This window comes from Salvia splendens, chromosome 2 (assembly GCF_004379255.2).
Source record: "Salvia splendens isolate huo1 chromosome 2, SspV2, whole genome shotgun sequence".
Classification (NCBI taxonomy): Eukaryota; Viridiplantae; Streptophyta; class Magnoliopsida; order Lamiales; family Lamiaceae; genus Salvia; species Salvia splendens.
Window position 1 is genome coordinate 20,280,391 of NC_056033.1, and position 72,089 is coordinate 20,352,479.

Below are 72,089 nucleotides of genomic sequence, written 5' to 3' on the forward strand. Positions count from 1 at the left end.
TTCGGCATTTCAGTTTACTGAGCAGGTAGTAAACCACAACAGGAGTAAAAGAGAGTACGAAAAGCTATACGAAGACACAAGTGCAGAAAGAAGAATTTTTTCATTCATAAGAAAAAATTTTTTACACAAGGAGGGCTTCAAGGCCATTTTACAAGAAGGAAGAAACTAAACTAAGAGAAGGGAGACGAAATCATACTTCGCCAGCTTCGTCTCCGGCTCCTCGGTGAGGTTCAGCTTCCTTCTCCTTGTCTGCCTCAGCTTCAGCCTCGGCCTCCCTGCTCCCCCCAGCCTGCTCGGTGCCCCCATCACCGATCAGCAGCACCTCTTGCTCGGCCTGCCTGTCTCCGGTCTGCTGATCAAGCTGCTCGGTCTCACCCTCTCCGTGGAAAATTGGAGCGGGTGAAACTGGCCCTAAGGAGGCAAAGATAGCCTCCATATTCTCGTCCCGGTCAGCTCGGCAACTACGAACTCGGTCAGCAGAAAGCAGGACCGAGGACGAAGCAAGCTCCTCAAGGAGCGGCAGACTCTGGAGACGAGCTGCTATCTCTCGGCCGTACAGCGGCAGAACGACTTCGGGCCCCTGCTCGGCATTATCGGTCATCAGTTTCAGCAGATCACCGACAAAGGCCGAAAATTGATTGCTCAGAAAGAGTTTCTCCGCGAAAGCACGGAGAACCTCCCCTTGGGCAACCACGGCGGCAGCATCCCTCCGTTTCGTCTGCTCTCGCTGGATGACGAGCTGGTTTTTGGCAAACTGGGCTTCATCCTGGGCCGAGATCCTAGCAGCTCTGGCCTTCTCAAAGTCTGCCTTAGCCTGTTCGGCCTGGTGACGAGCAGCCGCCAACTTCCTCTGCATCTCAGCATAATCGTTGGACGCTTTGGAGAGTTCAACGGCGACGAGCTTGGAGAGCATATCGTTCCTCTGAAAATGGAAAAAGGAAAAAGTCAACCGAGGGGCCACAAAAAATACAGGAAAAAAGCAAGGCCAGAAAATCAAGAAGACAATTCACCTCGGCGAAGTCCGTGGGCCATAAAAAGGGCTCACAGATATGTTCCGAAGGAGGCGCCAAGACCACGTCTTTCTCCGGCGCTCTTGGGGGCTTCTGGGTCTTCCCCTTCCTACTTGCCGAAGTCGACTCCGGCTTCTTTGGATCCGAAGAGGTCTTTTGCCTCTTCGGATTCTTCTCGGCATCAGACGCCGAGCTGCTGGTTTTCGGCCTCTCCGGTTCCTTAGATTCGGAGGATTTGCGACCGAACTTGTTTAGCAAGTTCACTGCCAAAAAGCAAGAAAACAAGGTTAGTTTTCGTCGTCAAGGCAGTAATGCATAAAAAAGAAATCCTCACCCTCAGCCTCTTCGTCCGAAGACGAGGAGTCGAACACGAAGTCGCCCTTGACGAGCTCAGACTCCAGGTACTGCTTCCTAATCATAGGAATCTTATTGAGCTCGCCCTCGAGCTCGTCCAACGGTTCTAACCGAGGATGAGGAATCACGGACTTCGGCCCTCTCCAGGGAAAGCCCGGAGCCGCTGTCCTATTATAAAAAAAGAAGCGATGTTGCCACTTTGGCCACTTGGTTTTGCAGAAGGCCCTAAAAGGCTGTAAAGGGATCAAGTAAAACCAAGATCCTTTTCTCTTAAACTGGAAAAAATTAAGGATTGCCCTCAGAGACAGATCCTTGTCTAGCCTACGCAGTTCGGCAGCAAAGGCCGATAAGTGCCTCCAAGAGTTCGGAGTCACCTGACCTAAAGGGAGTTGAAAAAAATCTAGCAGCTCTACAAAGGCAGGGGGAAGAGGGAAACGAAGCCCGCATTCCAAGCCGGCTTCGTAAACGGTGGCGTAACCCTCCGGCGGCGAGTCAGCCCTATGAAGGTCGTCGGGAATCGCAACCTTCCCCCCAGGAAAAAAATATTTTTTGTGTAGGGATATCACAGTATCCTTACTCAAGATGCTGTGAAAATACTCTACGGTCTTCTCCCCGGATTCTTTCCGGCTAGAAGACCCCTTATCCCCTTTCCTACCGCTACCTGACTCAGAAGAAGAAGAAGAAGACATGGTTCTTACTCTTTGAAAGTCTGAAGAAATTCTGAAGAAATTCTCGAAAGCGGAAGGAAATTTTTACGCAAAAGAGAGAGATTGCAGAAGAAGCAATAGCAAAAGTGTTCAACTGATGAAGAAAGGACGTATTTATCAGATTCGGAGAAGATTTCAAAATCATCGCACCGTTTCGAATCCCACCTTTTCAGGATTCAACGGCCGGATTTTACTGTCGCATTTAATGCAGTCACGCGCAAGGCACGTCCCCTGACGTCAGCCTCCCCCGTACCTTTATCCAGAATGCCGAAGTGACTCGCTTCGCCGAAGTGATTCACTTCGCTTTTCGGGGGGGGTAGTGATGGGGTACGTACTAAACAAGCCCAATAGCAGTGACGGCCCATCAGCCCAAAGCCCAAGGAAGAGTATCAGTTCGGCATTACCAAAGAGTTCGGCCCCAGCCTACAGCTCGGTAAAAGCCAACCAATCAGTTCGGCATTACCAAAGAGTTCGGCTCCAGCCTACAGCTCGGTAAAAGCCGACCAATCAAGCTCTACTCTCAGATCGGCAAAAGCTGCTCGGCAATAGTTCAGAAGTTCGGTCTCAGTATTCGACCGAACTGGGAGATAGTGGACTCATGCAGAACCTCCACGACCTCCACTACACGATCTATTTAGTGGTGTCAACTCATGCAGGATAGCGGACCAAACAAAGAGATAGTGGACCCATGCAGGATCTCATGACCTCCACGACATCCACTACTTAGTTAGTGGTGATGCAAGCCACGACCTAGTTAGTGGTGATGCAAGCCACGATCTTAGTTCAATGTATAAATAGAACTTAGATCAGATAGAAGAGGGCTCTCTAGACATCAAATATTATTTAGCAAGTCTGTATTTGTAAGCTGGAAAACCAGATCAAGCAATACAATCTTGCCCTCCTTTCTTCCCGTGGACGTAGATTTACCTCAGTAAATCGAACCACGTAATTCCTTGTGTCGTGAACTATATTCATTACCTGCATTTACTACCATCAAAAATTCACCCAACCATCAGTATCCATGCTGACAAACTGAAGAAAACAACTGTAATAAACTAATCCCTCTTCGCCTCGGGAGAGTTAGAAATGAAGGCCATGGGACGTGACGAGGGGCTCAACCGTCATCACCCAAGCTTCCAATCGAAGAAGATGGGAGTCTAGGAGTTGACAACAATCTTGAATAAAAAGCACGGGGGCTGTATGCTCTGTCTTCGCCACACTCATCCGCGTTAAAGAATGACAACTCATATATGGCTAAAACTTTGTGATTCTTAGAAATACAGCTCCAGTTTTGCAAGGACGTTTTTCAGCATATGCGGACTGGAAGAAGCTGAAAAGTTTGGTGAGAACTTATTCAACTTCAACACGTTGTAGATAGAGGAATTTCACAGAATCAGTTAACTTATTCTGCACAAAAACAATCAAATTGTTGAACATTATGGAGATTAAAAATATGCAAAACGTGGACAGAGATCATAGAGATAAAAAAATATTTTTTTAACAATTAATTATATCTGTCATTACACCTAATTTATCTTGGGTGTGATCATCATTATTGACAAGTGATAAGAAATGCCTAAATCTCCTGCCTATACAGTGATCAGGGGATTAAAACAATTTTTTAACAATGAATTTTATCTGCTGCAATCAGAATTAAAAAAAGAAATGAAAACAAAGCTGATAAAAGGCTAGAGTTTTTTTTATTAAGGATAAAGAAAATTAAGATGAAAACATAGAATTCACTCAAAACAGCACCTAATTCACAACCGATTTAACAGAAAAAAACGAAAATAATGGGAGTAATCAGCCAAATTAAATAGGAGAAATGATGGAAAAAAAGGCCTTGGAACTAAAATCCCCCATCATAAGCATTCTATCCAATTAGGGAAAAATCAGTAATTTGTTACCTGCGCAGAGAGAAATAGGCATGTGAGGTCATGGTGTTGGTGTAAAGCTATGTTGTGAGTTGTGATTGGAATTAAAAGTGTTTAACAATGATCGAATATGAATTCGATGTTCTATCACAGCAGAATAGAATAGATCATCCTACTTTATTTTCCCCTAACAAAAACATCTTCAAATTTATTCTAATATATTTGAAATTTACTTCATACTTATTCTCAATTTTAATGAATTACTTGAACTACGACATAATTTCATTGTATATGTGTAATTCTTATTTAAGCATAGAAGAAATTACTAACAAATTTCATAAATTTGAAAATAAATTGAATGCATATATCTATATTCTAATAATATATTAAAATTAAATTTATAAAAATTGAATTAATTAACAACAATTTTCGTATACATTATAATAATCATGTACTATGTGTTAACACTATTGAAGTATAGAAGTTACTGAGAAAAGTAGTAAATTTTGAAATAAATCCAATGGTGTATGCATGCTTCTAATAATATGATTCTGATCAAATAATCACTAATTTCCAATATACAACGCATAATTTTTAAAATAATCAACACAAAGATATAACCTATCAATATAACATGTTAATTTAGATATCAACACAAAGTCATAATATATTAACACAAGACAATTGATAAAATTATGTTTTAGTATTGATAATTTTAATATACAAAATTGAATAGCCATGCATTCTACATTAAAAATTACTAGTTATTATTCTAATACAAACCTCTAATAATATAGTATCTAATATTCATATAAAATTATGTGTAATATTGTTGGATGCGCATTATCAATAGATGTACATTATAATAATTCAACTATAGTACTTAATAATTTTGCTAATATATCAACTACAAAAATACATATTTCTGATCATATATCTGAAATCCAAATTAAAATATTATACATATATGATATGATGCATATGCTTTTAATTGGTTTTAATATTGCATTATTTATTTTATATTGGAAATAATTTTGTTATAATAGTTTTATAATATTGATAAATATGTATAGCAATAATTGAAGTATACAACAAAAAACTTTAAATTTTATATAAGGGTAAATTGCCTCTAAAGTCATGAACTTTCACAATAGTTTTATTTTTCCCGTTAACTTTAAATGTTGCATGAAAAGTCATGAACTTTACCGGATTGTGTAAATTTCACATCTGACCCGACTTGATAGTTGTCCGGTGAAAATGTATCCAACGTGGCATGCCTTCGGCGTGTCTTGGCAAATCATTGGCATTGCATAAAACGACATTTTTAGCCACTGGGAGAGCATCACCGTTGCTTTTCGTTGGCCGCCGCATGTGTTGTTGCTCCGGCTGCCACGAGTTGCTCGACCCGAAGTTGTCCGAACAGCCACGATTTCACATCCTTTTCTGAGGTTAGGCAATTTGCGACATGAATTGGAAGGGGGAGATGAATTGGGGATCTTGCCTTTGAAAATTTGGAGTGAGAGGTAAAGAGAGGGGGAGAGAGGGACTCGGAGGTGCTCTCTGGAGGAGAGGGAGGAGCGGTTGGCGGTGGATGGTGATGATGGGGGCTGAGCCAGCGAGAGGAAGGGACGGAGGGCGACGGATCGTTGCCGCTCCCACAGCAGCGGTGGCGACGACGCGAAGAGGCCGACAGTGGGAGAGATAGATGAGGGGGAAAGAGAGAGGAATTAAAGAAGGGGGAGAAAGAAGAAAGAGAAAGAAAAGAAGGGGAAGAGTAGGTGGTGCGCCGGAGAGGCGACAGGTGGTGGCGCTGGAGGTGGCGGTGACGTTGCTGGAGTGAGGAAGGAGGAGATCATTTTCTTTTAAATTAGGGTTAAGGTAAATGAAGTGGACGAAGAGTGACCGGAATGGGAGTAAACACACTCATCTTCCAAATCATCAGCTTCCAAATCAACTTCCATGTTAGCATAAATACAAACATCAGCAACTGCTTAGCCGGAATACCCAACTCGGGAAATCGGCATACGGGGTAAAGTTCATGACTTTTCATGCAACATTTAAAGTTCATGGGAAAAACCACACTGCTTAGCTGGAATACCGACTCAAGAAATCGGCACGCGGGGGTAAAGTTCATGACTTTTCATGCAACATTTAAAGTTCAAGGGAAAAACTAAACTATTGTGAAAGTTCATGACTTTAGAGGCAATTTGCCCTTTATATAACTACAATGCAACATTTATTTTATAATATTACTACCCTTCATATCACATTTTATATTTTTAAAATATTTCATACTTTTAATAAGAACAAATTAATAGGATTCATCATTCATTTAAGGATGTAAGGATGAAGGAGAAAGAGTTTATTGAGATATAAGTATAAGTTGAATAATAAATAGTAAGGGTATGTAAATTGCAATTCAGAGTTCAATTTATTTGTTTAAGTAAATGCTCTTACACTACACATAATTAATATTTTCTCCAATCCATAAATAATTTTCTTGTATTTCCTTTGATATTATTCTGTATACTATAAAGTATTTTTTAAGTGCTTGAATTTTGTAAAAACTCTTCGTTTATTTTCTAAGGAATAAAATAAATTATTTTTATCATAATCGTCCATAAAATGATAAGGTGATCCCTACTATCATCCCAGCCTCTCTTACTTTACCATTTTTTTCTCCTTCTCTCTTACTTTACCAATTTCAAATAAAACACATGTCGTGCACAAATGGGGCTATTTGACTAGCAAGGGGAGCATACCTATTTGTCTTAACAAAACTTCTTTTACGAAAAATAAATATTGGCACAACCAGTCTACTTAAACAAAAGACTCTGACTTGTTTTATTTGCTATACATTTAAATGTGTAAAACAACCATTAAATAGAAGGGATCACCTAATAAATTTTATAATACATCGCCTAATACATCTCTCTTACAATAGCTCTTCTCCTATACACCTCCCCTACCTTATACACCATTTGCTACCCCACCAATATAATAGTAGTGCCATGTGTATATTCTTTAAAATATAAAATTAAGGATTAAAGTTTCCATTAAATACTAATATATGTTCTACTATACCAATACAATATTTCCATGTAGAGAATAGAAATAAAAAGAAAATAAAAACAATACCTTTAATATTAAACCCTAAAGTCATTTATTTATCATTCACCTCTAAAAACCAAACACCTAAAACTTTTAAACTTTACTGCACATCTAAACATCAAAATTGCTTCAATTTGATTCTCTAACTCCATGGATTTCCAAGGACATCACTTTAAGTGCATAGGTAAGTTAATTAGAATTAAAGTTATTTCAATGTATGAATCATTATATTATCTAATTTGTAATATGAAGTTTTGAATTTGTTTTAGTTAAATAATCTTTATTAGTTCCATGCATATGATATTATATTATTATTCAATTTTTGATGAAACACATGAAGCTTTTGAATTCGTTTTAATTAAATGATCTTTAGTTCCATGCATATGAAATTTAGATTTATTTAAATGCAAAAAGAAGATTATATATTGAAAGCAGATGCACATTTGTTTTAGTTAAATAATTTTTATTAGTTCCATGCATATGATATTTTATTATTATTCAATTTTTTATGAAACACACGAAGCTTTTGAATTCATTTTAATTAAATGATCTTTAGTTCCATGCATATAAAATTTAGATTTATTTAAATGCAAAAAGAAGATTATATATTGAAAGCAGATGCACAAAAGGAGATTATATACTGAAAATAAATTAAACGAGAGGTAGAAGAGTATTTTTACTGTTGCAGTTTGATATCTATATTTTAAAAAAAAATAAGTATCTTCCTTGCTCACATCATTTGTAGGTATGGATGAGACCATATCACAAGGCATTATTCCTAAGATAGGAATGGAGTTCGAAACAGAAGTTAAAGCATATGATGTCTATATGAAATATGCTAAGGCAACAGGTTTCGGAACATGAAAAAAGACTGTTCATAAAGATCCAATTACAGGTAACATCCTTGACATTAGTTTATGTTGGTGTAGAGAAGGTTTTAGAGCAATAAATAATAGAGGTGTTATAACAAAAAATCTGCGTCCAGAAATAAGGTGCGGGTATAAGGCTATGATGAAAATTAATTGTAGATATGGAGGAAAGTTTCGAATTGTGAAGTTTGTTGAAGAGCACAATCATGAATTGTGTGATTCGAAAAAATCTTATATGTTTAGATGTTTTAGACAGATGTCAGATGTTCAACAAACTTAAGTTGATGTGGCTCAAAGTTGTGGGTTGCGTCCAAAGAAAATTATCGATGTAATGGCAAAGGAAGTTGGCGGAATTCAACATCTTGGTTTCACTCATATTGATTTGAAGAATTCTTTGAGAACAAAGAGGACTTTGGAGATTAAACAAGGTGATAGTGGAGGTGTTTTACAATATTTACAAAGGATGATAAGTGAAGATCCACACTTTTACTATGCAATACAGTTGGACGTGGAAGATCTGATTAAAAATATATTTTGGACCGATGGTAGAATGATACAAGATTTTGGTCATTTTGGTGATGTCGTTTGTTTCGATACTACATACAGGAAACATCGAGATGGTAGACCAATTTCCTTGTTTGTCGGCGTAAATCATCATAAACAAACAACTGTATTTGGTGCAGCTTTATTGTACGATGAAACAATTGAAACCTTTGAGTGGCCATTGTTGTAGAGCTCTTAAGATGATCAATTGAAGAACATTATGGTTTACTCAAGAGTTACATAGCTGAACTAAGAAAAGTTGATAAAGAGGGTAGATTTGATTTGATTTAATTTGCTTTTGGGTAATGGGGATGTTTTCAAAGGACTGTACATAGGCTTTAGTTTGCTAGTGAAAGGCTTCAACATGAGTTGCAGGCCTCTGATTGCACTTGATGGCTGCTTTTTAAAGACTTTCTTGGGTGGAATTTTAGTGAGTGCCGTTGGACAAGATGGAAACAATGAAATATATCTAATTGCTTGGGCTATAGTTGAGGTAGAGAATGAGTAATGTTGGACATGGTTTCTAAAGTTTCTCATTGAGGATCTTAAATTTGAAGATGGACCGGGATGGACATTTATCAGTGATCAACAGAAGGTATATATTTATGATTTCATTATGTTATTAACTAAAATTTTTATTAATTATTCTAAATGTTTGACTACGCAGGGGCTTACAAATGCAGTCAATACCTTAGCGCCGCTTACTAAACACAGAAATTGTGCACGCCATGTGTACATGAATTGGAAGAAGGCACACAAGGAACATGATCTAAATAAACCGTATTTGAAGGCAATTAAAAGCACCTATATCGAGAAATTCAAATAAGCCATTCAAGAAATTAAGTTAGAAAGTCGAGATGCTTATAAAGACTTCATTGGCAGGGATACAAAGAACTTTCATTTCCATCTCTGCATGTAGCGACGTGATTACTAGTAACATCACTAAGTCATTTAATACATTTATTGTTGAAGCTAGTGGCAAAAATATAATTAACATGTTTGAGGAAATTAGGTTCACTCTCATGACACAACAAGCAAGCAAGTTACACAATAAACGACATCGGTTTGATTACCGGCGTTTCTGCCATGTTGGCACTTTCGATAACATTAAAACAAATTTTTTACTAGTTTAAATTACTGTTGTCTCAATACAAAAGAGGATATACTTTAATATAATTCCTACATAAATAATAAATATTACTACAATTCATTACTTATTGGAGAATTAAAATTAATGATTGTTTTTCACTTAAAGTTCACAACAATTTGAGTTGCTTAGTATAGTAGTATATAAAATCGAAATAATTAAAAAATTATGTTTTTGGCAGAGAAGAATACTCATGCTATAGAAAAATTCACTTGAAAAAAATAAAATAAAATGTGAAATGCTACATTTTTATTGAAAAAGTTAATACAATTATTTAGATTAAAAATAAAAAGAAAATAAGATATAGGAAGTAGAGGAGAGAGGATGGATTCTCCATAAATATGAGATCCACTTATCTATTTTGATGTGATGTATTAGGAAATGCATTATAAAGTGGTAAATTAAGAGAGAGTATGAGAAAAAATGGATAGAGTATGAGAGAAAAACATTTTATTTTTAGAAACGAGACTATTTTTTGTGGAAATATCAAAATGGCAAAATGAAACTATTTTTTATGAACTTAATGAGTATTAGGAAGAAAGCTCATACAATAGTATATAATAGAAAATCCACCTCGTTTGATTAAATTCTTAATTGGAATTCTTGTTTGTTCTTAACTTCCTTGTCGGTATAGTCCTTTTAAAATTAAAATAATATGATGACTAAACTCAATAAAATATTTAAACTTAATTAGAATACATGTGTGTTAATATTATTTCCTATTCTTTTCTTAGAGAATTTACAACATTCTTTTGCATTAATTAAATCAGGCTTTAATTGTTTGCATGAATTTAATCTTCTTCTTTTGACTAGAATAACTTGATGAGTTAAACAAATATGGATATTAATTCATCTCGGAGTTATTAAATAACAGCATATTTGACTAATTGACCCCAAATTATTTAAAAGTAACCCGCTTAAAATAAGCCCACCATTTACTAAATCAATCTAGACCAAAAAGTTAATCAACCCTTTCTAACCCATTAATCAATCTAGACCAAAGAATTGATCAATCAGCCAATTTAAAGAATTATTTAAATATAGCCCACTATAATCAGCCCTAATTTATTCTAATTCATTCGGCCCATCATGATATTAATCCCAGCCCAAAGAATTTTCCTTTCTAATTAAATTCAAAATTTTGGTCGATTGATTCCTCCCAAATTTTAATTACCGTTGGAAAAAAGCACCACATTCATTGACCGCCTCTCGTCTCTTCTGAGTCGCCTCGAATTCTCTGGCTGCGACGCCGCCGCCGATGCCGGCTGCTCATCGTGGCTTCAGGCGCCGCCGACGTGGAAGCAATCTCCGGTAACTTTTTCTCGCCGAATTTGCTTTCAGTTGTATGTTTATTTAGTTTTGTGGAAATGATGTTCGAAATGGGTTTGCGAAACTGGTTTAGTTAGGGGCGAACTTGTAGTTTGTGATAATGCGTGCAAATTAAGCTAGAAAAAGGTGTGTTAATTTGTAAAAATTTCTTTGCGTAGTCTATTTTCCCATGTTTGTTTGTATTTTTCTGCTATTTTGTGTTCCTTTTTGGTAATTTCACTGTCTTTGTTGTATGTCAGTGTTTATTTAATCGATGAGGCGGAATTCACGTCACCATCGACCTCCTCACGGACTCGCCGTCTGATTTCGTTGGCGCCGCCGACGTGGAAGCAATCTCCGGTAACTTTTTCTCGCCGAATTTGCTTTCAGTTGTATGTTTATTTAGTTTTGTGGAAATGATGTTCGAAATGGGTTTGCGAAACTGGTTTAGTTAGGGGCGAACTTGTAGTTTGTGATAATGCGTGCAAATTAAGCTAGAAAAAGGTGTGTTAATTTGTAAAAATTTCTTTGCGTAGTCTATTTTCCCATGTTTGTTTGTATTTTTCTGCTATTTTGTGTTCCTTTTTGGTAATTTCACTGTCTTTGTTGTATGTCAGTGTTTATTTAATCGATGAGGCGGAATTCACGTCACCATCGACCTCCTCACGGACTCGCCGTCTGATTTCGTTGACGCCGATTCTCGCTGAGCGGTGAGTGGCGCTCCAGGATCCACTGAGCAGTCGCTGCCGTCGGAGTCTCACTTCGGTCGGTGTCATACTCCAGCCATCTCTGCTGCATTGTCACTGTCAATTTCGTCGGACTGCTGTGGACTTCGCGGCTTAGGTAAGTTTCCACTAATTTTCCACTTTACAAAATTTATCTTCCTGTTTGGCTAGATATGTTAGGGATATAGATTTGGGTTCATGAGGTTGGGTTCTCTTCTTGAGCAAGTGGTGGATATGACTTTGGAGGTTATGGTGGAGCTAGGGCAAGTGGTGGATATGACTTTGGCCCTGGTGCTAGTTATGGTGGAGCAGGAGGGGGAATTTACGGAGGCAAAGCAGGTTATAGTGGCAGTAGTCGATACCATCCTTATTCAAGATAGATGTCTTTTAAGCATCTTGTAGGAGTTCTCACATTTCTCTTGGCTATTGCTTCTCGCCACTCGGAGTTGACTAGATTTTCAATGTACTAGCAAGGAGATGATCTGTAGAAGACTGGAGAACCTTAGTATTTTGTTGTTTCTTATTCGCTGAATTCTAAGTTTTAAGAATCTCATTGAGACACTGTTAAGCTTTCTAATCTAGACATCTTATCCTCTATGAAATGTATTTTGTTCTATTTTTAGTTAGAGTGGCCTTTTGCTTTTTTAGGTTCTACCTGCTAGAAGTTAATGTTTATCTAGAATTGAGTATACATGCTCAAGTGATCTGTGAGATGATGCCTCACCAGACATAGCGCCTCTAGCTGTTTTTGAATCTGTGATTTGTGTCCAAGCTTTCTTGTGTGTTCTTTGGAAGTTCTGGCTGGATGTATTAAAGCCTCTAGTTCAGGTAGAATCTCTTTAATGTTTCAGTTACATTGATTTTAGGTGAGTGTTGGTAGAGAAAGCTATGAAATACACACCTAGTAGTTTCGGTAGCAAACTTATCTAATTTTCAGGGATTAATCCATTGACTTAGTTAGTATGTTAAATGCTCATTCTAAGTATAGGTATAACGATATCTCATGACACTGTATTTGCATTGCAAATGCATATTTGTTGCTTTTTCATTGCAGGAGACCTGGGGTTGCTGCTAATTTTTGATTTGTTGTCATTTGTATTGACTGCTGAGATTATAACTTTTTACAGATATCTGAGTATATTAAGAAATATGTTATGGTTTCAATCTTTTTGTCAAGTATGTTCCAAAGTTAATATATTGTGTTGTCTTGCATGGTCTAAACTCTAAACCATAATTTTTTCGTTTGTTTTTTATGAGCTTTTGGTACGTCTGACTTGTTGACTAGAGTTTATATTTATAATGTGCTTGAAATGTTGATGCTGTTGTCAAGATGATAGAATTAGTCTTATATAATGAAGACAAGAGATGCTGCAATAGTTATTCATATTCAGCCTCAAGTGTGTTAGCTGATTCGTGTATTGGCTGTAATGGTCTTATTATGACCTTGGTTTGCTCCCAATTGCTTTATTAACTGTTCTGCTCTTTCATTTGATTGTGTCTAAATGAAAACTGGATGTCTACTTAAATTGTCTTACTAGTGTGGTGTAGGTTTGATTACGTTTTGCTAATTTATTTACTTTGTACCAGTCTTATCTGTCTTATGATCATCCGAGAACGTCTTTGTTGATTAAAGTGATTGCAAACCTTCATTGCTTTGTTCCGTTTCAAGCGGGGTATGCTGCTTGATAGTAATATTTAACAACTAATAACATTTGTTTCAATCCCAGATGAGAAGGATCTGTTTCTTAACATGTTCATTCGGTTCATAGAGGACTATTAGAAACTGTCAGATGACAAAGTGTCCGCAGTTAGCAAGAACTTATGTATGCCTGCATATAACTCTTCCCTTGGTTAATCAAGTAGTAGTACATATCTATATTCTAATACTCTGTTGCATGTAGGTTCACTGTTAAGTCATGCAGAGTCTTTAGTTCCAGGATTTTTGAATGAAGATGATGTACAACTGCCGAGGTAATTTGAATATATGCCTTCCTTCCATGCTGAAATTGGGTATTGATTATTTCTTCATGTCCTATCTTTCTTATTTTGCAATTTAGATAATGAAACATTCTAGCAGATGGTCACAATGCTGCTGCTTCTTATAGCTGCACTTTTTTTTTTCTTTAATAAACCTGCTTCACTCACAACAATTATTCATTACTCGCATGAGTGCATTCTATACTTATTGTAATTTTAAGGCTATCTAAGATTGACAATCTTCTTTGTAGGTTATTTGTAAGTCAGTTTGAGTGCGGAATCGTTCGTTCTGCATCGGAAAATTATTTAGTCCATGTAAAACCTCTCTGGCTTAACTATGGATATCATTCATCTTTTCCATAAAATGTTAAGTGCATCTATTTTTGGGGTGTTAATAGAAATGATCGTTACCTTAGTACATATATATATTTTTTTATCATAATCATATCTGTTTTCTTCTTGATAAGATTTTAATGAAGTTTGTTTCTTCTTGTAGGAGCTTGGGAAGAGGTTGACTGCAGGAGCAACTAGCTTCCTATATTGGACTCCCGGCCCTGATGAAAAAAGAGTAGGTACATTTATTTTTGTAAGAAATCAACTTATGTTGTGATGTAGTGATACGATCCCACATCGGTTTCACACGAAAGTGTGGAATAGCATATAATAGGGAGTCAACCCTTTACCTTTGACCATGGTTTTGGGTTAAGTTAGGGCTTCCTATCTTATATGCTTATCAATTTGGTGCGGTGAACGTGGATCCGGATGTCCTACGGAAAGGGGCTACCCGTAGGTGTGACCAAGGGGTGCCACCGAAAAAAACGTGGGCCCGAAAGGAAAAAGGGCCGTAAAGCGGATGGTGGGCCCGTGGCGTGTGCCGTCCGTGGACGTCCGGTTTAAAAGAGGGATGGATTGATACGATCCCACATCGGTTTCACACGAAAGTGTGGAATAGCATATAATAGGGAGTCAACCCTTTACCTTTGACCATGGTTTTGGGTTAAGTTAGGGCTTCCTATCTTATATGCTTATCAATTTATTGATACGATCCCACATCGGTTTCACACGAAAGTGTGGAATAGCATATAATAGGGAGTCAACCCTTTACCTTTGACCATGGTTTTGGGTTAAGTTAGGGCTTCCTATCTTATATGCTTATCAATTTGGTGCGGTGAACGTGGATCCGGATGTCCTACGGAAAGGGGCTACCCGTAGGTGTGACCAAGGGGTGCCACCGAAAAAAACGTGGGCCCGAAAGGAAAAAGGGCCGTAAAGCGGATGGTGGGCCCGTGGCGTGTGCCGTCCGTGGACGTCCGGTTTAAAAGAGGGATGGATTGATACGATCCCACATCGGTTTCACACGAAAGTGTGGAATAGCATATAATAGGGAGTCAACCCTTTACCTTTGACCATGGTTTTGGGTTAAGTTAGGGCTTCCTATCTTATATGCTTATCATGTAGTACTTATTTTTTCTAGTGATGATAAAAGAAAACTAAAGAAATTCTCTTTTTCCTATATTATAAAACGTTTCCTTCCTTTCGCATACTATTTGAAAATCATGTTAATAAAAACCACGTTTAAATAACACTTAATTTGCTTGGGGTCTTACATGATAAGCAAATGATTCACACTGTTTTGTAGGGAATAAGCTTCATAAAAAGGAATTTTAATGCCAGAAAAGGAAGGTAAGACTGATCTTGTAAAGATGGCAGGAAAGATGGCAGTATATATTTAAAGAAAACAATTTAATCGATCAATAAAAAATGAATGTTGGAAAGTTTCAAAGATGATCTAAATTGACAAAGTATTATGTTTTTTATTCTGATAATGATACACTGGTAGAGGTTTGCTTTCAGCATTTTGGTATGTGACTGTGAGAAGGTACCAGGTTTCCAGCAGGTAGGACATCCGAGCTTTTATTGTAGTCGTCAAATCTTGGTCTTTGCGGATTCTGGTAACTCTGCCTCTCATCTTTTTCGGGTGTCATTCAAACCCATATATACTCAACTTGTGATGTTTCCTACTTATACATGAGTGCCTAACTGCTATTTATTCTCATTCATATGTTGATTTTATAGAGAATTTAAATGTTGATTTTTGTAATTGACATGTTATGATTAAGAGTAAATTTCCGAGAGGTTGTGCTCTCTAATATGTGCATCTCCCTAGTTTTTAATGATTTCTTACATATCACAAATTGATAAACAACGGATATTAGCTTCATAAATATCCAAAAATTGCCCTAGTACTATGCTACTTTGTACTGAGGACGAAATGCTTCCATGAACAGAGTTTCACCTCTTGCTATTTGTGTATGCATGCAAGATCTTCTCTCTATTGATTGTCACTACTTTCATCACTTTTTTATGGGTTATTAGTGTAGGCTTCATTTCTCTCAAGGGTTGGTCTGGAAACTTGTTGTTGCTTACTAACTTCTGGAGAACTAGGTTTCCCGTGCTTCATATATGGTGACATGAGTGTTCTTTGGTGCCCGATTTCTTGAGCTAAGGAGAGAGAACTATTCCGGTTTTGAAAAATTATTTGAAAAAGCCATAGGGCCGATCGACTGAATGACAGCTTTATGAGTTGCAATCTTGTTGACATTGGTGCATAAAAATGATTTAGGCAATAGGACAAAAAGCCTCATATCCAAATTATCACATGCCTAACCCTACATAAACCCCTAGTGAGCCAGTTTGAGCCCCAAAAGCCTAGTTTCTTTGTTGAAAATTTTGAAGTCACTATATCAGCCTACTTATTATATCCATTTGTTGGCCTATATTTTCTACCCTAGTCACTAAAATTAAAATGCTAGCACATTCTTGGGAGTGTATTTATGGTGGCAAGAAAAAGATGGAAGTCCTAGAACATTCTTGGGAGGGTATTTATGGTGGCAAGAAAAAGATGGAAGTCCTGGAACATTCATCAGGTGGTATTCATTTATACTGAGATACAAAGTGAAAAAGCTGTGTCTTCAAACAAAAATAAAATAAAAAGGCAGCCTTTAATGTGTAAAAAAAATCCAAGGCTAGAAAAAAAAGGCATCCTTTCATGTGTAAAAAAAAGCCAAGGCTATAAAAATAAAAGGCAGCCTTTCATGTGTTAAAAAAAAGCCAAGGCTAGTAAAAAAATAAAAATAAAAGGCAGCCTTTCATGTGTAAAAAAAGCCAAAGGCTAGAAAAAAAGTGAAAATAGAAATCTGCTCAAAGGAATAAGATGACTTTGTTTAGATGGTAGAAAAATTCAAGTTTGGGGTGTTGAGCTGTCAGAATTTTGCACGCATTGAGTGAGATGTGAAGGATGTTGTGAAGGATGCTATGATGGATGTGCTAGTATTTTAAGAATGTGATAAGCTACTTAACCAAATATGATCACACCTTTACCAAAAGCCCTATTACATCCAAATGAATAAGACCTTTCGATTTATGCATCATATTGACTTGTGAGCGATGAATTTTGCTTGAGTTTGGGAGAAAGATCTTCTGTGCTTAAAATAAAGAATAGCTGGAAGAAATTCTCTTTATGAATTAGTGACGATGGTTTGAGACTCCCAAGACATAAATCGAACTTACATTGAAGCATTGGGATGCCTAGCTCTTAGGGAATTAGTTCGTGTACAATTCTTGTTCTATAGTCTTACCCGCGAGTGAATTCGGGGTCAACCTAATTTCTCTAAATGATTTGTGTGATTTGACGTGACTTGAAGTAGAGGATTATCTGATGTCTTGTGAATGTGCTTACTTGTCTAACTTGACTTGAAGTAGAGCAAGACTTATGTTTGGGGGTATTTGATGTGTGTGTGTAATTGTTTAACTTGTTATTATACAATGGATGGAATGGAGGGTAGCGTACTATTGCTCCAGTTCAATTATGACCATCTCACTATTTATTCCAGTGAGTTGAAGGGTATAAAGCTGCAACCAATATTTGCTTCAATAGTCAAACATTTATTTTTATAAACCTAAGTTTAGTTCGATATTTAGTGTGTCATTTCATACTAAAGCCATCAATGAAGAACTACTGCAAAATCTTGCTGATGCTCTACACTTGTCGGTACCTGATAAAATTGGGGCTGTACTTGCTTTGTCTAATTCTGAAGAACAAGATATATTCACTATGCCTGAATGTGTGGTTAGTTATTCTCTTCTTTGTACATACATTTAAATATAATTTTTTGTTAAGTTGTAGGAAGTGGAATACATACAACAGTTTATAATTTTTATCTCCTTGGAATTCTTCTACATGTTGCACTAAACCTGTAACCCTTTTATTGGTTGTATGCAGGAAAGTCTTTGTGTTTGAGTCAGATCATAGGGCAATCATGCTGCGTTTGAGGCTATTGAGATAATTCAACATATTCTAGTGTTACTCGTAGTCGATTTGAAGTCTCTAAGCATTTAGATTCATTCTTGCAAATGCCATCTCTTGTGCAACTAAGGTGTTTTCCGTGATAGTTCCTATTGCATAAATAGACTAGAAAGTACTTAGTCGATCTAAAGGTCGAGGGTGGTAGGGGGCGACTGAGTTCTTAACATAAAAGAAAAGGGTGGAAAGGATGGAAAATTGAAGGCACAAGTCTATTTATTGATTTTTGATCTTGCTTTGCTTGATCATTTGCTTCGTGGTTTTTGCACCTATATTTTTCTGCTTATTTAATTCATTCTTTGCTGCATTTTGCAGATTTATAATTAATATGTTAAATATATTATATTTTTGTGAGTTATACTGTGGCTGACGTTTTTCTTCTTTTTCTAATCCACTGTTTGCTGTCTTGCTGCTCTATAAATAATACATACATAGTATCCTATTTTTCTTTATCTCATATGCCTGTACAAATACGTGCTATATTAGTGTTTCTTTGATATATAAACCCCCATTGATTGTCAAATCTTGGCATCTTAATATATGTTTTTACAGGCTCTTTCCCAAGTACATACTAGACACATTTCCTTTTTACTTTGGCATTAGGTTTGCTGAACTTGCATCTAAAAAATAAATCATGGGCCTTGGAAGCTGGTTGAGCACTCAATAGAGTCTATAACAAATGTATATAGTATTTACAGTACAATAAGAATTGCAATATCTACACTTTGAGAAGATTTTGCCTTTTATACATGCAGTTTTCAATTTCTCATTTTGCCCTGCTGTTAACTTGGGCATTTGTTTTGTATAGGTTCTTGCATTGCTGAAAAAATGTTTGGTATAGATGCAAGGGAGTTAAATGCTCCCACCTAGGCAAGTTACCCGAAGGGCCAACTGGAACGTAATACAAAGTGCTTGGCAGATGTCGTCTCAGATGCTTCAAATTTTCGGTGATTCATTATGATAAACTTTGTAAGCTTTCCTTCAGTACAACTAATTTTAAAATCTTATATAATGCTATAGATTTCATGGTAAGGTTTCTTAGCTTTTCATGATTGAAGGTCGACAAGACTCAAAGCATGATACCTGAGTTTCTTAGAAAATGTCTTTGCTTATGTGAACACACTAATGATGTGCTTGAAGAGATTTTGAGATCAAATTGCTGGTTTTAACTAATGGATGCTAATTTTATGAAAGTTACTTTCAAATGAAAAGGTGAGAGTTTGAGCACCTGCAATAACTTAGAATTGATGATCACCTCCATGCTTATCTTATCTTAAATGTTTGTACTATATAGTCTGGGGACAATCTTATTTGTATTTTGCATGTATAGTGCATGCCTGTGGATCTAGTGGCAAATTTCTGAACTTAAACCTAACCAACTAATTTTTTTTTGCTGGTATTTTGTGAAATGGAATAAAGAGGGCTTCCCAAACTGTAGTTGCTATGTTCACAAGTCACTTAGTACATAGAATGAGTTTGTAAGTTTACCAGCTTATTTTTGTCATCTTGATTGTCTAATTGAAAAACTACCACGAACTGTTCAAGTGACTTCATTTCCTCATTTGGTTTTTGTCATTGCAAAGAGATACAAATGATTAGTAAGAAGAGTTTAAGCTATTTGTCAATGCATGATGGTTAGTTATTTGTTTTATTTAACGTTTTATGTCTCAAGAGTCAAGAGTAAATGGAAATTGATATGCTATACTGTACACATCAATTCAATTCTTTTGATTCATCAATTGTTATAATCTTTTCTCAATGAAATCGTGCATTTTTTTTTCAGACTCTACAAATGTGTTCCTTTAGAGGGAAGCTCTAGCAGCAATCTTTCTACTCCCTCATGGAGAGTTTGTATCTGGCTGGTGATCGTCTAATGTTCTAGTTTGTGAAGAGGATGCACCATTAGAGTATGTATTATCTACATCATCTCAATAATTCTTATTTCACCAAATTAGTCAGTTACAACTATTGCATGGTGTCAATGTATATGGACACATAAATTTGAATTCACCCCTTGCAGTGTACCTCGTTCATCTTATGCTCATTAGAAAACGACTTTGTTGATTAAAGTGATTGCAAACCTTCATTGTTTTGTTCCTGATGTATACCGGGGTAAATGATTTAGTAATTTTCAGTTTCAATCAGGGTATGCTGCTTGATAGTAATATTTAACAACTAATAACATTTGTTTCAATCTCAGATGAGAACGATCTGTTTCTCAACATGTTCATTCGGTTCATAGAGAAGGACACTGTCAGCATTTTGGTATGCGAGAAGGTACTAGGTTTCCCAGCAGGTGGGAAATCCGAACTTTTATTATAGTCGTCAAATCCTGGGTCTTGTGAATGTGCTTATTTGTCTAACTTGCTTGAGGGCGAGCAAGACTTCTGTTTGGGGGTATTTGACGTGTGTGGGTAATTTAACTGGTTATTATACAATGGATGGAATGGAGGGTAGCGTACTACTGCTCCAGTTCAATTTTGACCACTTCACTATTTATTCCAGCGAGTTGAAGGGTATAAAGCTGCAACCAATATTTGCTTCAATATTCAAACATTTTTTTAATAAACTAACTTTAGTTCGATATTTAGTGTGTCATTTCATACTTAAGCCATCAATGAAAGAACTACTGCAAAATCTTTTTGAGTACTTGATAAAATTGGGGTTGGATCTTTGTCTAGTTCTGAGGAACACTATATCTTCATGATACCAGAATGATGTGTGGTTAGTTATTCTCTTCTTTGTAGTTTGTACATACATTTAGATATAACATTTTGTTTAGTTGTAGGATGTGGAATACACAACTGTTTGTTATTTTTATCTCCTTGTAATTCTTCTACATGTTGCACTAAACCTGTAACCCTTTTCTTGGTTGTATGCAGGAAAGACTGTGCTTGAGGCAGATTACAGAGTAATCATGCTGCATTTGAGGCTACTGAGATAATTCAGCATATTCTAGTGTTACTCGTATTCGATTTGAAGGCCTCTCTAAGCATTTAGATTCATTCTTGCAAATATTATCTCTTGTGCTGCTAAGTTGTTTTCTGTGATTGTTCCTAGTTCATAAATAGACAACAAGTTTATTTAATGATTTTTGAGCTTGCTTTGCTTGATCTTCTATTTCTTGGTTGTTTCGCTTATATTTTTCTACTTATTTAATTCATTCTTTGCTGCATTTTGCAGCTTTATAACTAATCTGTAATATATATATATATATATATATATATATATATATATATATATATATATATGTATATAATATTATATTTTTGTGTGTTAACGACGTTTTTCTACTTTTACTAATCCACTATTTGCTGTCTTACTACTTCATAATTAATACATAGTATTCTATTTTTCTTTGTCTCATATGCCTGTACATATATGTGCTATATTAGTGTCTTTGATACACAAACCCCTTTGATTGTCAAATCTTGGCATCTTAATATATATTTTTACAAGCTCTTTCCCAAGTACTTACTAGACATATTCTTTTTGGTTTTTACTTTGGCATTCGATTTGTTGTACTTGCATCTAAAAAAGAAATCATGGGCCTTGGAAGATGGTTGAGCATTCTATTAGTGTCAAGTAAGATACTTTCTACAAGGGTAGTGTTTCCACTGCTGTGGCAGGGTAACCAATCTTTCTCATATTTTAATATAAGGTTAGTAAATAATTTAATTACAATTTATGGAATCTAGACTACTCTGTTTTCTGTATATTTGATGGCATGATTTTTTCCGTTGAATTGATCTGTTTGGTTAAGTTCCTCAACCATTTTTATTGACTTAACATCTCTTATATGCCAGTTAGGTAGTTTTATACATAGTCTACTATGTTTAAGTTTGTTATCTTTACATGTCCGTTTGATGATTATGATTGCTGCAACAAATTCTGGTTTACTGAGTGAACATGATCCCATATAAATAGTGTTGTAAAATACTGCTCAAACTAACTATGTTAGTTGTAATGTTACCCTGTTCTAAATTTTGTTTAGCTTGCCTATATTGTTTATCCTTTGTGAATGCTTCTGCTTCAGGATTCATTAAGCATCAACGTGTGACTCACCTTACGTGGGGTATTGCTTTACGAGCTGTTTTAGATGCTTTGAGGAAGCCTGCAGATTCAGAAGTTTGTTCCCTCCTAGTTTATCAGTTAATGTTATTATTGTGAATTTCAGTCTTACATTGGATTTATGACATTCTGATGTTTTCGTTTGGGAGTATGGCAATGGAGCAGTTTGTGGACCATCTCATTGAGTGGCCACAGTATACCGTCATATCCTGCACTTTGTAGCATTTATAGATAGGGCACTCAACAGTATTTCGGCGGCTTATACTGAACCTGATGTTGGCCATACTGCCAATACTGATCATCGAAATGGTCATATTCAATCTTCAGCTCCACATATAGAGGTATTAAGCATGTAATTTTATCTTCCTATCAAGTCGTTGAACCTGCATAGGAGAAACATATGAGAAAACATGAAAAAAGTGCTATGTCGATGTCATCATTCAAATCGTCTTCCCACATGCCTATATGTGGTTTCTGGTCTTACCTTGTCCATGTGGTTGTGGATAATACTTCTACTCCAAGTGATTTGTGTGAACTCATGATCACTACAATTTTGTCCTTCTGGTTTCAGATTGCAGGCCCACCATTTTCTTTGATCGGACCTAGCAGCAATTGTCTGGATTAGCAATTCCCTCTTTGATCCCACTGCAACAGAGACCACCAAGTTCTTTGAGTTCACTCCTAATTACATGAAGCCATCACAACACACCTACCCTTCCGAAGGTAGGTAATAGTGTCTTTGTCTACTTTGATGTAGTTGCCTTGATTTTTGACTGTATTTTTGAGAGCTAATCTACTCAAAACCCACAATGCAGTTTATTTAATGATTTTTGAGCTTGCTTTGCTTGATCTTCTATTTCTTGGTTGTTTCGCTTATATTTTTCTACTTATTTAATTCATTCTTTGCTGCATTTTGCCGCTTTATAACTAATCTGTAATATATATATATATATGTATATAATATTATATTTTTGTGTGTTAACGACGTTTTTCTACTTTTACTAATCCACTATTTGCTATCTTACTACTTCATAATTAATACATAGTATTCTATTTTTCTTTGTCTCATATGCCTGTACATATATGTGCTATATTAGTGTCTTTGATACACAAACCCCTTTGATTGTCAAATCTTGGCATCTTAATATATATTTTTACAAGCTCTTTCCCAAGTACTTACTAGACATATTCTTTTTGGTTTTTACTTTGGCATTCGATTTGTTGTACTTGCATCTAAAAAAGAAATCATGGGCCTTGGAAGATGGTTGAGCATTCTATTAGTGTCAAGTAAGATACTTTCTACAAGGGTAGTGTTTCCACTGCTGTGGCAGGGTAACCAATCTTTCTCATATTTTAATATAAGGTTAGTAAATAATTTAATTACAATTTATGGAATCTAGACTACTCTGTTTTCTGTATATTTGATGGCATGATTTTTTCCGTTGAATTGATCTGTTTGGTTAAGTTCCTCAACAATTTTTATTGACTTAACATCTCTTATATGCCAGTTAGGTAGTTTTATACATAGTCTACTATGTTTAAGTTTGTTATCTTTACATGTCCGTTTGATGATTATGATTGCTGCAACAAATTCTGGTTTACTGAGTGAACATGATCCCATATAAATAGTGTTGTAAAATACTGCTCAAACTAACTATGTTAGTTGTAATGTTACCCTGTTCTAAATTTTGTTTAGCTTGCCTATATTGTTTATCCTTTGTGAATGCTTCTGCTTCAGGATTCATTAAGCATCAACGTGTGACTCACCTTACGTGGGGTATTGCTTTACGAGCTGTTTTAGATGCTTTGAGGAAGCCTGCAGATTCAGAAGTTTGTTCCCTCCTAGTTTATCAGTTAATGTTATTATTGTGAATTTCAGTCTTACATTGGATTTATGACATTCTGATGTTTTCGTTTGGGAGTATGGCAATGGAGCAGTTTGTGGACCATCTCATTGAGTGGCCACAGTATACCGTCATATCCTGCACTTTGTAGCATTTATAGATAGGGCACTCAACAGTATTTCGGCGGCTTATACTGAACCTGATGTTGGCCATACTGCCAATACTGATCACCGAAATGGTCATATTCAATCTTCAGCTCCACATATAGAGGTATTAAGCATGTAATTTTATCTTCCTATCAAGTCGTTGAACCTGCATAGGAGAAACATATGAGAAAACATGAAAAAAGTGCTATGTCGATGTCATCATTCAAATCGTCTTCCCACATGCCTATATGTGGTTTCTGGTCTTACCTTGTCCATGTGGTTGTGGATAATACTTCTACTCCAAGTGATTTGTGTGAACTCATGATCACTACAATTTTGTCCTTCTGGTTTCAGATTGCAGGCCCACCATTTTCTTTGATCGGACCTAGCAGCAATTGTCTGGATTAGCAATTCCCTCTTCGATCCCACTGCAACAGAGACCACCAAGTTCTTTGAGTTCACTCCTAATTACATGAAGCCATCACAACACACCTACCCTTCCTAAGGTAGGTAATAGTGTCTTTGTCTACTTTGATGTAGTTGCCTTGATACTTTTTCTATTTTTACCTTGTTTTGACTGTATTTTTGAGAGCTAATCTACTCAAAACCCACAATGCAGTCACTCGGTGGTGCTTTGCCGTCAATACAATCTGCCTCGTCGGATTTCCATGGTCTTCTAGATCAACCTCAGCAAGTAAATAATCAGGTTTAACTGTGCTACTCTCTCTCACTGTGCGCTTTATGGATTACATTAACATGGGGACTGGTTTTACAACTATGAGAAGAGAAACTCCCATAGAGGTAATTGGATGTAGCTGTCTTATCATTTTTATTTCTCTGTTTACACTTTGTCTTGATCCTTTTGGTTTTCCCATGCTTTTACTATGAGGATTTCCTTCCTTGTTATGAGTTAGCAATTACAAGTTCTATTAATAGCACATTTAACTTTATCCCACAGGTTAACTAAAATCTCACACTTCTAAATTCTTTCTTAAACTCTTGATTACTTTCTCGTTTTCCTTTTCCCCTTTGGTTTCTTTATTATTTGTTTTCTTCCCTGTGCAATGGAGGCGTTCTGATTCTGGTTCAGGCTGTCATGAACTTAAAGTTATCGTGCTCAGACAATATTTCCTCATACATGGCTGTTATCTTCTGCCTAAAATCTAAAGCTTTATCTATCTATTGTGAGTGCACTTTCTAATTAAGATAAGTTGATATATGTCTTTAAATCTTACAACTGTTGGTAAATTTAGCACACCTTAAAAATTTTATGTTCTTGTACTTGTGCTTGGTGTGGTTTTATGAACAGACCTCCCTTAATTCTTTAAAGTAAGTGTGATTTTTTCTGTTGCAGCTTTTGCAACTCTGTGAAGCTGAAAGTGTATCATACCTTGATGAGGTGGCCAGCAACACAGCAACTCAGGATACGGCCAAGTCAGTTGGACTCGAGGTATTGGTTTCTAAAATCAAAGCATCATGTCGTTTTTGTCATAACTCTAGAGAGATACATGTTCATTGCATTTATAATAGAAAAAGATTTCCCAGACCCTTTAAATCTATTTTTACAATTACATTTAAAAACCAACAAGTTTTATACTCTGAAAATAAACTGAATTATTTTCCAAATTTTTCTTGTGATTTTTAACTACTTATTAGTAATGCCTAGTCGTAGTTGGGTCTATAACATTGTTTATAGTATACTGTACAATAAGTATTACAATAAGTATTACAATATCAGCACTTTGAGAAGATTTTGCCTATTATACATATGACCAGTTGTCATTTTTTACATTTTTCCTTACTTGGTGCTATCATGGTCATTTATTTTGTATAGGTTCTTGCATTGCTGAAAAAAGTTTGGTATAGATTCAAGACAGTTAAATGCTCCCTCCGAGGCAAGTTACCGAACGGGCAACTGGAGCTTAAGACAAAGCTTTTGGCAGATGCCGTATCAAATGCTTCAAATTATCTTTCATTCATCATGAATTGTGTTTATAGTGGTTCTATTTTGTGTATTGTGTAGTGTTTTTTTGTATGCATGTGTAAAGTGTGTCATTCATCATGAATTGTGTTTATAGTGTTTCTATTTTGTGTATTGTGTAGTGTTTTTTTGTATGCATGTGTAAAGTGTGTTTGTGTAGTGTAGGTATTTTTGTGTATAGTGTATGTAGTGCAGTGTGTTTTGTTGTGTGCGGACACTATGTGTATTTTGTGTATAGTGTGTGAATTTTACGTGTAGTGTATTTTGTGTATAGTGTGTGATTTTTACGTGTAGTGTATAGTATGTTTAGGAATACTTTGTGTAGTGTATGTATACTTTGTGTGAAGTATGTGCAGTACATGTATATTGTGGGTGTAGTTTACATTGAGTATATTTTGTATACTGTATGTATGTGTAAAGGGTGTTATTTATTTTTTGTAGTGTGTTCACTTTGTTTATTTGTGAACGAGTGTATATTTTGTGTATAGTTTAAGTATGATGTATATTATATGTAGCGTGCATCTATGTTTGCAACGCATGAATTTTGTGTATAGTGTGTGTAGTATGTCTATAATGTATGTATAGAATGTGTGTTGCATAGTGCGTGTTTTTTTGTGTAGTGAGCATGTGTGTTGTATATATATTGTGCGTGGTGTATATACTTTTTGTACAATGTGAACTTTGTGTTATGATGTATAGCATGTATATAGTACGCAATGTGTATGAAATGTGTGCGTAGTATGTTCATTTTATGTAGTGTGTATGTATGTTTTATTAATGTTGTCTTTGTGTATTTTATTTATACTGGGGTTAATGTTTGTAGTATGTGCAACGTATATATAAATTGTGTATTTTATGTGTGCATGGTATTGTGTATAAAAGGTGTATTTTGTCTATATTATGTGTGTAAAGTGTGTTATTTTTGTATAGTGTGTTTGGTATGTTTATTTTGTGAATTGTGTACTAGGGTGTATTTTGTGTATAATGGGTTTGGTATGTGCAGTCCATTTAGTTTGTAGTGTATTTTATCTATATTGAGCGTGTATTTTATCTATAATGTGTTTAATGTTTATAGTATGTGGTATGTATGTATAAATTGTGTATTTTATAGTATGTATAATGAGGTGGTGTTTTTAGATTGTTTGTATTCTCTTTGTTTATTTTGTTTATAATGTGTATGTATAGTGATTGTTTAGTATGTATGTGTATAAATGGGGGTATTTGAGTGGTAATATACTTTGTGCTATGATGTATAGTATGTATACCGTGTCTGTTAAATTTTTTATATTATGTAGTATGTTTATTTGTGTGTAGTGTGTGCATGTGTTTTATTTATTATGTTTGTGTATTTTATTTATACCGTGATTAATGTTTGTAGTATGTAACACGAATGTACAAATTGTGTATTTAATTTGTGCATTTGTTGTGTAGTGTATTTTATGTATGTATTTGTAGTGCCTGTGTTATGTGTGTAGTGCGTGTGCTATGTGTGCGTGCTTGTTTTATTTGTTGTGTTTGTGTATTTTATTTATACCGTGTTTAATGTTTGTATAATATAACACATGTATAAATTATTTATTTTATTTGTGCATTTGTTGGGTAGTGTGTAAATAGTGTATTTTATGTATGTATTTGTAGTGTGTGTTCTATGTATGTATGTATGTATGTATGTATGTACGTATGTATGTATGCATGCATGCATGCATGCATGCATGCATGTATGTATGTATGTATGTGTGTGTGTTATGCTTGTGTTTTGTATGTTTTATTTATAGTATGTTAAATGTTTGTAGTATGTGCCGCGTATGTATAGTTTTGTTTAGAATATTTATATTTAGTATTTGTATAGTGTGTATCGTGTATTTTGTCTATATTGTGTGCTAGTGTTTATTTTGTATATAATGCGTTTAGTATGTATAGTCTATTTTATTTATATTGTGTTTGAACAATGTGTTAGTTGTTTTATATGTATTTGTTTAAAGTGTGTATTTGTGTAGTTTTGGTAGTGTATGAGTCTTGAGTATAGTATGTGTAGTGTGTATTGTGTATTTTGTCTATATTGTGCACTAGTGTGAATTTTGTATATAATGCGTGTAGTGTGTGCTGCCCATTTATTGTGTAGCCTATTTTATTTATATTGTGTTTGTATATTTATTTATACGGTGTTTAATGTTTATGGTATGTATGGCACGTATGTATAAGTTGCATATTTTATATATACATTTGTTGTATGGTATATAAATAATGTATCTTGTGTTCGTAATTGTAGTGTGTGCAATGTATTTATGTAGGTTTGTAGTACAAGTATTCTACGTATGTTTGTGTATTTTATTTATGGTGTGTTTAGTGTTTCTAGTATTAGGTGCGTATGTATACTAAGTGTAGTGGTTTTATAAGATTTATATTTTCTGTATATATTTTGTGTATAGTGTGCATATGTATAAACTTTGTGCGCAACGTATAGTGTGTGCTATGATGTATAGTGTATATAGTGTGGTGTGTGTCATTTTTTTATAGTGTGTAGTATGTTTATTTGTGTATAGTGTGTGTGTGTGTGTGTTTTGTTTATATTGTGTTTGTGTATTTTATTTGTACCGTGTTTAATGTTTATAGTATGGACCACATATGTATAAATTGTGTATTTTATTTTTGCATTTGATGTGTAGTGTATAAATAGTTTATTTTATGTATGTGTGTGTAGTGCGTGTGCTATGTGTGTGTGTTTGTTTTATTTATTGTGTTTGTGTATTTTATTTATACCGTGTTTAATATTTGTAGTTTATAACACATGTATAAATTATGTATTTTATTTGTGCATTTGTTGGGACTGTATTTCATGTAAGTTTTTGTAGTGTGTATGCTATGTGTGTATTTATGTATGTTGTGCATGTGTTTTGTATATTTTATTTATAGTGTGTTTAATGTTTGTACCATGTGCCGCGTATGTATAGTTTGTTTAGAATATTTGTATTTAGTATTTTTGTGTAGTGTGTTAGTTGTTTTATATGTATTTGTTTAAAGTGTGTGTATTTGTGTAGTGTGGGTAGTGTATGTGCCTTGTGTACAGTATGTGTAGTGTGTATTCTACATTTTGTCTATATTGTGTACTAGTGTGTATTTTGTATATAATGCGTGTAATGTGTGCTGCCATTTATTGTGCAGTCTATTTTATTTATATTGTGTTTGTATATTTATTTATACTGTATTTAATGTTTATAGTATGTGGCACGTATGTATAAGTTGCATATTTTATTTATACATTTGTTGTATGGTATATAAGTAATGTATTTTGTGTTCGTAATTGTAGTGTGAAATGTATTTATGTATGTTTGCAGTACATGTATTCTACGTATGTTAGTGTATTTTATTTATAATGTGTTTAATGTTTGTAGTATTTGGCGCATATGTATATTGAGTGTAGTGGTTTTATAAGATTTGTATTTTTTATATGTATTTTGTGTATAGTATGCATGTATAAACTTTGTGTGCAATGTGTAGTGTGCTATGATGTAGAATGTGTATATAGTGTGTAGTGTGTCATTTTTTGTATAGCGTGTAGTTTGTTTATTTGTGTAGTGTGTGTGTATTTTATTATTATTGTGTTTGTGTATTTTATTTATATTGTTTTAATGTTATATAGTATGGACCATGTATGTATAAATTGTGTATTTTATTTGTGCATTTTTATGTAGTGTATAAATAGTTTATTTTATATATGTCTGTAGTGCGTGTGCTATGTGTGCATTTGTGTATGTTGTGCATGTGTTTTGAATAGTTTATTTATAGTGTGTAATGTAGGTAGCATGTGACATGTATGTATAGTATGTTTGTAATATTTGTATTTAGTATTTTGTGTACAAAGCACATGTAGTGGTTGTTTTATATGTATGTGCTTAAAGTGTGTATTTGTGTATTTTGTGCGGGCATTGTGTGTATTTTGTATATATTGCGAGTAACGTGTGTTATTTTGTAGTTTGTTTGTTATGTTTATTTTTTGAAATTGTGTACTAGGGTGTATTTTGTATATTATATATGTAGTATGTGCAGTCCATTTAATGTGTAGTATATTTTACTTATACTATGTATACTGAGTGTAGTGTGTGTGTATAGTGGTGTAGTTATTGTGCACTTTGTGTGGATAGTGTGTGTAACTATACATCGTGCATAAAATATGTTATTTGTAGCGTGTTTAGTGTGTATTTTATTTATATCGTGTTTGTGTGTTTTATTTATATTGTATTTAATGTTTGTACAGTATGTGCCACGTATGTATACTGAGCATAGTGTATTTATCATATTTGTATTTTTGTTGCATGTATTTTGTGTAGTGTCTAGCGTTTATTTTATACTTTACATAGAGAAAGATAGTTGTGTTCATATCCTTTTCCCATACTTGAAATCCTTTCTCCTTCTTGATCTCACGCGTTCATTTAATCAAATCCTATGGTCTAAATAATTTGCTGAATTCATTAAATCTAAACATTTTTTAATTTGAAAAGGGCAAAATAGAGAATCAATAATGTGGGTTGTTACGGAAAATTCTATGATTTCCTCCCTCGAGGATCTGTGCAGTTTTTTCAACAAATTTGATTAAGATTCGTTATCTTCCTTCTCCATCACTGCACGATTCTGTTGTTTCTGTCGCCCATCGACAAATTAAATTTCACAGCGTCGACGTCTTTGAATCAAACTCATATAGAATTCGATTTTCAAGTAACTGTTTTTTGCTGGCTTTGCATCACCTTTTGATTTTTGATTAATAATGGAAGAAGGTAATCCAGCGTTGACCGGTCATGCTTATTGGTTCGGATGTTGTCAATTTTTTTGCAAATCAGTCGCATATCCCAAACGATGTAGAGCAGGAAATTTGTTTTTCATTTTTGGCGTGCCTCCTTACGTTTTTATGGAAACATGCTTCGACCGTTTATGATAATCAGGTTAGGGTTCATTCATTCCCCTAGGGTTGTTCATTCCTCGGACCTAGGGGTTTAGTATTGTATGATGCATTCACATGCAGTATGTTGATTTTTGCCTTGATTGGGGATGGGTTGTAGCATGGTTTAAACAAGTTTGGCAGTGTTCGAACTTGTTGGGTCTATGGTTCATTCATTTCCATAGGGTTGCTCAATTCTGGGGGCTAGGGGTGTGGTATAGTGTGAGATACAAAACCTGTACGTAGGACCGCGTGTTAGAGCCATCCTTATAGCGTGTGGTTTCATATTGGCTTGTTAGTTGGATTAAAGTGTACATGTAATGTATAAGTATAATTGTATAATGCACTATATGTGATTGGTAATGTACAATATATGTCATATAATGCTTATTAAGCTTAACATGTGTATTGTTTTGTGGTTATAAACATTTAGCGTTGTGCCTGAATGTTCTGCGGAATTAAAGCCCGTTGTTTGTCAGAAGTTCCAATCATTAGATTTTGCATTCGCGTTTTATGATGTATATGCCCGCGCTGTTACAACGTGGTATTATGTCGTATGCAATAGGGAAGGCCAGAAGAAGTCCAACGAGGATGACCAATTGAATGCACGTTCTGGTTTCTCAATGAAGCACCGACGGTTATCCAGGCGCTGTGGTTGTAAAGCGAGTATATCATTCAAGTACTTCTCTGAAAGAGGACATGCAGGATATATAGTACAGGATTTCAACGAGGTTCATAACCATGATATGGTTGAGTCAGAGCATCAGCATTTTATGTCCATTAATCGTCCTTTGGATGATGTTCATCAGAAATTTATACTTGATTGTTCAAAAGCGAATATTGGCCCCACACTTACATTTAAGGTGTTGAAGGAAACTCTCGGTGGGTTTGACCTTATCAGTTGTACGGTTGGTGATATTAGGAATGTTTCACGGGACATCAAAGCATACGTACATGGATTCGATGTGCAAATGGTGTTGGATGACATGGCTAAGAAGAAGGAAATGTTTGAGTCGTACACATATCACTACGAAGTTAATGAAAACAATCAGTTGGTTGCTCTGTTTTGGTGTGATGGCTTGATGAAGAGGAATTACCACATGTTTGGTGATATTGTAGCCTTTGACTCCACGTATAACACAAACAGGTACATACATTTTGCAGTATTATGTGCATTATAATGATGTTTCCATACATTACCATACGGTAATAGATGCATTATTTGCCTGTGATTATCATATACTTTTTAATATTATTATGTGCATTATAAGGATGTTTCCATACATTACTAAACTGTAATAGATGCACTTTTTGCCTGTGATTATTTTAATAACGCATTAATTTGTGATTCGCAGGTATTGTATGATCTTCACTCCTTTCACGGGAAAGGACAATCATGGAAGACCTGTAACTTTTGCGGCTGGATTGGTGTGCAATGAGAAAACATGGGCATTTGGCTGGTTGTTCAGACATTTCGTTGAATGCATGGGCATAACACCGAAGATGATCGTGACAGATAAGACTTGGGCATGAGAGCAGCTATTGAAGAGGTTCTGGTTGGCACGCGACACTGATGGTGTATGTGGCATGTAATGCATAAATTGACCACCAAGGTTCCAAATAGGTTGTTGAGGGATGACGATTTCAAGAAGGAATTCAATGCATGCGTGTGGTCGGATCTCCTTGAGCCCGACGAATTCGAAGAGGAGTGGAAAATAGTTGTGGAACGTCATGGGTTGGAAGACTTTGACTGGTTTTCCTCTGGATACCGGCGTACTTTAGAGATTTTCCTCTGGGTTCGATGATTAGGACTACGTCCATTTCCGAATCAGAGAACAGTTTCTACAAAAAAATTTTGAAGCCACGTGCAAACATAGCCGAATTCTAATTGAATTTCAACCATGCTGTTGAATTCCAACGGAACAGTAGAACAACGTTAGACTACCACGATGCCACTGTTTTGCCCATTTTGGCCACTACGTTGCCATTCGAGAAACATGCTTCGACGCTATACACTGATACTATGTTCAAGAAAATACAGAAAGAAATCGTTGAGGGTAATGACAGATGTCGCGTGCTAGGTTTTTCTTCGACAGAATTTGTTGACACCTATAAGCTTAGGGACAACAATCGCAATTCGTATTCAGTGACACATGATAAGAGTGATGATTCATACTGTTGCGAATGTAAACTCTTCGGTAGGCATGGATATTTGTGCAGTAATATCTTTTTTCTGTTCAGGAACAAGGAATTGAAAAAAATACCAGATAAATACTGCCAAAGCAGATGGATGAAGACTCCGTTAGCCAAGGCTGTCCATGGGGAGTTTTATGATAGCCTTCCTACCAGGTCTGTTGTTGACGATTGGCAAACTTTGTCAAATCAAGGCATTTCGATGTTCTACAGTTTCCTCCGGCGATTTGAGGGGGACATTGAAGTGGTTCGGGCATTTGTAGGTGGAGTGGAAGAACTTGGTAATTCTCTTCAAGCTGGGAATCCTACAACGTCCGCATCTGAAAAAAGGCGACTGATTGAAGAGTTTTATGGTATGGTGCTGCCTGAAGTTGTTGAGGTCCATCCTCCAGATGTTGTCAAGACCAAGGGGCACGCAAGCAACTCAGCGAGCTGTCTGATTTCGAAGATAGAAAAGGCTCTAAAGGATGCTAGTAGGCCTCTTAGATGGTGTAAGGCATGTGATGAGATGGGCCATCATGACTCCAGAAATTGTCCAATGCTTAAAGAGATGGCGATGGAGAAAGAGTTGGGGAAGGGCAAGCGTCCGACTTGATGTATTTTGTGGTTTTCTTTAGCGGGACTGTTTTATGTTTTTCGTCATTTTTCGTATGTCGTGCTGTGTTAGACTGTTATATTTCATTACACTGAACTAAAATCAAGCATTGATGGTTTCTATAAAGTCCCTGTTGCACATTTGTCAATTACAGTTCGTTATTAGGCCGAGCATACACAACTGTAATCATGGAAGCAAAAAATGCTTTAAAACAAAAACATAATGCAAGTCTTCAGTGTAATGTGCATTCTGTTTAATATATTGCAGCTTATCGTGGTAAACATATTACTTACCAGAATCGACGGTGTCTTGCCATACTTAGCTTCGAAGGAGCCGTGTGGTTCTGCCAAACTGTGGTCTATAATAATCATTTTGCCATCTGGCAAATCAAAACAAATCACGTACTGATGCGTTGCACCCCAGATGGGGAAGAACATCTGCACATCGACATTTTAGTTTCGTAACACATGATACATAACGTGTAAATGTTATTCAAGCATATCGCGTGTTGTACAAGTTCAATCAATTAACCGAGATAGTAATTTTATTCAAACATATACTGGAGTTCTGTGTATTCCTATTTGCTCATGTAGTTATATATTGAAAAAAACTTAGGACATAATGCACAAATCTACAATCCGTAATGTAAAGTTACAGTCAAATAATGCAGTAAGACCTAAACTTGAGAAAAGGTTTCAACTTAAAGAACAATAATATACAGATTCGGTCAAATAATGCACAAAGCAACAAGCATTTACCATATCATAGTTCTCCCATTGAAGGTTTCCCATACCCAGCGCTTCTCCGAACAGTGTGGTCCAGAACGTATCAAATTGCCGCTGCTCAATCCATTCTGCTGGAGTGTCGACAACGGTGTGCTTCTGAAATTTATTTATTAAACTAGTTACATATTTTTAATTATTTCATTAATTTGTACATGAGATTATAACTTAGATCACTCACGCAAGGATTTGTGGAGAAGAAGAGCCTTGAAATAGTCTCCGGGGCTTTCAGCTTCTCCATGTTGTTCAAGTAAGAAGTCCAGGTGTCTACAATTGCCGGGCTGACCATGTTGAAGGGTGCAAAGGATTGGAACTCACCCTGTACTGTTTCCTGAAGATGTCTTTATAGACAATGGAGTCCCTGAGAGGCATTAAACAGTTAAACAACAATAAATGATGTGTCAAAGAGCACAAGAGCAAAATTACCAAACCTACTTATTTTTTTCTGCCGTGCTTAGTACCCAGTAATAGAGCTCCTTGTATACAAATGTTCGCCTTGGCTGTTAGTCTAACAGCCCGCTCATTGAATGGAGACCTGTCAGCCAGACTTGCCTTGTTGACTCTAGATGCTGCCACGTTCAACGCCTATACATGGAAGTGTGGATATGTAAATGATATTTTCAACAGACTTGAGCATACAAACAGTCCATTAACTCTGGGAATCAGGGACAACAACAGCCTCATGATGCAAGAAACAATATATTTAATCCATATCAATATTTACATAATGAACGGTTTCTATGAAGTAATGAACATACAAATATTACATTCACTTGCTGACCAATGTACAACAGCAGCCACACAATGGCAAAAAAACGTTGTATAATGCATTGATATAACAACATAATGTACAAATTCAATCAATTAATGAACATACAAAATTGGTATTCACTCATTGACCCATGTACTGTATCAGGCCTACATTGCCTGCAACTTGATAATACATTCACAATAATAGGTTAATAATGTACTCATTCAGTTGAATAATGCAGCCAAGTTGAATAATGCAGCCAATAATTTTGCAATTACATAGACACATGGTAAAAATCATGTTTTTTCAACTGAATACTCTTCTCCATACCACATCTCCGGACTCCTGTTGTATCCTCTTTCCCTTGCCTTGGACGTGTGCAACCACAGTTGGCACAACCACCTCCTTTACAATAACACCCGTTCCAGCTTCGTCAATAACAGGTCCCTTATCCTTAGATTGAGGTGGTTTCTGTTTATAGAAAGTAAAGGCCAAAAAATGCATGTTAACAGCATCATAATGTACAATTACATGCATATAATTTTATTTTCCACTTATACCTTGGGATCCAACGACTATTTCCCCTTCATTCCCTTTGGTGCGTCTCCCTTACTTTTCTGTTGTGCGTTGTCATCCTTAACCTAAAATAAGAAGCCAGGGAGAACGTTATGTTAATGCAATCATGACATTATATATTTCAATTTATGTATAAGAAGTACACACCTTGGCACTGCCCCCTACAACTCCACCACTCTGTCCTAACGCCCCTGACTTTAGGGCCGCTGTCGATGACTTGCTTTTCCTTGTTGCCCTGGTACCACCTACGTCTGTCCTAACCACAATTGGCAAACGGCCAGCTTCTTCTCGTGAAGCAGTCACCTGTGCCTTATTGTAACATAATTATAAACATTTATTAACGAAAACCAGTGACAACACTCAAGGATATGTATCTGAATGCCTACCTCAGTAGTGCTCCGTAATTCCCCGCCAGGTGCCAACTCTGATACCGGGAGTTGTTGTCCAACAACACCCGCACCAGTTTTGATGATATCCGGGACATCATAAACAAATGGCTCCCAACACGGAAGCACTCGTCATCTAGCAGCTCCACTGGAATTTGATTGAAATCGTCCACCCAAGCCGAAAATGCGCGGGCCATCAGGGCGCTTGAAGCGATAAATTGTTTTCGAAAACTATACGCCTTGTTCCGGCCTGGTGCTGCTCGCTCTCCTCTGGTATCCGATTCCAACCTCCTTCTTTCCTCTTCTTCCAGCCATTTCTCCTTATCCAGCCGTGCTTCCAGCCTCCCAGTGCCGTATTGGCCATGCTCCACGTCCTCCCGTTGCTTCATGGCCTCTACCGTCCAACCCTTGATTGTTGGCCAGGAACGGATTACCCGCCTTCGACAATGAACCACGCGGTCCACATAAGCACCCTGATAATAACAACCGCATAATGAAACAGAGCAGTAATGCATATTAATGAAGACATAATTCTGAATCAACTGCAATATAAATCAAGCAATGACAACATTTACGAATTTTGTAGAAGACAATAATTGTAATGCAATTATTACTGCTATATAATGTACTCAAAATACTACATAATGTAGGAAAATGAGCATATAATGCATTTATTAAAGCACTTACCACCAAAAAGTAGATTGGCCCGCCGAAATGCACGCTCTGGCGGTTTGCCCAGCTGGGGTATGTGGCCACGACCACGGACAGGACGTAACCACACCAGTTTAGGCTCCTAATTTCATCGACATCGTCAATGAAATGCAGAATCTTGGGCTTCCAATGGCCATCGGCTGGAGTCTCTATCAATGCATTTTCAAGCATGAACATAAAAAGCTTCTTAAATTCCTCGCCCCCATCCACCTGCTGCATCATCAACTGGGCTATGTCCTTTGGGGTCATTTTAAAACGACCCTTCCCACAGCGAGCAGCAACTAGGTCGTTGAAAGTGAAGTTGCTTTGATGTTCCAGTGGGCGTCCAATGGGTGTTCGTCCTCGAGGAAACCCCAACGTCAGATGGACGTCTTCCTCATCGAGGTCTAGGCTTCCACCCCCCGACAACTCAATCTGGCATCGAGATCGATTAAACGCGCTGAGCACCCAGTAAGCCAAGTACCCTGGAATCTCCTTGGCATCAAAACACATAATTGACTCAAATCCAATTTCCGCGACGGCTTCCTTTTGCCGCGGCGTTAGACTCTTGATGCATGCCAAAAACTCAGCAGGGGTACGTCGACAGTACAAATGATCGAGCTTTCTACCCCTATGTTTTTTGTCCTCAATCTCATTTTGAGCTGAACTAGTTGTTGCTTCTGATAGTCGTTCATGGAATTTCTACGCGATACCCACAGGCAGGATATCATCGACTGCCTCTTCGATGTCTATCCTTAGCTGCTTCGACCCTGTCCAACATAGAATGTAGTAGCATACATATTAGTTACATAATGTGTATATCCTAATCATGTTCACAATAACTCTTTAACCCATGTACAACATCAGACACTTGATATGGATTGTAACAGGTATATAATGCACAGAAATAGGTTTCTAATGTACAAATTCATTGAAACAAATCACATATAAATGTGTGCATTCGTACTTTGAAGGCTTCACATTATCAATCACATTATGTATAAAACATGGTAAATAATGCATTCAAACATGCAAACAATGCACTGTGCAAATCAGGTAATAAACATACATATAGTTCATTCACTCTTTGACCATATACAACAACAGTAACATGCATCATGAAACAGGAAATATAATACATAGAAAATAGATATATAATATACAGATACTTTCAATTAATGAACATAAAACTTGAATTGACTATTTTACCAACAACAGTCACTTGATGTTTCTACCAGTGAACATAATACATTCATATATGCAAATAATGCAGAGATTATATTAGGTAATGAACAAACAAATATTCCATGTACTCTTTGACAATATAAAACAACAGTGACATGATGCATAATACAGGATATGTAATGCATAAAAATAGTGACATAATGTGCAGATTCATTCAAGTAATCAACATAAAACTATTGCATCTACTATTTTTCCAATGTCCAATGGCAGTTGCTTGAAGGTTGTACCAGTGAGTATAATGCATTCATATAGGCATATACTGCAGAGATGATAACAAGTAATGCACATACAAATATAACATTTACTCTTTGACAATTAAAAACAGCAGTAACATGATGCATGATCCAGGATCTTTAATGCATAAAAATAGTGATATAATGTGCAGATCCATTAAAGTAATGAACATACTAACATTGCATTCACTCATAGACTAATGTCCAATAGCAGACACATAATGGCTACATAAGGGTAATTAATGCACAAAATTAGGTAAATAATGTACAGACTCGATTAAATACTGTGAGAATCAAAGTTGCTATAAACCCAAAATATCAAGCACAGAATCAGTCTACTAGTCCAGGTATTCGACATGCAAATGAAATTGATTGCTCACCTTCCGTCTGCGACTGTAGTGAAGTCGAAGGACGTCCTCTTTTAGACATTTTAAATCTGGGGAAGACACCAAATAAACATAACCCTATAAGATTTCATCTACAAATTCGCTCACCACAACTTTATGTGGAAAATGAGTGAATCATCGTGTGGGTGGTGTGTTAGGAGCGAAAATCGGGGAAAACGTTTGATGGAACTCAGAAAGTAAACCAGTAAATGAAATTTCGACGAACCCTACCTCCTTGTCGACCGCAGAAGCTACTTGCACCAAAAGGGAAGGGTTGTTGGACAGTCAATCAGACGACGCTTGAAGTTCCGTTGAGATGGGCGGAACCTTGAATAGGCGGCTAGGGTTTTGAAATGGGATGGAAATTGGGGAGACGAAGCGTGTAGAGAGATTGAGAGTTGATACGTTTGGAGTGACAAATGTGTAGAGTAGATGGAAGGTCGTGGGTATATCCCGCTTAAATCTCGCACATGCCGTTTTCGGGAGTTTTTGAGTATATAAATTTACTAATTCACCCCCATAATGCACGAAATGCACCAAATAATGAACCTACGAGATCATATCTATGCTTCTAATCCGGATCTTCCATCCATCTAATCTAACGCTCTAAATGGAGAAGGAACTTAAATCTAAGGGGAGAAAATGAGATTAACACTACTATATATATATATATATATATATATATATATATATATATATATGGGTGGGTTAAGGTCCTTTACAACTTTTCAGTCCAATGTTCTTTTTAATCACAACCCTTGGATCCTTGAATTGGATGGTTGTGATGATCTGCATTATTGGTCAAAAAATTTGCATTATTAGTCGGTGTGCATTATTCAACTGAAAATTTGCATTATTACACTATAATGGTGCATTATTAGTCGGTGTGCATTATTCAACTAAAAATCTGCATTATTAAATTACACATGGCATCAATCTAACCGTCAGATGACAAAATCGTGGGGTTGAGATTAAAAAGAACAATAGAACAAAAGATACAAAAGGAAATGAATACATCCATATATATATATATATAGAGTTGTGATCAATGTCGAACCCTTCTTAAAGACCGAACTAGTGACCAAATTAGGACCCTTCATTTTTTTAATCTTATGGTTAGGATTAATTTACAATTAACTTTGTATTTTATTCAATAAAAACTTGTTGATGGGTATTTTAGGAAATTAAATATTAACATAAATAACATGATTCTCTGTGATTCTCTTTGTCTCAATCCTCACACGATCATCACACAATCTTCTCATTATCTCTATCAATTCACGATCTTCTTCAATCTTCTTCAATCTGTCGTCCGCGATCTGTGTCGATCTTCTTCAATTCACGTTCAATTCACGATCTGCCTTCAATTCACGATCGCGTTCTGCCTCAATTTCTCAATATTCCGACTCTCATGGAGAATATCGACAGATTAGGATCTACATCAACAAATTCCGCGGTTGAAGACTGATTAGGATCTACATCAACAAGATCTACATCGATCAATGATGGATCGATTATGAATGATCTAAGAAATCCAGGAGGCTCTCTTTTTTATACGGATTCAGATTCAGGTTCAGATTCAGAGCCAGAATCAGATAATACCGCAGTTGAAGGTTCATGATGTTTTTTCATGTTTGTAGTGTAAACAGATTAATGATGAAGTAACTGGTCAGAAGAATGAGCTTAAAACTACTTTGAATGAAGTATTCCAAACTTAATACTGTATAATATTAAATGCTGATATTATTGTAGTATATATGAGATCAATTGTACTCATAATGAACTAAATTTTGGTTATTGAAGAGCGGTGACTCGAGCGGTGTGCGTTCTGTTGTTCTAGGTCGAGCTACTAACTCCAGTGAATCCACTAGATCACTAGGTCTAGGAACTCAAGGGAATATAGAAGACTCAGTTGTTGGACACACAAACTCGTGCTTCAAAGATCCCTCAACCCGTTATACTATAGACTAGTATAGAGAATCATGGGTCGATCCCACGAAGATGGACACGTAAGAAATCATCTAAAGACTTTGGTCTAGAAAGCGGCTGTTGCCACACAAATTGGGTTGAGGTTAACTACTATTAGACCTAGGCACAAAATCAAACACTAGACCTAGGAACTGTAACCATCACGCTGGCAACGAAGATTAAAAATAACCTACTAACTTCCTAGACTGAGCAAACAACTTCCTACTATAGCCAAACAGAAAGTGAGTAACAGTAGGGACCATCCAGAAATAACAAGTACGGACGAAAGGCTGCAACTAACTAACTAAGGATTTAACTAACAACAACATGTGTCTCATTAGCTGAATCAAACACAAACATGAAGAAAATAGATCACGAACCCAGATTCAAACAGAATGTAAAAATTCAGACGTCGGAAACTTGCGACTAGCCGGAAATAAAATAGATCTACATAAACTAGACGGAATGAAATGAAAATACGAAAGATAGGCATCAACTCCAATCATCTGTTTCAGATCCAACCGCTGGATGCTTAATCCACTCCGGATCCAAGCTTTCCGAACCCAACAACAAACAAAATCAACTCCATAACTTCAGATTCAAACGATCTGCTTTGATCAACACAGAAATCAAACATCCCATTCCGCAACATCATCAAACTCAAAATAAATGTCATCCATGATCGAAATTAATCAACAACTCAAATACGGAAACAGAAATTTCATAAACAACGGTAATGCAACAGCAACTGGGCCGAGCTTCGAACGTCGAAGCTCGGTGAAATTCACGACAGTAAAGTAAAATGAAAGCGATTAAATTATTTCTTCGCCTTTTGTAAGGACGGTGTTACCCAACTACTAACTAGCAAAATAAACCCGAGAATTCCCCCACAATTTCCCGATGAAACCCAAAAGTATGTAGAAGTGAGCGAGCTAGAGCTGCAATCTGGTCATCAGGCCCTGTCACGACCGCCCATACAAGGGGTACCACAAACGCGGCGATCGTGACCGACATGCATGGATTACAATTTAAAAAGAACAACTTAATTGATTTGAAGAAAGGAAAACAACTTAGTTTAAAGATTTTAAGGTTATATTTTTTTTTGAAAAGACATAAGATAAAATACCTTTAAAAAGACAAAGGGAAAAATTAGACTTAAGAAATATAATAACTAAAAACTAAAGTAGAACAAGCACTTAACTTAAATTCGGAGAATACCATTTTCAAAAGACAACGTAGATGCACGTTTAAATCCTAACACCACCATACATGTCCCAACACCAAAACGAAAAGCTTACGGTCTTAAGACATAAATTAAAACATAGCAGCGGATAAATAAGGTTCAAGGAGAGTCAAGGATCACGCCTATGTATGATGACACAACGTATCCTAAGGTCTCTAGCCAGCTCAACATCCACCGCAACATCCCGCTCAACCTGCAAAATTTTTAAAAGAAATTGCAGGGCTGAGTACTTGTTGTACTCAATGGGCTCATGCTGAAAACATTTATCAAGTTATGTCATCCATACCAGTGATCTCGAGTTTTATACGTAGTAAAGATAATATCACGAGAACACCAAAAATGTTTCATAGACTGGCCAGTCAAATAATCTCCCCACTTTTCACATCAATCCAACAGTCACAACCACAGTGCGACGATAGTGTGGCCACACTATTCGCCCACGAGACCGGCCGACTTGTAAGGACGGCTCACGATCCCACCAGTGTACACAGCCCGATAGGGTTTACGGCCCTACTCGGACCCGAATTCGTTTCATAATACAGCCATGTAGCCTAACGGAGTAAACTCATACGAACTAGGCATCAGGCACACAATCTCATAACAAAAACATCATGGCATGACATAACAGTTAAACCACCCTTATATCTCCACATAATATTTTTCGGAAAAGTAAAGAGGTTTGAAAAGAAAGCCCACCTCGTTCTCTTAGCAAAATCACAACCCAACCTAGCAACTCTCGATCCTCGAGTTCACGAAAACATAACACCCTTGTCAACGACAACACAAGTCAGTCTCACATAACAACATATCACTATGCATGTCCTATCGTTTCTCTCTCATCGTTCTCCTCAATCCCAAAACCCAACATGCATCACAAGGGTATAAAACACACGTAACACCTTTCAACTTATCGCAAGTGATTTCAACAATTAAACACGTTCCTTGCACATACATGCATCAAATAACACTTTTAAACTTGAAACTAAGTGTCATTTAATCAAGGCAGAAAACTGGCAGAATTGCGCGACCGTTTTGTAAAAATCACTTTAAATTCACCCGACCTCAAAACATGCTAAATTTTGGTCACGGTACAGAGGACACATTCAAGTTCATCCATGAAAATTTTCATATCGAATTCACGTCATTTAGTCAGTCATATCACATATTGAACTCTCTGGTCGGAACATACAATTTCTGACAGTATTGCGCAGTTCATTTGAAAAATTCACCATAAATTCATACGATGCCCAAAAAGGCTGAAAATTTAACAAAACACAGAAGACACTTCAAATTTTCATATAGTTCAAGAATTACATCAATCGGAGTTCATTTGGTCAGTCAAACAGAAAACGAAACATTCATGGCGAGAACTCACGTTTCTGGCAGATTTGCGCAGTCGACTTCAAATATTATTAAAAATTCATTTTTCGATAAAACAGGCTGAAATTCACACGAGACACAGAAAACATCTTGAAGTTTACTCAGTAAAGATTTCGTAGCAAAATTCATTCGTTTGATGGGTCGAATACAGATCATAAGTCACTGGTCGAGCATCACAGAATTCTGGTTCAAATTCGAAAATAGGGTGGTTTTTTAAATTTCCACAACGAAAACACCGATTCTTCATGCTCGAAAACACATCATCATGCTTACACATTCCTCAAACACATATTTGCATACCAACTCATATTTTTCACAATTATTTCGATCCAATCACCCGTGAATTCAACCAACAACGCAAAACCAAACAAGTTCATACGAACATACAATTCCCTCCCGTTAAAACTTTCGATCTATCAAACCTACACTCTCTACATGCATGTAGGACTCAAAACATGGTTCAAAAAGTGAAGGAGGAGGAAAAGTGTGCGATTATACCTTCCTTTGACAAAATGAATCGGTAGAAACGTAGAATGGAGCGATTCGTCGGAGGTTCTCGAAGATAACTTCAACGGATTGCAAGAACAAGGGTTGGATGGAGGATTTTTGGAGGTGGGAGAGTGGGGGAGAAGATGAAAACGTGTGGGAGAGGGAGAGGATGAGGGTGGCGAAATTTTTAGAGAAATGGGGGCTAGGGTTTGATAAGTTGGTATTTATTTGATAGGTTTAAGTCCATGAATGAATTAAATAAATAAATTGTGGAGAATTAAAATATAGGCTAATGAATAAAAATCCCACAATTATAAAGAATAAAATAGGCTTGTGGGAGAGAGGGGATTTTCGAAAATTCCATGTGTACATAACAAGGAATTTATTTGGTATTTTCTTGGAGAATATATTCATAACTTAGGAAATAAAAATAATGAATATAAGGGAACAAATAAATTAAATCTCCAAGTAGGAAATAATAGGGTAGTGGACGAAAATTTCAAGAACTTTGCATAAGGAAATTATTTAAATCCCCAATTAAATAGAATAGGATTTAAATTAGGTAATTTCTTTAGGAAAAAGGCTCCCATAAAATAGGTAACAATCAATTAAATTCCCACAAGGAAATAATGCATAGGGGCGTGTGATATGGAGGAACAATAGAAAAAAATATTCACATCCCCAATTAATTAGACATAGGAATTTATTTGAATAAAAAGGGATCCCACAAATTAGGAAACAATTAAAATATTCTCCAATTTTATTGGAGGGGGCCGAAAATGCTAGGCTAAATAGCCAAGGAAAAATATCCCAACTCTCTATTTATTTTGGGTGAAGAAATACATTATCACATGATTTAATTGGATTAAATTCAAAGGAAGGGAGTCAATAAAGCACCAATTAAATCAAAAGGAAATTAATTCTTTCTCCTATAGGAAATTTTCGAAAACTCCCAAGGAAAATTAAAATGGAGTTCGAATTTCATGTAGTACAACTTAGGGGTCATTTGGTTTGGATTTAATTTGGATAAGTATCCCAAAATAATTAATTAAATCCACAAGAAGAAGTATTATTTCAATAATTAGGAAGGGCCGAATATTTCAATGAATCGACTCGAGAAAGGATAAATGCATGATCCTATTAATTATTTCCCCACATTGGAATAACATAAATCTCAAGCTCGTCATTCCACAATAACCACGTCAATTTATTTCATACAAAGCACTTAATCACATAGAATCAAACGTTTCAGAATTCCCCAAAATTCCAATTACATAAAAAGAAGTCACAAAAGTTTGGGATGTTACATCCTTCCCCTCTAAACAGAAATTTCGTCCCGAAATTTAAACGTATCACACAAACAGCTCGGGAAACTTTTCTTTCATCTTATCTTCTAACTCCCACGTAGCTTCCTCGGGACCATGGTGCTTTCACAACACCTTCACGGACGCTATCGACTTGTTTCGAAGCTCTTGGACCTTCCGATCTAGGATTGCTTCGGGCCTTTCCTCGTAGCTCATGTCGGGGGTTAGGATCACTTCCTCTTGGTGAATCACATGTTTGGGGTCGAACACGTACTTGCGCAACTGCGACACGTGGAACACGTTGTGCACGTTCCCAAAGCTGGGAGGTAACGCCAATCGATACGCTACAGGACCTACTTCGTCGATGATCTCGTACGGTCCAACAAAACGCGGTTTCAGCTTGCCCTTCACCCCAAATCTCACAACTCCTCTCGTCGGGGACACTTTCAAGAACACTTTGTCACCAACGTCGAATTTGATTTCCGTTCGACGCACGTCAGCATACGATTTCTGCCTATCTTGAGCTTCCTTGATCCTTGCACGGATTTGATGCACAATTTCGGTCATCTCCTTTATGGCGTCGGGTCCTAACATCTTTCTCTCGCCAACTTCATCCCAATAAAGTGGGGATTGACACTTCCTGCCATACAAAGCTTCGTACGGAGCCATGTCGATCGTCGCTTGATAGCTATTGTTGTAGGCGAATTCAACCAATGGTAGAACCGTTTCCCAACTTTCCCCTCGATCTAAGACAACTGCTCGCAACATATCTTCAAGTGTTTGAATCGTCCTCTCGGACTGCCCATCCGATTGCGGGTGATATGCAGTGCTGAAGTTCAGATGTGTGCCCAATTCGCGTTGCATACTCATCCAAAACTTTGATGTGAACTTCGTATCGCGGTCGGATACAATGGTCTTTGGCACTCCGTGCAATCGCACAATCTCGTTCACGTAGAGCTTTGCTAGTTTGTCCGCGCCATAAGTAATCTTAATCGGTAAGAAGTGCGCGCTTTTAGTAAGTCGATCAACGATTACCCAGATTGCGGTGTTGCCCTTCGGTGACCTTGGCAAACCCGTCACGAAATCCATAGCTAGATGCTCCCACTTCCATTCAGGAATTTCGAGCGGTTGCAACTTCCCATATGGCCGCTGGTGTAAGGCCTTCACTTGTTGGCATGCTAGACATCGTTCCACATATGACGCTACATCCCCTTTCATCCCATTCTACCAAAACCGTTGCTTCAAATCCCGATACATCTTCATGCTTCCGGGGTGTGCGGTGTAAGGCGTGTCGTGCGCTTCACTCAAAATCTCCTCTTTTAGCACCTCATCGCTGGGCACACTCAATCGTCCATCGTACGTCAAGGCATTATCCGCCTCCTCGAGGTAATGATCAAGCTTCTCGGCTCTCACTTTCGCGCGTAAAGCCTCCAACTTTCCATCACGTCGCTGGGCTTCTATGAGTTTGGTTCTCAAATCTGGCTCAATCACTAGTGTCGCCAATTTTGCACCTACTGTCTCGGGCGCTTTCACTATTTCCAAACTCATCTTGTCAAACTCGTGAATCAAAGCTTCCTCTTGCGTTAGGAAATAAGCTAGTTGAGGTTGGTTCTTCCTACTCAAGGCATCGGCGACCACGTTCGCCTTGCCTGGATGGTAATTAATACCACAGTCATAGTCTTTCACGACCTCTAACCAACGTCGTTGTCGCATGTTTAGCTCCTTCTGCTCGAAGAAGTACTTGAGACTCTTGTGGTCCGTATTGATTTCGCATCTCACTCCATAGAGATGATGTCTCCAAATTTTCAGCGCGTGCACCACTGCTGCTAACTCCAAATCATGCGTCGGAAAATTCAACTCATTTGGTCTCAACTGTCGGGAAGCATATGCTAGCACCTTCCCATCCTGCATCAACACGCATCCTAGTCCTACTTTTGACGCGTCCGTGTAGACGGCGAAGTCCTTGTCGGGTTCTGGTACCGCTAGGACTGGTGCTGTAGTCAATTTCTCCTTCAACAGTTGGAAACTCGCCTCGCACTCTGGCGTCCAAACTACCTTGATTCCCTTCTTTAGTAGTTGCGTCATCGGTCTCGCAATCTTAGAGAATCCTTCAATGAAGCGTCGATAATATCCCGCCAATCCCAAGAAACTGCGGATTTCACTTGGCGTTTTCGGCGATTTCCAATTCTGTACGGCCTCGACCTTTGCTGGGTCTACTTGAATCCCATTTGCCGTCACAATATGACCAAGGAAGTTCACTCGAGTCAACCAAAACTCACACTTACTAAACTTGGCATAAAGTTTCTCTCTTTGCAACGTTTCCAACACTGTTCGTAGGTGCTGTCCATGCTCCTCCTCGTTCTTCGAGTATACCAACACGTCGTCAATGAAGACTAACACAAACTTGTCAAGATACTCGTGGAAAACTCGGTTCATCAAGTCCATGAAAACGGCTGGGGCGTTGGTCAGCCCAAATGGCATCACGACGAACTCATAATGGCCATAACGAGTGCGAAAAGCAGTCTTAGGCACATCCTCTCGTCGGACCTTTAGTTGATGATACCCTGATCTCAAATCCATTTTCGAGAATACGCCCGCTCCTCGAAGTTGGTCAAACAAGTCGGCAATCCTTGGCAGTGGGTACTTATTCTTCAAAGTCATCTTGTTAAGCTCACGATAGTCGATGCACATTCTCATCGTTCCGTCCTTCTTCTTAACGAACAGAACTGGCGCTCCCCATGGTGACACACTGGGTCGAATGAAACCCAAGTCCAACAGTTCCTGCAACTGGACCTTCAACTCGGCCAACTCCTTAGGGGCCATTCGGTATGGCGCCTTTGATACTGGCGCTGATCCTGGTTCTAAATCAATGGTGAACTCCACCTGTCTGTCGGGTGGCGGTCCTGGTAAAGCTTCGGGGAACACCTCGGGAAAATCTCGCACCACTGCCACGTCTTCCACCCTCAATTCTTTCTTTTCTTCCCCATTCAAGTATACCAGATACGCCGGACGTCCTTTCCTTATCATCGTAGTTGCTTGCAATGCGGAGATTATGGAGGTTCGTCGGTTCATAGAGATCCCATACAAGATAGTCGGCTCTTCGCCCGAGGCTTGAAAGGAAATCTGCCTCTGTTTACAGTAAATCGTTGCGTGGTTCTCGGTAAGCCAATCCATTCCCAAGATTATGTCCACATTCTCCAAAGGCATAACGTGCAAAAGTTGGGCCACTACTTCTAGTTCTCCTAACACAAACTCTATGTTCGAGCAAGTTCTCACAATGTCAATCAATCCTCCAACCGGTGAAGACACATTCAAACTCGATTCAAGCATAGCAGTAGGGAGTTCTAAGGCATTCACACATGACACGGAAATAAAAGAGTGCGAAGCACCCGTATCAAACAGCACAATAATAGGCAGTTGTTGGAGCGTTCCCATACCTGCCAAATTCTCCTTGCCTTTGCTGGCTTGGGGTCCCTGCCCTTGATTCCCTTTGAGTGCATATGCCCTTGCTTGCTGTGGGGCCACTTGTCGGATTGGTTGAGGCTGCTGTGATGGTCTCTGTCCTTGCCCATTCTTCACTCCACTTTTGTTATTGTTTGGGCATTCTCGAGACATGTGCCCGTTTCCACCGCAGGCATAACACCGAATGCCTCCAACTCGGCACTCCCCAACATGATGCTTGGAGTACCGATTACAGTAGGGTGTTCTCTGTGGGTTTCCCCTCTGATGTGGCACAATTTGGCGCCCATGATTCTGTGGTTGCCGAAAAGTGGAGAAACGCCTCTTGTTGTCAAAAGGAGCTCGGTTTCCCTCCCATTTCCTTTTGTCTCTAAAGTTCGCTTGGGGTGCAGATGGGGTAGGGTTTGTTGTCCTCTCACTCTTGGGCAGTGCTTCCTCCACATCTAAGGCACAGCCCAACACCTCGGAATAAGGAATTCCCCTTCGACTAGCCACTGCGACCCTTATCTCTGTCCTAAGGCCGGAACGGAACTTTGCAGCCATCTTCTCGTCTGTATCCACCAATTCTGGCGCTTAACGCGTCATCTCACATAGGGCGCGGTCGTACTCTGTGACCGTCATACTTCCTTGCTTCAACGTGTGGAACTCCACTACCTTCGCCCGCCGATAACTTTCCGGAACATACTTGTTGTACACCTCTTCCTTAAAATCCTCCCAAGGAAGCGCCTCACGGCGAGCGGGGTCCATGGTTCTCTTCTTTGTTTCCCACCAAAAGTCAGCGGGTCCTGTCAGCTGATAAGTCACGCAGGCCAGGCGTTCTCTGTCCGTGCATCCCATGAACTCAAAGATACGCTCAATATCGCGCACCCATGCCTCCGCCTTCGGGGGCTCTCCCAACCCGTCGAATTTGGGTGGGTTCTCTTTGCGAAAGGCTTTGATATACTCCCTTTCGTTTGGTTGGGGTAGAGGTGGTGGTGGAGGCGGGGGTGGATTGCCGACACTTCCTTCTGTCTGCTCCCCCACATTGTTCTCCACACGCGGACCACGTCTACGTCTCGGGGGCATGTTGATCTAAAACACAGGTTAGCACCGTTGTGAGTAAAACATCATCGCTTTCATGCACGCGTACGATACGATAAAACACAATTACTTAAAAGCACGTGAAAAGGGAAACTTCCATAAATAACGTGGAAAGGAAAACAAAAGCATTTGTTCGGAAAACAAAAAGGTGCTACTTCCACTGTCTTAACAACTTAAGGAAAAGAAAACAACATCACACATCTATCTAGTGCTAATATCCTCTTCCGGGTCTTCTTCCTCTTCCGGGTCCTCTTCCTCTTCCGGGTCCTCTTCCTCTTCTACGTGGTACTCATCAATCATACGGAGATCTTCTTCGTCATCCATAATATCATCCGTGTTAACATCCACGTAGTCATCTTCGAAACCCGGGACCATGCCTTCTTGTGGTACGGCTTCTCTTACTGCCGTTGGTTTAACCTCGATCACATCTTTGTCTTCCCAAAAGGTCTCATCTTCTTCTTTCTCTGTCGATGGTGGTCGCTCGGAACATGAGTCAATCAAAGCACAGGTTAAGGCCTTTAGAAAACCTTTCATGTCGCCGGCCATCATCTGGTTTCTTGGTTCGTACCACGTGAACCGACTGGCTGTTGTTTCCAACCAAGACTCCCAATTATCGGGCATCAACTCAATTAGTCTTCTTATGCCACCATAGGCCGTTACATGGTACCCGTAGACATCTCGCCATAGGGTCTCAAAACGGGCGACAACCTCTCTCAAGGCCTTGCCTTCCTCTCTCTCAAAGTGGTCGTAATCGTAAATCGCTTGTCGCATTCTAGCACTATACTGACTGCTCTTAAGCGCGGTTTGTTTCGCTCGTACCATCTACGCGGAGACGAAAATTTCTTTTAAAACACCAAATTGTATTATTGTTTGAAAAAGTTGTTAAGTTTGTCGCGTAGTTCGAAAGTTTGTCGTTGTCTTAACGTTTCATATCTTTGCATGCTATCGTTGTAGTATTTTCGCGCATAAAACACATTTAGCAACATCACTTAGTTCATATTCACAAGTATTCATGCCATATCGATATCACCTTTGCACATACAATACATGTCTCAATTATCACGCCAATCATACTTGTACTTCCACGAAACCATGCTATTACAACATCATAATCATAAACATAGCACATGCTCAAGGTATTATGTCAATCATGCTCGTATAACCATTCCATTACAACTCATCCTCATGCATATCATTCATTCACATGCATAAACTTGTCAATGTCATATCATATCATCATACATTTTCATGCACTACTCTTCCATACTTCCAACAATTTAAACATACCTCTCTTTCATCGGTTGAGCGTGATGCTTTGGATGTTGAGCCTTCATGACACTTCTAGTCAAATAAGGGTTCACTAACTTAGACTTAAAGTGAAAGAAGACTCTCGGACCAGAGCGAAAGAACAAAGCTCTGATACCACTCTGTCACGACCGCCCATACAAGGGGTACCACAAACGCGGCGATCGTGACCGACATGCATGGATTACAATTTAAAAAGAACAACTTAATTGATTTGAAGAAAGGAAAACAACTTAGTTTAAAGATTTTAAGGTTATATTTTTTTTGAAAAGACATATGATAAAATACCTTTAAAAAGACAAAGGGAAAAATTAGACTTAAGAAATATAATAACTAAAAACTAAAGTAGAACAAGCACTTAACTTAAATTCGGAGAATACCATTTTCAAAAGACAACGTAGATGCACGTTTAAATCCTAACACCACCATACATGTCCCAACACCAAAACGAAAAGCTTACGGTCTTAAGACATAAATTAAAACATAGCAGCGGATAAATAAGGTTCAAGGAGAGTCAAGGATCACGCCTATGTATGACGACACAACGTATCCTAAGGTCTCTAGCCAGCTCAACATCCACCGCAACATCCCGCTCAACCTGCAAAATTTTTAAAAGAAATTGCAGGGCTGAGTACTTGTTGTACTCAATGGGCTCATGCCGAAAACATTTATCAAGTTATGTCATCCATACCAGTGATCTCGAGTTTTATACGTAGTAAAGATAATATCACGAGAACACCAAAAATGTTTCATAGACTGGCCAGTCAAATAATCTCCCCACTTTTCACATCAATCCAACAGTCACAACCACAGTGCGACGATAGTGTGGCCACACTATTCGCCCACGAGACCGGCCGACTTGTAAGGACGGCTCACGATCCCACCAGTGTACACAGCCCGATAGGGTTTACGGCCCTACTCGGACCCGAATTCGTTTCATAATACAGCCATGTAGCCTAACGGAGTAAACTCATACGAACTGGGCATCAGGCACACAATCTCATAACAAAAACATCATGGCATGACATAACAGTTAAACCACCCTTATATCTCCACATAATATTTTTCGGAAAAGTAAAGAGGTTTGAAAAGAAAGCCCACCTCGTTCTCTTAGCAAAATCACAACCCAACCTAGCAACTCTCGATCCTCGAGTTCACGAAAACATAACACCCTTGTCAACGACAACACAAGTCAGTCTCACATAACAACATATCACTATGCATGTCCTATCGTTTCTATCTCATCGTTCTCCTCAATCCCAAAACCCAACATGCATCACAAGGGTATAAAACACACGTAACACCTTTCAACTTATCGCAAGTGATTTCAACAATTAAACACGTTCCTTGCACATACATGCATCAAATAACACTTTTAAACTTGAAACTAAGTGTCATTTAATCAAGGCAGAAAACTGGCAGAATTGCGCGACCGTTTTGTAAAAATCACTTTAAATTCACCCGACCTCAAAACATGCTAAATTTTGGTCACGGTACAGAGGACACATTCAAGTTCATCCATGAAAATTTTCATATCGAATTCACGTCATTTAGTCAGTCATATCACATATTGAACTCTCTGGTCGGAACATACAATTTCTGACAGTATTGCGCAGTTCATTTGAAAAATTCACCATAAATTCATACGATGCCCAAAAAGGCTGAAAATTTAACAAAACACAGAAGACACTTCAAATTTTCATATAGTTCAAGAATTACATCAATCGGAGTTCATTTGGTCAGTCAAACAGAAAACGAAACATTCATGGCGAGAACTCACGTTTCTGGCAGATTTGCGCAGTCGACTTCAAATATTATTAAAAATTCATTTTTCGATAAAACAGGCTGAAATTCACACGAGACACAGAAAACATCTTGAAGTTTACTCAGTAAAGATTTCGTAGCAAAATTCATTCGTTTGATGGGTCGAATACAGATCATAAGTCACTGGTCGAGCATCACAGAATTCTGGTTCAAATTCGAAAATAGGGTGGTTTTTTAAATTTCCACAACGAAAACACCGATTCTTCATGCTCGAAAACACATCATCATGCTTACACATTCCTCAAACACATATTTGCATACCAACTCATATTTTTCACAATTATTTCGATCCAATCACCCGTGAATTCAACCAACAACGCAAAACCAAACAAGTTCATACGAACATACAATTCCCTCCCGTTAAAACTTTCGATCTATCAAACCTACACTCTCTACATGCATGTAGGACTCAAAACATGGTTCAAAAAGTGAAGGAGGAGGAAAAGTGTGCGATTATACCTTCCTTTGACAAAATGAATCGGTAGAAACGTAGAATGGAGCGATTCGTCGGAGGTTCTCGAAGATAACTTCAACGGATTGCAAGAACAAGGGTTGGATGGAGGATTTTTGGAGGTGGGAGAGTGGGGGAGAAGATGAAAACGTGTGGGAGAGGGAGAGGATGAGGGTGGCGAAATTTTTAGAGAAATGGGGGCTAGGGTTTGATAAGTTGGTATTTATTTGATAGGTTTAAGTCCATGAATGAATTAAATAAATAAATTGTGGAGAATTAAAATATAGGCTAATGAATAAAAATCCCACAATTATAAAGAATAAAATAGGCTTGTGGGAGAGAGGGGATTTTCGAAAATTCCATGTGTACATAACAAGGAATTTATTTGGTATTTTCTTGGAGAATATATTCATAACTTAGGAAATAAAAATAATGAATATAAGGGAACAAATAAATTAAATCTCCAAGTAGGAAATAATAGGGTAGTGGACGAAAATTTCAAGAACTTTGCATAAGGAAATTATTTAAATCCCCAATTAAATAGAATAGGATTTAAATTAGGTAATTTCTTTAGGAAAAAGGCTCCCATAAAATAGGTAACAATCAATTAAATTCCCACAAGGAAATAATGCATAGGGGCGTGTGATATGGAGGAACAATAGAAAAAAATATTCACATCCCCAATTAATTAGACATAGGAATTTATTTGAATAAAAAGGGATCCCACAAATTAGGAAACAATTAAAATATTCTCCAATTTTATTGGAGGGGGCCGAAAATGCTAGGCTAAATAGCCAAGGAAAAATATCCCAACTCTCTATTTATTTTGGGTGAAGAAATACATTATCACATGATTTAATTGGATTAAATTCAAAGGAAGGGAGTCAATAAAGCACCAATTAAATCAAAAGGAAATTAATTCTTTCTCCTATAGGAAATTTTCGAAAACTCCCAAGGAAAATTAAAATGGAGTTCGAATTTCATGTAGTACAACTTAGGGGTCATTTGGTTTGGATTTAATTTGGATAAGTATCCCAAAATAATTAATTAAATCCACAAGAAGAAGTATTATTTCAATAATTAGGAAGGGCCGAATATTTCAATGAATCGACTCGAGAAAGGATAAATGCATGATCCTATTAATTATTTCCCCACATTGGAATAACATAAATCTCAAGCTCGTCATTCCACAATAACCACGTCAATTTATTTCATACAAAGCACTTAATCACATAGAATCAAACGTTTCAGAATTCCCCAAAATTCCAATTACATAAAAAGAAGTCACAAAAGTTTGGGATGTTACATCCTTCCCCTCTAAACAGAAATTTCGTCCCGAAATTTAAACGTATCACACAAACAGCTCGGGAAACTTTTCTTTCATCTTATCTTCTAACTCCCACGTAGCTTCCTCGGGACCATGGTGCTTTCACAACACCTTCACGGACGCTATCGACTTGTTTCGAAGCTCTTGGACCTTCCGATCTAGGATTGCTTCGGGCCTTTCCTCGTAGCTCATGTCGGGGGTTAGGATCACTTCCTCTTGGTGAATCACATGTTTGGGGTCGAACACGTACTTGCGCAACTGCGACACGTGGAACACGTTGTGCACGTTCCCAAAGCTGGGAGGTAACGCCAATCGATACGCTACAGGACCTACTTCGTCGATGATCTCGTACGGTCCAACAAAACGCGGTTTCAGCTTGCCCTTCACCCCAAATCTCACAACTCCTCTCGTCGGGGACACTTTCAAGAACACTTTGTCACCAACGTCGAATTTGATTTCCGTTCGACGCACGTCAGCATACGATTTCTGCCTATCTTGAGCTTCCTTGATCCTTGCACGGATTTGATGCACAATTTCGGTCATCTCCTTTATGGCGTCGGGTCCTAACATCTTTCTCTCGCCAACTTCATCCCAATAAAGTGGGGATTGACACTTCCTGCCATACAAAGCTTCGTACGGAGCCATGTCGATCGTCGCTTGATAGCTATTGTTGTAGGCGAATTCAACCAATGGTAGAACCGTTTCCCAACTTTCCCCTCGATCTAAGACAACTGCTCGCAACATATCTTCAAGTGTTTGAATCGTCCTCTCGGACTGCCCATCCGATTGCGGGTGATATGCAGTGCTGAAGTTCAGATGTGTGCCCAATTCGCGTTGCATACTCATCCAAAACTTTGATGTGAACTTCGTATCGCGGTCGGATACAATGGTCTTTGGCACTCCGTGCAATCGCACAATCTCGTTCACGTAGAGCTTTGCTAGTTTGTCCGCGCCATAAGTAATCTTAATCGGTAAGAAGTGCGCGCTTTTAGTAAGTCGATCAACGATTACCCAGATTGCGGTGTTGCCCTTCGGTGACCTTGGCAAACCCGTCACGAAATCCATAGCTAGATGCTCCCACTTCCATTCAGGAATTTCGAGCGGTTGCAACTTCCCATATGGCCGCTGGTGTAAGGCCTTCACTTGTTGGCATGCTAGACATCGTTCCACATATGACGCTACATCCCCTTTCATCCCATTCTACCAAAACCGTTGCTTCAAATCCCGATACATCTTCGTGCTTCCGGGGTGTGCGGTGTAAGGCGTGTCGTGCGCTTCACTCAAAATCTCCTCTTTTAGCACCTCATCGCTGGGCACACTCAATCGTCCATCGTACGTCAAGGCATTATCCGCCTCCTCGAGGTAATGATCAAGCTTCTCGGCTCTCACTTTCGCGCGTAAAGCCTCCAACTTTCCATCACGTCGCTGGGCTTCTATGAGTTTGGTTCTCAAATCTGGCTCAATCACTAGTGTCGCCAATTTTGCACCTACTGTCTCGGGCGCTTTCACTATTTCCAAACTCATCTTGTCAAACTCGTGAATCAAAGCTTCCTCTTGCGTTAGGAAATAAGCTAGTTGAGGTTGGTTCTTCCTACTCAAGGCATCGGCGACCACGTTCGCCTTGCCTGGATGGTAATTAATACCACAGTCATAGTCTTTCACGACCTCTAACCAACGTCGTTGTCGCATGTTTAGCTCCTTCTGCTCGAAGAAGTACTTGAGACTCTTGTGGTCCGTATTGATTTCGCATCTCACTCCATAGAGATGATGTCTCCAAATTTTCAGCGCGTGCACCACTGCTGCTAACTCCAAATCATGCGTCGGAAAATTCAACTCATTTGGTCTCAACTGTCGGGAAGCATATGCTAGCACCTTCCCATCCTGCATCAACACGCATCCTAGTCCTACTTTTGACGCGTCCGTGTAGACGGCGAAGTCCTTGTCGGGTTCTGGTACCGCTAGGACTGGTGCTGTAGTCAATTTCTCCTTCAACAGTTGGAAACTCGCCTCGCACTCTGGCGTCCAAACTACCTTGATTCCCTTCTTTAGTAGTTGCGTCATCGGTCTCGCAATCTTAGAGAATCCTTCAATGAAGCGTCGATAATATCCCGCCAATCCCAAGAAACTGCGGATTTCACTTGGCGTTTTCGGCGATTTCCAATTCTGTACGGCCTCGACCTTTGCTGGGTCTACTTGAATCCCATTTGCCGTCACAATATGACCAAGGAAGTTCACTCGAGTCAACCAAAACTCACACTTACTAAACTTGGCATAAAGTTTCTCTCTTTGCAACGTTTCCAACACTGTTCGTAGGTGCTGTCCATGCTCCTCCTCGTTCTTCGAGTATACCAACACGTCGTCAATGAAGACTAACACAAACTTGTCAAGATACTCGTGGAAAACTCGGTTCATCAAGTCCATGAAAACGGCTGGGGCGTTGGTCAGCCCAAATGGCATCACGACGAACTCATAATGGCCATAACGAGTGCGAAAAGCAGTCTTAGGCACATCCTCTCGTCGGACCTTTAGTTGATGATACCCTGATCTCAAATCCATTTTCGAGAATACGCCCGCTCCTCGAAGTTGGTCAAACAAGTCGGCAATCCTTGGCAGTGGGTACTTATTCTTCAAAGTCATCTTGTTAAGCTCACGATAGTCGATGCACATTCTCATCGTTCCGTCCTTCTTCTTAACGAACAGAACTGGCGCTCCCCATGGTGACACACTGGGTCGAATGAAACCCAAGTCCAACAGTTCCTGCAACTGGACCTTCAACTCGGCCAACTCCTTAGGGGCCATTCGGTATGGCGCCTTTGATACTGGCGCTGATCCTGGTTCTAAATCAATGGTGAACTCCACCTGTCTGTCGGGTGGCGGTCCTGGTAAAGCTTCGGGGAACACCTCGGGAAAATCTCGCACCACTGCCACGTCTTCCACCCTCAATTCTTTCTTTTCTTCCCCATTCAAGTATACCAGATACGCCGGACGTCCTTTCCTTATCATCGTAGTTGCTTGCAATGCGGAGATTATGGAGGTTCGTCGGTTCATAGAGATCCCATACAAGATAGTCGGCTCTTCGCCCGGGGCTTGAAAGGAAATCTGCCTCTGTTTACAGTAAATCGTTGCGTGGTTCTCGGTAAGCCAATCCATTCCCAAGATTATGTCCACATTCTCCAAAGGCATAACGTGCAAAAGTTGGGCCACTACTTCTAGTTCTCCTAACACAAACTCTATGTTCGAGCAAGTTCTCACAATGTCAATCAATCCTCCAACCGGTGAAGACACATTCAAACTCGATTCAAGCATAGCAGTAGGGAGTTCTAAGGCATTCACACATGACACGGAAATAAAAGAGTGCGAAGCACCCGTATCAAACAACACAATAATAGGCAGTTGTTGGAGCATTCCCATACCTGCCAAATTCTCCTTGCCTTTGCTGGCTTGGGGTCCCTGCCCTTGATTCCCTTTGAGTGCATATGCCCTTGCTTGCTGTGGGGCCACTTGTCGGATTGGTTGAGGCTGCTGTGATGGTCTCTGTCCTTGCCCATTCTTCACTCCACTTTTGTTATTGTTTGGGCATTCTCGAGACATGTGCCCATTTCCACCGCAGGCATAACACCGAATGCCTCCAACTCGGCACTCCCCAACATGATGCTTGGAGCACCGATTACAGTAGGGTGTTCTCTGTGGGTTTCCCCTCTGATGTGGCACAATTTGGCACCCATGATTCTGTGGTTGCCGAAAAGTGGAGAAACGCCTCTTGTTGTCAAAAGGAGCTCGGTTTCCCTCCCATTTCCTTTTGTCTCTAAAGTTCGCTTGGGGTGCAGATGGGGTAGGGTTTGTTGTCCTCTCACTCTTGGGCAGTGCTTCCTCCACATCTAAGGCACAGCCCAACACCTCGGAATAAGGAATTCCCCTCCGACTAGCCACTGCGACCCTTATCTCTGTCCTAAGGCCGGAACGGAACTTCGCAGCCATCTTCTCGTCTGTATCCACCAATTCTGGCGCATAACGCGTCATCTCACATAGGGCGCGGTCGTACTCTGTGACCGTCATACTTCCTTGCTTCAACGTGTGGAACTCCACTACCTTCGCCCGCCGATAACTTTCCGGAACATACTTGTTGTACACCTCTTCCTTAAAATCCTCCCAAGTATGCGCCTCACGGCGAGCGGGGTCCATGGTTCTCTTCTTTGTTTCCCACCAAAATTCAGCGGGTCCAGCTGATAAGTCACGCAGGCCAGGCGTTCTCTGTCCGTGCATCCCATGAACTCAAAGATACGCTCAATATCGCGCACCCATGCCTCCGCCTTCGGGGGCTCTCCCAACCCGTCGAATTTGGGTGGGTTCTCTTTGCGAAAGGCTTTGATATACTCCCTTTCGTTTGGTTGGGGTTGAGGTGGTGGTGGAGGCGGGGGTGGATTGCCGACACTTCCTTCTGTCTGCTCCCCCACATTGTTCTCCACACGCGGACCACGTCTACGTCTCGGGGGCATGTTGATCTAAAACACAGGTTAGCACCGTTGTGAGTAAAACATCATCGCTTTCATGCACGCGTACAGAAATTTATACTAGATTGTGCAAGTGCAAACATAGGCCCTATATTGGTTTTTATAAAGGCTTATTAATCTTAAAGAGAATAGACAAAATATATAGTACGAGTAGAATATTAATCTTACATTAATATATTTTCCATTTGTCAATCATCTATCAATAGTCAATAGATCTCTGAAATGAACTAAATATGTTATCCAATGTAGTATTTCATGCTAATAATGAACAACATTAAAAAGTGTGGTAATTTATTCTCAATTGCTCAAAATTACGATTGAGAATTTTTATGGCTCAGAAGTCCCTAGTGAAATAGAAGTTCAAGGGTTCTGGTCGACGTCTCTCATGCCTTTAGAAAGAAATAAGAGAGATGTGTAAGCCTGGTCGGAAATGTGGCAAATGTGGCAAGGTTGCTCGGCATGATTCAAGAAATTGTGACAAGATACAAGAGGAGAAGAAGAATAAAAAGAGGAAAAAAACCAATGTTGAGGTTGGTTGTTCTATTCTATTCCAGTAGTTCTGTTCCAACATTTATTACTTCATTCGGATATTTCTGTTCTTCATTCCCTTAGTTTTGTACTTCAGTCGTGTAGTTTCTTACTTCATTTACATTTTGAATTTGAATTTGTTTAAACTTTTTGCAATGTTAAAGAGAATACACTGAAGTGTTTAGACGGCGAAGTCCTTGTCGGGTTCTGGTACCGCTAGGACTGGTGCTGTAGTCAATTTCTCCTTCAACAGTTGGAAACTCGCCTCGCACTCTGGCGTCCAAACTACCTTGATTCCCTTCTTTAGTAGTTGCGTCATCGGTCTCGCAATCTTAGAGAATCCTTCAATGAAGCGTCGATAATATCCCGCCAATCCCAAGAAACTGCGGATTTCACTTGGCGTTTTCGGCGATTTCCAATTCTGTACGGCCTCGACCTTTGCTGGGTCTACTTGAATCCCATTTGCCGTCACAATATGACCAAGGAAGTTCACTCGAGTCAACCAAAACTCACACTTACTAAACTTGGCATAAAGTTTCTCTCTTTGCAACGTTTCCAACACTGTTCGTAGGTGCTGTCCATGCTCCTCCTCGTTCTTCGAGTATACCAACACGTCGTCAATGAAGACTAACACAAACTTGTCAAGATACTCGTGGAAAACTCGGTTCATCAAGTCCATGAAAACGGCTGGGGCGTTGGTCAGCCCAAATGGCATCACGACGAACTCATAATGGCCATAACGAGTGCGAAAAGCAGTCTTAGGCACATCCTCTCGTCGGACCTTTAGTTGATGATACCCTGATCTCAAATCCATTTTCGAGAATACGCCCGCTCCTCGAAGTTGGTCAAACAAGTCGGCAATCCTTGGCAGTGGGTACTTATTCTTCAAAGTCATCTTGTTAAGCTCACGATAGTCGATGCACATTCTCATCGTTCCGTCCTTCTTCTTAACGAACAGAACTGGCGCTCCCCATGGTGACACACTGGGTCGAATGAAACCCAAGTCCAACAGTTCCTGCAACTGGACCTTCAACTCGGCCAACTCCTTAGGGGCCATTCGGTATGGCGCCTTTGATACTGGCGCTGATCCTGGTTCTAAATCAATGGTGAACTCCACCTGTCTGTCGGGTGGCGGTCCTGGTAAAGCTTCGGGGAACACCTCGGGAAAATCTCGCACCACTGCCACGTCTTCCACCCTCAATTCTTTCTTTTCTTCCCCATTCAAGTATACCAGATACGCCGGACGTCCTTTCCTTATCATCGTAGTTGCTTGCAATGCGGAGATTATGGAGGTTCGTCGGTTCATAGAGATCCCATACAAGATAGTCGGCTCTTCGCCCGAGGCTTGAAAGGAAATCTGCCTCTGTTTACAGTAAATCGTTGCGTGGTTCTCGGTAAGCCAATCCATTCCCAAGATTATGTCCACATTCTCCAAAGGCATAACGTGCAAAAGTTGGGCCACTACTTCTAGTTCTCCTAACACAAACTCTATGTTCGAGCAAGTTCTCACAATGTCAATCAATCCTCCAACCGGTGAAGACACATTCAAACTCGATTCAAGCATAGCAGTAGGGAGTTCTAAGGCATTCACACATGACACGGAAATAAAAGAGTGCGAAGCACCCGTATCAAACAGCACAATAATAGGCAGTTGTTGGAGCGTTCCCATACCTGCCAAATTCTCCTTGCCTTTGCTGGCTTGGGGTCCCTGCCCTTGATTCCCTTTGAGTGCATATGCCCTTGCTTGCTGTGGGGCCACTTGTCGGATTGGTTGAGGCTGCTGTGATGGTCTCTGTCCTTGCCCATTCTTCACTCCACTTTTGTTATTGTTTGGGCATTCTCGAGACATGTGCCCGTTTCCACCGCAGGCATAACACCGAATGCCTCCAACTCGGCACTCCCCAACATGATGCTTGGAGTACCGATTACAGTAGGGTGTTCTCTGTGGGTTTCCCCTCTGATGTGGCACAATTTGGCGCCCATGATTCTGTGGTTGCCGAAAAGTGGAGAAACGCCTCTTGTTGTCAAAAGGAGCTCGGTTTCCCTCCCATTTCCTTTTGTCTCTAAAGTTCGCTTGGGGTGCAGATGGGGTAGGGTTTGTTGTCCTCTCACTCTTGGGCAGTGCTTCCTCCACATCTAAGGCACAGCCCAACACCTCGGAATAAGGAATTCCCCTTCGACTAGCCACTGCGACCCTTATCTCTGTCCTAAGGCCGGAACGGAACTTTGCAGCCATCTTCTCGTCTGTATCCACCAATTCTGGCGCTTAACGCGTCATCTCACATAGGGCGCGGTCGTACTCTGTGACCGTCATACTTCCTTGCTTCAACGTGTGGAACTCCACTACCTTCGCCCGCCGATAACTTTCCGGAACATACTTGTTGTACACCTCTTCCTTAAAATCCTCCCAAGGAAGCGCCTCACGGCGAGCGGGGGTCCATGGTTCTCTTCTTTGTTTCCCACCAAAAGTCAGCGGGTCCTGTCAGCTGATAAGTCACGCAGGCCAGGCGTTCTCTGTCCGTGCATCCCATGAACTCAAAGATACGCTCAATATCGCGCACCCATGCCTCCGCCTTCGGGGGCTCTCCCAACCCGTCGAATTTGGGTGGGTTCTCTTTGCGAAAGGCTTTGATATACTCCCTTTCGTTTGGTTGGGGTAGAGGTGGTGGTGGAGGCGGGGGTGGATTGCCGACACTTCCTTCTGTCTGCTCCCCCACATTGTTCTCCACACGCGGACCACGTCTACGTCTCGGGGGCATGTTGATCTAAAACACAGGTTAGCACCGTTGTGAGTAAAACATCATCGCTTTCATGCACGCGTACGATACGATAAAACACAATTACTTAAAAGCACGTGAAAAGGGAAACTTCCATAAATAACGTGGAAAGGAAAACAAAAGCATTTGTTCGGAAAACAAAAAGGTGCTACTTCCACTGTCTTAACAACTTAAGGAAAAGAAAACAACATCACACATCTATCTAGTGCTAATATCCTCTTCCGGGTCTTCTTCCTCTTCCGGGTCCTCTTCCTCTTCCGGGTCCTCTTCCTCTTCTACGTGGTACTCATCAATCATACGGAGATCTTCTTCGTCATCCATAATATCATCCGTGTTAACATCCACGTAGTCATCTTCGAAACCCGGGACCATGCCTTCTTGTGGTACGGCTTCTCTTACTGCCGTTGGTTTAACCTCGATCACATCTTTGTCTTCCCAAAAGGTCTCATCTTCTTCTTTCTCTGTCGATGGTGGTCGCTCGGAACATGAGTCAATCAAAGCACAGGTTAAGGCCTTTAGAAAACCTTTCATGTCGCCGGCCATCATCTGGTTTCTTGGTTCGTACCACGTGAACCGACTGGCTGTTGTTTCCAACCAAGACTCCCAATTATCGGGCATCAACTCAATTAGTCTTCTTATGCCACCATAGGCCGTTACATGGTACCCGTAGACATCTCGCCATAGGGTCTCAAAACGGGCGACAACCTCTCTCAAGGCCTTGCCTTCCTCTCTCTCAAAGTGGTCGTAATCGTAAATCGCTTGTCGCATTCTAGCACTATACTGACTGCTCTTAAGCGCGGTTTGTTTCGCTCGTACCATCTACGCGGAGACGAAAATTTCTTTTAAAACACCAAATTGTATTATTGTTTGAAAAAGTTGTTAAGTTTGTCGCGTAGTTCGAAAGTTTGTCGTTGTCTTAACGTTTCATATCTTTGCATGCTATCGTTGTAGTATTTTCGCGCATAAAACACATTTAGCAACATCACTTAGTTCATATTCACAAGTATTCATGCCATATCGATATCACCTTTGCACATACAATACATGTCTCAATTATCACGCCAATCATACTTGTACTTCCACGAAACCATGCTATTACAACATCATAATCATAAACATAGCACATGCTCAAGGTATTATGTCAATCATGCTCGTATAACCATTCCATTACAACTCATCCTCATGCATATCATTCATTCACATGCATAAACTTGTCAATGTCATATCATATCATCATACATTTTCATGCACTACTCTTCCATACTTCCAACAATTTAAACATACCTCTCTTTCATCGGTTGAGCGTGATGCTTTGGATGTTGAGCCTTCATGACACTTCTAGTCAAATAAGGGTTCACTAACTTAGACTTAAAGTGAAAGAAGACTCTCGGACCAGAGCGAAAGAACAAAGCTCTGATACCACTCTGTCACGACCGCCCATACAAGGGGTACCACAAACGCGGCGATCGTGACCGACATGCATGGATTACAATTTAAAAAGAACAACTTAATTGATTTGAAGAAAGGAAAACAACTTAGTTTAAAGATTTTAAGGTTATATTTTTTTTTGAAAAGACATATGATAAAATACCTTTAAAAAGACAAAGGGAAAAATTAGACTTAAGAAATATAATAACTAAAAACTAAAGTAGAACAAGCACTTAACTTAAATTCGGAGAATACCATTTTCAAAAGACAACGTAGATGCACGTTTAAATCCTAACACCACCATACATGTCCCAACACCAAAACGAAAAGCTTACGGTCTTAAGACATAAATTAAAACATAGCAGCGGATAAATAAGGTTCAAGGAGAGTCAAGGATCACGCCTATGTATGACGACACAACGTATCCTAAGGTCTCTAGCCAGCTCAACATCCACCGCAACATCCCGCTCAACCTGCAAAATTTTTAAAAGAAATTGCAGGGCTGAGTACTTGTTGTACTCAATGGGCTCATGCCGAAAACATTTATCAAGTTATGTCATCCATACCAGTGATCTCGAGTTTTATACGTAGTAAAGATAATATCACGAGAACACCAAAATGTTTCATAGACTGGCCAGTCAAATAATCTCCCCACTTTTCACATCAATCCAACAGTCACAACCACAGTGCGACGATAGTGTGGCCACACTATTCGCCCACGAGACCGGCCGACTTGTAAGGACGGCTCACGATCCCACCAGTGTACACAGCCCGATAGGGTTTACGGCCCTACTCGGACCCGAATTCGTTTCATAATACAGCCATGTAGCCTAACGGAGTAAACTCATACGAACTGGGCATCAGGCACACAATCTCATAACAAAAACATCATGGCATGACATAACAGTTAAACCACCCTTATATCTCCACATAATATTTTTCGGAAAAGTAAAGAGGTTTGAAAAGAAAGCCCACCTCGTTCTCTTAGCAAAATCACAACCCAACCTAGCAACTCTCGATCCTCGAGTTCACGAAAACACAACACCCTTGTCAACGACAACACAAGTCAGTCTCACATAACAACATATCACTATGCATGTCCTATCGTTTCTATCTCATCGTTCTCCTCAATCCCAAAACCCAACATGCATCACAAGGGTATAAAACACACGTAACACCTTTCAACTTATCGCAAGTGATTTCAACAATTAAACACGTTCCTTGCACATACATGCATCAAATAACACTTTTAAACTTGAAACTAAGTGTCATTTAATCAAGGCAGAAAACTGGCAGAATTGCGCGACCGTTTTGTAAAAATCACTTTAAATTCACCCGACCTCAAAATATGCTAAATTTTGGTCACGATACAGAGGACACATTCAAGTTCATCCATGAAAATTTTCATATCGAATTCACGTCATTTAGTCAGTCATATCACATATTGAACTCTCTGGTCGGAACATACAATTTCTGACAGTATTGCGCAGTTCATTTGAAAAATTCACCATAAATTCATACGATGCCCAAAAAGGCTGAAAATTTAACAAAACACAGAAGACACTTCAAATTTTCATATAGTTCAAGAATTACATCAATCGGAGTTCATTTGGTCAGTCAAACAGAAAACGAAACATTCATGGCGAGAACTCACGTTTCTGGCAGATTTGCGCAGTCGACTTCAAATATTTATTAAAAATTCATTTTTCGATAAAACAGGCTGAAATTCACACGAGACATAGAAAACATCTTGAAGTTTACTCAGTAAAGATTTCGTAGCAAAATTCATTCGTTTGATGGGTCGAATACAGATCATAAGTCACTGGTCGAGCATCACAGAATTCTGGTTCAAATTCGAAAATAGGGTTTTTTAAATTTCCACAACGAAAACACCGATTCTTCATGCTCGAAAACACATCATCATGCTTACACATTCCTCAAACACATATTTGCATACCAACTCATATTTTTCACAATTATTTCGATCCAATCACCCGTGAATTCAACCAACAACGCAAAACCAAACAAGTTCATAGGAACATACAATTCCCTCCCGTTAAAACTTTCGATCTATCAAACCTACACTCTCTACATGCATGTAGGACTCAAAACATGGTTCAAAAAGTGAAGGAGGAGGAAAAGTGTGCGATTATACCTTCCTTTGACAAAATGAATCGGTAGAAACGTAGAATGGAGCGATTCGTCGGAGGTTCTCGAAGATAACTTCAACGGATTGCAAGAACAAGGGTTGGATGGAGGATTTTTGGAGGTGGGAGAGTGGGGGAGAAGATGAAAACGTGTGGGAGAGGGAGAGGATGAGGGTGGCGAAATTTTTAGAGAAATGGGGGCTAGGGTTTGATAAATTGGTATTTATTTGATAGGCTTAAGTCCATGAATGAATTAAATAAATAAATTGTGGAGAATTAAAATATAGGCTAATGAATAAAAATCCCACAATTATAAAGAATAAAATAGGCTTGTGGGAGAGAGGGGATTTTCGAAAATTCCATGTGTACATAACAAGGAATTTATTTGGTATTTTCTTGGAGAATATATTCATAACTTAGGAAATAAAAATAATGAATATAAGGGAACAAATAAATTAAATCTCCAAGTAGGAAATAATAGGGTAGTGGACGAAAATTTCAAGAACTTTGCACAAGGAAATTATTTAAATCCCCAATTAAATAGAATAGGATTTAAATTAGGTAATTTCTTTAGGAAAAAGGCTCCCATAAAATAGGTAACAATCAATTAAATTCCCACAAGGAAAAAATGCATAGGGGCGTGTGATATGGAGGAACAATAGAAAAAAATATTCACATCCCCAATTAATTAGACATATGAATTTATTTGAATAAAAAGGGATCCCACAAATTAGGAAACAATTAAAATATTCTCCAATTTTATTGGAGGGGGCCGAAAATGCTAGGCTAAATAGCCAAGGAAAAATATCCCAACTCTCTATTTATTTTGGGTGAAGAAATACATTATCACATGATTTAATTGGATTAAATTCAAAGGAAGGGAGTCAATAAAGCACCAATTAAATCAAAAGGAAATTAATTCTTTCTCCTATAGGAAATTTTCGAAAACTCCTAAGGAAAAATAAAATGGAGTTCGAATTTCATGTAGTACAACTTAGGGGTCATTTGGTTTGGATTTAATTTGGATAAGTATCCCAAAATAATTAATTAAATCCACAAGAAGAAGTATTATTTCAATAATTAGGAAGGGCCGAATATTTCAATGAATCGACTCGAGAAAGGATAAATGCATGATCCTATTAATTATTTCCCCACATTGGAATAACATAAATCTCAAGCTCGTCATTCCACAATAACCACGTCAATTTATTTCATACAAAGCACTTAATCACATAGAATCAAACGTTTCAGAATTCCCCAAAATTCCAATTACATAAAAAGAAGTCACAAAAGTTTGGGATGTTACATCCTTCCCCTCTAAACAGAAATTTCGTCCCGAAATTTAAACGTATCACACAAACAGCTCGGGAAACTTTTCTTTCATCTTATCTTCTAACTCCCACGTAGCTTCCTCGGGACCATGGTGCTTCCACAACACCTTCACGGACGCTATCGACTTGTTTCGAAGCTCTTGGACCTTCCGATCTAGGATTGCTTCGGGCCTTTCCTCGTAGCTCATGTCGGGGGTTAGGATCACTTCCTCTTGGTGAATCAAATGTTTGGGGTGGAACACGTACTTGCACAACTGCGACACGTGGAACACGTTGTGCACGTTCCCAAAGCTGGGAGGTAACGCCAATCGATACGCTACAGGACCTACTTCGTCGATGATCTCGTACGGTCCAACTAAACGCGGTTTCAGCTTGCCCTTCACCCCAAATCTCACAACTCCTCTCGTCGGGGACACTTTCAAGAACACTTTGTCACCAACGTCGAATTTGATTTCCGTTCGACGCACGTCAGCATACGATTTCTGCCTATCTTGAGCTTCCTTGATCCTTGCACGGATTTGATGCACAATTTCGGTCATCTCCTTTATGGCGTCGGGTCCTAACATCTTTCTCTCGCCAACTTCATCCCAATAAAGTGGGGATTGACACTTCCTGCCATACAAAGCTTCGTACGGAGCCATGTCGATCGTCGCTTGATAGCTATTGTTGTAGGCGAATTCAACCAATGGTAGAACCGTTTCCCAACTTTCCCCTCGATCTAAGACAACTGCTCGCAACATATCTTCAAGTGTTTGAATCGTCCTCTCGGACTGCCCATCCGATTGCGGGTGATATGCAGTGCTGAAGTTCAGATGTGTGCCCAATTCGCGTTGCATACTCATCCAAAACTTTGATGTGAACTTCGTATCGCGGTCGGATACAATGGTCTTTGGCACTCCGTGCAATCGCACAATCTCGTTCACGTAGAGCTTTGCTAGTTTGTCCGCGCCATAAGTAATCTTAATCGGTAAGAAGTGCGCGCTTTTAGTAAGTCGATCAACGATTACCCAGATTGCGGTGTTGCCCTTCGGTGACCTTGGCAAACCCGTCACGAAATCCATAGCTAGATGCTCCCACTTCCATTCAGGAATTTCGAGCGGTTGCAACTTCCCATATGGCCGCTGGTGTAAGGCCTTCACTTGTTGGCATGCTAGACATCGTTCCACATATGACGCTACATCCCCTTTCATCCCATTCTACCAAAACCGTTGCTTCAAATCCCGATACATCTTCGTGCTTCCGGGGTGTGCGGTGTAAGGCGTGTCGTGCGCTTCACTCAAAATCTCCTCTTTTAGCACCTCATCGCTGGGCACACTCAATCGTCCATCGTACGTCAAGGCATTATCCGCCTCCTCGAGGTAATGATCAAGCTTCTCGGCTCTCACTTTCGCGCGTAAAGCCTCCAACTTTCCATCACGTCGCTGGGCTTCTATGAGTTTGGTTCTCAAATCTGGCTCAATCACTAGTGTCGCCAATTTTGCACCTACTGTCTCGGGCGCTTTCACTATTTCCAAACTCATCTTGTCAAACTCGTGAATCAAAGCTTCCTCTTGCGTTAGGAAATAAGCTAGTTGAGGTTGGTTCTTCCTACTCAAGGCATCGGCGACCACGTTCGCCTTGCCTGGATGGTAATTAATACCACAGTCATAGTCTTTCACGACCTCTAACCAACGTCGTTGTCGCATGTTTAGCTCCTTCTGCTCGAAGAAGTACTTGAGACTCTTGTGGTCCGTATTGATTTCGCATCTCACTCCATAGAGATGATGTCTCCAAATTTTCAGCGCGTGCACCACTGCTGCTAACTCCAAATCATGCGTCGGAAAATTCAACTCATTTGGTCTCAACTGTCGGGAAGCATATGCTATCACCTTCCCATCCTGCATCAACACGCATCCTAGTCCTACTTTTGACGCGTCCGTGTAGACGGCGAAGTCCTTGTCGGGTTCTGGTACCGCTAGGACTGGTGCTGTAGTCAATTTCTCCTTCAACAGTTGGAAACTCGCCTCGCACTCTGGCGTCCAAACTACCTTGATTCCCTTCTTTAGTAGTTGCGTCATCGGTCTCGCAATCTTAGAGAATCCTTCAATGAAGCGTCGATAATATCCCGCCAATCCCAAGAAACTGCGGATTTCACTTGGCGTTTTCGGCGATTTCCAATTCTGTACGGCCTCGACCTTTGCTGGGTCTACTTGAATCCCATTTGCCGTCACAATATGACCAAGGAAGTTCACTCGAGTCAACCAAAACTCACACTTACTAAACTTGGCATAAAGTTTCTCTCTTTGCAACGTTTCCAACACTGTTCGTAGGTGCTGTCCATGCTCCTCCTCGTTCTTCGAGTATACCAACACGTCGTCAATGAAGACTAACACAAACTTGTCAAGATACTCGTGGAAAACTCGGTTCATCAAGTCCATGAAAACGGCTGGGGCGTTGGTCAGCCCAAATGGCATCACGACGAACTCATAATGGCCATAACGAGTGCGAAAAGCAGTCTTAGGCACATCCTCTCGTCGGACCTTTAGTTGATGATACCCTGATCTCAAATCCATTTTCGAGAATACGCCCGCTCCTCGAAGTTGGTCAAACAAGTCGTCAATCCTTGGCAGTGGGTACTTATTCTTCAAAGTCATCTTGTTAAGCTCACGATAGTCGATGCACATTCTCATCGTTCCGTCCTTCTTCTTAACGAACAGAACTGGCGCTCCCCATGGTGACACACTGGGTCGAATGAAACCCAAGTCCAACAGTTCCTGCAACTGGACCTTCAACTCGGCCAACTCCTTAGGGGCCATTCGGTATGGCGCCTTTGATACTGGCGCTGATCCTGGTTCTAAATCAATGGTGAACTCCACCTGTCTGTCGGGTGGCGGTCCTGGTAAAGCTTCGGGGAACACCTCGGGAAAATCTCGCACCACTGCCACGTCTTCCACCCTCAATTCTTTCTTTTCTTCCCCATTCAAGTATACCAGATACGCCGGACGTCCTTTCCTTATCATCGTAGTTGCTTGCAATGCGGAGATTATGGAGGTTCGTCGGTTCATAGAGATCCCATACAAGATAGTCGGCTCTTCGCCCGGGGCTTGAAAGGAAATCTGCCTCTGTTTACAGTAAATCGTTGCGTGGTTCTCGGTAAGCCAATCCATTCCCAAGATTATGTCCACATTCTCCAAAGGCATAACGTGCAAAAGTTGGGCCACTACTTCTAGTTCTCCTAACACAAACTCTATGTTCGAGCAAGTTCTCACAATGTCAATCAATCCTCCAACCGGTGAAGACACATTCAAACTCGATTCAAGCATAGCAGTAGGGAGTTCTAAGGCATTCACACATGACACGGAAATAAAAGAGTGCGAAGCACCCGTATCAAACAGCACAATAATAGGCAGTTGTTGGAGCGTTCCCATACCTGCCAAATTCTCCTTGCCTTTGCTGGCTTGGGGTCCCTGCCCTTGATTCCCTTTGAGTGCATATGCCCTTGCTTGCTGTGGGGCCACTTGTCGGATTGGTTGAGGCTGCTGTGATGGTCTCTGTCCTTGCCCATTCTTCACTCCACTTTTGTTATTGTTTGGGCATTCTCGAGACATGTGCCCATTTCCACCGCAGGCATAACACCGAATGCCTCCAACTCGGCACTCCCCAACATGATGCTTGGAGCACCGATTACAGTAGGGTGTTCTCTGTGGGTTTCCCCTCTGATGTGGCACAATTTGGCACCCATGATTCTGTGGTTGCCGAAAAGTGGAGAAACGCCTCTTGTTGTCAAAAGGAGCTCGGTTTCCCTCCCATTTCCTTTTGTCTCTAAAGTTCGCTTGGGGTGCAGATGGGGTAGGGTTTGTTGTCCTCTCACTCTTGGGCAGTGCTTCCTCCACATCTAAGGCACAGCCCAACACCTCGGAATAAGGAATTCCCCTCCGACTAGCCACTGCGACCCTTATCTCTGTCCTAAGGCCGGAACGGAACTTCGCAGCCATCTTCTCGTCTGTATCCACCAATTCTGGCGCATAACGCGTCATCTCACATAGGGCGCGGTCGTACTCTGTGACCGTCATACTTCCTTGCTTCAACGTGTGGAACTCCACTACCTTCGCCCGCCGATAACTTTCCGGAACATACTTGTTGTACACCTCTTCCTTAAAATCCTCCCAAGTAAGCGCCTCACGGCGAGCGGGGTCCATGGTTCTCTTCTTTGTTTCCCACCAAAATTCAGCGGGTCCAGCTGATAAGTCACGCAGGCCAGGCGTTCTCTGTCCGTGCATCCCATGAACTCAAAGATACGCTCAATATCGCGCACCCATGCCTCCGCCTTCGGGGGCTCTCCCAACCCGTCGAATTTGGGTGGGTTCTCTTTGCGAAAGGCTTTGATATACTCCCTTTCGTTTGGTTGGGGTTGAGGTGGTGGTGGAGGCGGGGGTGGATTGCCGACACTTCCTTCTGTCTGCTCCCCCACATTGTTCTCCACACGCGGACCACGTCTACGTCTCGGGGGCATGTTGATCTAAAACACAGGTTAGCACCGTTGTGAGTAAAACATCATCGCTTTCATGCACGCGTACAGAAATTTATACTAGATTGTGCAAGTGCAAACATAGGCCCTATATTGGTTTTTATAAAGGCTTATTAATCTTAAAGAGAATAGACAAAATATATAGTACGAGTAGAATATTAATCTTACATTAATATATTTTCCATTTGTCAATCATCTATCAATAGTCAATAGATCTCTGAAATGAACTA

At 39.3% G+C, this 72,089-nt stretch overlaps 3 protein-coding genes and 2 long non-coding RNA genes across 15 annotated transcripts; 3 read left to right on the top strand and 2 right to left on the bottom strand.

The window, feature by feature from the left end:
* Nucleotides 1-10,794: 10,794 nt before the first annotated feature.
* Nucleotides 10,795-26,131, top strand: LOC121791036. 11 transcript variants are annotated; one of them, XR_006048464.1, is made up of 14 exons: nt 10,795-10,926; nt 11,184-11,283; nt 11,541-11,766; nt 13,376-13,471; nt 13,550-13,619; nt 13,877-13,940; nt 14,122-14,197; nt 15,265-15,308; nt 15,512-15,577; nt 18,797-18,957; nt 19,772-19,895; nt 20,009-20,100; nt 20,189-20,284; nt 20,871-21,181. XR_006048464.1 is itself a non-coding variant. In XM_042189095.1 (5 exons), exons 3-5 carry the CDS (start codon nt 24,791-24,793, stop codon nt 26,070-26,072), a joined length of 345 nt encoding a protein of 114 aa, XP_042045029.1. In that variant the 5' UTR covers nt 23,552-24,173; nt 24,404-24,555; nt 24,669-24,790; the 3' UTR covers nt 26,073-26,131. The 11 variants fall into 11 exon arrangements, 1 of the variants encoding a protein (XP_042045029.1); XR_006048460.1 differs by having other exon boundaries at nt 14,122-14,193; XR_006048467.1 differs by lacking the exons at nt 15,265-15,308; nt 15,512-15,577.
* A 4,810-nt stretch (nt 26,132-30,941) lies between these two features.
* Nucleotides 30,942-32,859, top strand: LOC121775620 (protein FAR1-RELATED SEQUENCE 5-like). The gene is made up of 3 exons (XM_042172710.1): nt 30,942-30,967; nt 31,397-32,110; nt 32,319-32,859. Exons 1-3 carry the CDS (start codon nt 30,942-30,944, stop codon nt 32,494-32,496), a joined length of 918 nt encoding a protein of 305 aa, XP_042028644.1. The 3' UTR covers nt 32,497-32,859.
* Nucleotides 32,860-32,986: 127 nt separating this feature from the next.
* Nucleotides 32,987-33,751, top strand: LOC121775637. Its single transcript, XM_042172711.1, has one exon. The coding sequence runs from the start codon at nt 32,987-32,989 to the stop codon at nt 33,749-33,751; it is 765 nt and encodes a 254-aa protein (XP_042028645.1).
* A 731-nt stretch (nt 33,752-34,482) lies between these two features.
* LOC121781950 lies at nt 34,483-35,746 on the bottom strand. The gene is made up of 4 exons (XR_006046213.1): nt 35,615-35,746; nt 34,969-35,118; nt 34,715-34,894; nt 34,483-34,632 (listed from the first exon to the last, which is right to left on the bottom strand). It is a non-coding gene; the product is annotated as an uncharacterized LOC121781950 (long non-coding RNA).
* Nucleotides 35,747-35,824: 78 nt separating this feature from the next.
* Nucleotides 35,825-36,467, bottom strand: LOC121781958. The gene is made up of 3 exons (XR_006046225.1): nt 36,247-36,467; nt 36,008-36,169; nt 35,825-35,925 (listed from the first exon to the last, which is right to left on the bottom strand). It is a non-coding gene; the product is annotated as an uncharacterized LOC121781958 (long non-coding RNA).
* Nucleotides 36,468-72,089: the final 35,622 nt, after the last annotated feature.

What these genes read in the sequence shown, in the direction of transcription:
- LOC121791036 (XM_042189095.1), top strand. Translation starts at nt 24,791, where the DNA reads ATGGATTACATTAACATGGGGACTGGTTTTACAACTATGAGAAGAGAA. An exon ending in GAAGAGAAACTCCCATAGAG is followed by an intron (nt 24,851 to 25,403) that starts GTAATTGGATGT and finishes TTTCTGTTGCAG; the next exon opens with CTTTTGCAACTCTGTGAAGC. An exon ending in CCAAGTCAGTTGGACTCGAG is followed by an intron (nt 25,500 to 25,883) that starts GTATTGGTTTCT and finishes TATTTTGTATAG; the next exon opens with GTTCTTGCATTGCTGAAAAA.
- LOC121775620 (XM_042172710.1), top strand. Translation starts at nt 30,942, where the DNA reads ATGCTTCGACCGTTTATGATAATCAG. An exon ending in CGACCGTTTATGATAATCAG is followed by an intron (nt 30,968 to 31,396) that starts GTTAGGGTTCAT and finishes ATAAACATTTAG; the next exon opens with CGTTGTGCCTGAATGTTCTG. An exon ending in TCCACGTATAACACAAACAG is followed by an intron (nt 32,111 to 32,318) that starts GTACATACATTT and finishes TGTGATTCGCAG; the next exon opens with GTATTGTATGATCTTCACTC.
- LOC121775637 (XM_042172711.1), top strand. Translation starts at nt 32,987, where the DNA reads ATGTTCAAGAAAATACAGAAAGAAATCGTTGAGGGTAATGACAGATGT.